The sequence below is a fragment of the Physeter macrocephalus genome, chromosome 14, assembly GCF_002837175.3.
Source record: "Physeter macrocephalus isolate SW-GA chromosome 14, ASM283717v5, whole genome shotgun sequence".
Classification (NCBI taxonomy): domain Eukaryota; kingdom Metazoa; phylum Chordata; class Mammalia; order Artiodactyla; family Physeteridae; genus Physeter; species Physeter macrocephalus.
The window spans coordinates 116,900,460-116,963,423 of NC_041227.1; the positions used below are offsets into that span (position 1 = coordinate 116,900,460).

Genomic DNA, 62,964 nt, shown 5'->3' on the forward strand with positions numbered 1-62,964 from the left:
GGCTGAAGCACAGAGTGAAAGGAAGGCTGGTGTTTGGGGTCCATCACAGCAGCAAATGAAGACCAGGCCAGTAGCCAATAAGGAGGGGATGGGGCATTGGACCAGTCTTCATTTTGACTTCATATCCCGCACTGGCTTCTGGGGCTGGGGAGCTGATTCTGGAGGCAGGGAGCAGGCAGGGAAGATGTGGGTGGGTTTGTGCCTGCAATAAACTGGAACAATGGGAAACAGGGCTGGAGAGCAAGGAACCTCCTCAGGTCATAACAAAGAAAAGTGTCAGAGTGATGGGGGATGGGGGGGAAGGAGATGCACAACCCCTCTCTCACATAATGCCCAGAGGGCTTGAGGTCCATACTGGGCAGGCCAAGACACAAAAGATTTCTTGTTGGGCTGGAAGGAGGAGAAACCAGCTCAGCGGGAAGAGGGGCCTGGTAGTTATTGGGGATGAGGATGGGAGCCAGACCTGATCCAGGGCGGCTCAGGACAGTCACCAGGCCCATCACCTGCCCAGCTCGGTGCTCGTGGCCCATCTCTCCTCTCTCCCGGGCCCACCCCTGCTGCCAGAGAGGTGGACTCCTCTCTGCCTTCCTTACTAGGGAACGTGTGCTCAGCCCAGACATTTCACCCCCTCCTCTCCCTGTTCTGCAAGCTTCTCTCCCAAGGCAGGTGGACACGGCAGCTGGGCAAAGGAAGGCCGGCTTTCCCGCTCCCACTCACTGGGTCAGTCCCGCACCCCTCCCTTCACTCTGTTCCCAGAAACAGAGGACAGTCGCTATGCCTCAGGCTGAAAGGCCTCGTGTTCCCTTGGTGACTTCACTGTAAGTTGACTTCCCTGAAGAGTGGTAGAGGACAGGGGATGGGGCAGGAAGGGTGGACAGCTTGCCCCGGGACCCGAATTCACACCGAATTCCTCACAGCGCATGTACACCCTCCCTAGGTACCACTCTGTCTTCACGGACAGGAATGGGCGGCATTTCCATAGGGAGGCACCAGGGTGAGGAGATTCCGGGAGAGGCAGGGACACTGGTCTCAGAGGTGCGGTATGTGCCGAGCATAGGCCTGTGGTCCCCCCTTCCAGGAGCCTTAAGGCTGGGGGCTGGAGAGGAGGTGGACGGTCCCCACAGAGGCAGGGCGGGGGTGAAGCAGGATGCTTAAGAGCCCACGGGCTTCATCTTTGGCCGTCCCCCCTCTGCTGGGGCGCGGAGATACCTCCTGGAACACCTCTAGCTTTCTTGGGAAGGCTCTTCATCCCCCACCTCCCCTCTGGCCCCCACACAACAGGAACTCTCCTTGAAGAAGGGACTTGGAGCAGAGGAGACAAAGGCATCTCTGTACCATCTCCCTCCACCCCCAGGGATGGTTAGGTCAAGGTGACCTCAATCCGTTCTCCCCAAGGTAGGGGCATCAGCAGGGCCTCCTTCACAGCTAACCTGGTCTCCAAGGGCCAGAAACAGGACTTGGGATCATCCTTCCCCTCCTGTATAACTCAAACCCACCTCTGCGTAACACACAGGTCACACCGCCTCATTCAACAGAGCAGGGGCAGGGGCCAGCGTAGCGATGGAGGCGCCACGCTTGGTGCCACAAAACAACCGTGGGCTAGAGTGAAGACTACGGTGTGTGCTTGGGGTAGGGAAAATTACAAAAGGTTGCACGGAGATCCTGCCCACAGAGCCGGGCAACTTGGATCCTGGTGCCAGCTGTGCATTTTACTGGCCAGACTGCTCTTTCCTGGACTAATCAAAGGGGAAAATTCTGGTTCTGCCTACCTTCAAGGCTGTCGCAAAGATCAATTGAGTTGAAGAGTTCAGCCACGTTTGTACATGAATATGCCATGATTCAGTTCAAGATACGTGCATAGAGTGTGAACTACAGACTAGGCTAGGAATTATTATGATTCCTATTAAAATGCAGCCAGTCTTCTTTTGGGGAACGTCCTCCTGTGAGAATGTTTTTTAATCCTTCTTCGCTCCCCATGTAACGCTGTGACTTGGATTGGGGATGAGGGCCAGTTAGGGGCAGCAGCCTGGGACCCCAGCTCAGTCTAGACGCGAGGAGGTTTCTGATCGTCCTGAACCCCCCATTCTCTACGCCTCGGTTTTGTCCTCTATAGTCTGGGCCCGTAAAACCACCAGGGTGCTTTGCTTTGTGGTGGGAAATAGCAGAGACCAAACCAGGGGACTGAAAGCAAAAAGAAACCCCAAGTTTGACAGTTCCGGGTAGTTGCGTTATCGGAGCCCTAACCACAGTCACCTCTGCCCCCAGCCTAACTCTGACACCCTTCCCCGCCTCCACTCTCTTGGTTGGCCTTTGCCCATCCTGGGAAAGCTCCAAAGCTCCTCCCCTCGTACTGCATCTCAAAAGGAGAACAGAGGCACAAAGAAACGGAGAGCAACCCAGGCAGAATCAGAGACCCAGACAGAGACTTAGAGAGAAAGAATCAAATGGAGCATCAAAAAGCAAGAGGAAGAAACATGCAACAAAGGACACCCGAATTCAGGGCCTCACAGAGAGGCCAAATGGGGAGAGATCCAGAGGTGCAGGGAAACAGCTGTCGCCACTGGACACAAGGGGCAGAGGGGGGCATGTGAGAGCTCTGAAGGCACCGGGGCACACCCTTTTAGGCCAATCCCTCCAGTTTTGTTCACGGGCACCCCAATGCTAGCTTTTTTTTAGGACCCAGGAGGACCCACCCCCCCCCAGCCAAGCCCAGTCCCGTCCAGCCAGACGCTTGGTGCGCGGGGCTGCCAGCTGGAGCAGCAGGCCCCAGCAGGCCCTGGGGAGGAGGCTGGAGAGGCGACTGCCTGCAAGTGAGCAGGCAGGGCCCCCACTCTGAAGCTGGCACCCCCATCCCACCCTTTCCAGATGCCCAGATGCGGCTGCATGGCAAGGGTGGTCCTCTGCCTTCCAGATGTGGCTCAGAGGACTTGGAAACTCAAGGCATCTGCCCCCACTGACTGACTCAGCCACCTGCTCACAGTGAGAGGCTGGAGGGCACAGGTGCCACATAGGGCCCACCCACTGTGTCCTCGTGACACTGACCGGGTCACTTCCCCTCTCCAGCCTCTGTTCCCCCATTTGTAAAATCATCTTCAGGGTTTTTTTCCAGCTCTGACACTTGGCTGTCACTCCAGGTGAGCCCCTAGCTGTGTGTCAGACCCTCCCCTGCCAGATCCGTTGCACAGAGTAGAGGAAGGAAAGAGGGAGAGGCATTGTGCTTCCTCCTCCCTAGAGCAAGTTTTCCCCAGTCCCTGGAACCCCTTTACAGTTTTCAATTCCTTTCCTTGCGATCCTGCCAACGGACACCGTGACCACACATGGAAGTGTGTCGGGGGTGGGGAGGGGAGACAATCCAGCTTCTGCAGCTTTAAATTTTGGGTTTTCTCTGAAGTGAAAGAATGAAAGTGGTGAAGTAGTGAGCGGTAAGAAGATGGGGGGCCACACGGAGGTGGGGGGAAGGAATGGAGAGAAAAGGGCAGATCCAAGAAGGAATTAGGGTGGGAGGGAGGGAGAGGAGAATGATTGCCCCCAGTACATGAGGTCTTGGCCCAGCCGGCCCTGAGTGGGCTGCCAGACTGGCCCCTCCCTTGGTGCTGCCAATACCAGCTGCCAGGCACGGGGGCAGCCCCAGAGGAGAGGGAAGCTGGGTAAAGGGAATGGAAGGCTTCCAGGGCAGCCTTGCCCAACTCCACAGGCCCCGTAGGGGGGCTCTCAGGGAGGGGGCTGGGACCCAGGCAAGGCTCAGGGAGGGTGTTCCCTGCTCTGTCAAGGCATATAGGCAGTCCTGAGCTTGTGAGGATTCAAGACACCCCTCCCTGGACTTTCCGAAGACAGGACCAGCCTCAGATGTGACTGGGCTGGGGTGAGCGGAGAGGCAGGATCATGTATGGACCATAGTCTGCGGACTAGGCCCTGTGCCCACTGTGGAACCCTACGCAAGCCCCCTCCCCTCTCTGGACTCCATTTCTTATCTGAATAATTTCAGAGGGTTGAAACATCTGCCAGCCAGGGGTCTTTCTTTTTTCTACTGCAGGCGCGGGTGCACAGTGGCGGGAGTGATGGAAGGCGGGGCGGTGGGGCCCCCTGGGTGAGCTGCCTTCTTTGGAATCCCCAGTCTTTCCCCTCAATACGCTTTGTCTCTGAGATTACAAAAGCTGTGTCCCCAACCCACACAAACACACGCGCACACACACACGCTAAACTTTTTAAATCTAGAGACTCAAAAGATGACAAACGCCAGGGCTGGAAGGCTGGTCCAACCCTTCCGTCCTCCCTTTTTACAGATGAGAAAACTGAGGCCCTGCTTTGGGATTTCCGGAGCCCGGGATTTCCCAGCCCTCCCACCCTCATCCTCCAGCCACTCCTGCGCCGCCTGCTCAGCACGGTCCGCGGCAGCTCCGCGGGGCCGCCGGCGAGGCCTGGCTGGGACTCCCGGGTGACCCGGCCATCGGGGCAGCCCCTGTGCTCGGCGCCAGCCCCCCCTCGCTGCCTGGGGCCCGGCCGCGGCCCCTGCCGCCGTGCACTCGCCGGGGAGTCAGCCACCAAGGGCGGAGGCAGGGAGGGAGCGACCGAGGCTGGGAGGGGTGTTGGCGAGAGCTCGCGCGCTGTGTATGGTCTATCAGAGGCAGCTGACCTTTGAGGAGGAAATCGCTGCTCTCGGCTCCTTCCTGTAGTAACAGCCGCCGCCACCGCCTCCGCCGCCGCCAGGAGCCCGGGCCGGGAGCGAGCGTCAGCCCCGTAGCCGGACGGCTCTGCGCGACCAGGTGGGTGGCCCGGCCGCGCGTCCCCGGCGGCGCGCGCGCAGAGGGGGCCCCTGGCTGCTGCCCCGTTCCCCTCACCGCAGGACCCGGAGCCCGACGGCCGGAGGGGTGCAGGGGACGGTCCCCGGGACCGAGAGGGAGTTTCGGCGCAGCGCGCAGCGCGGACGAGAGACGAGGGACGCGGGACGCTGATGGAGGGAGGGGGCCGAGGGTGGACGCCATCCTCGCCGGCAGAGGGCAGGGGGCGCTGTCGGACTGGACAGTGGGAGACCTCGGGGCACAGCTGGGGGGGACGCAGCCCAAGAGAGGGAGTGTCTGTCTCCCCAGCCCTCTCTCCTTAACCCCAGCCACGTGCTTACGGTGACAGAGCCGTCCAGTGGGAACCGTCGGTGGCGTTGCCCAAACGTTGGGCTGGAATATCCCCCGTTCCCAGAAATGGGGACTCGGGGTTCGAAGCAGGGTGGGGGGATTCTTGCAGCCCTCCCCAGAGGGCCCGTGGGCCTCCGCCATCAAGTTTCTCTTTCGGTTTCTAGCTGTTCCCCCCCGGGGAAGCCCCGGTGGGGCGAGGGGAGAGGAAGACGGGGAGGGCACCTGACTTTCGGGAGCCCCTCCCCAAGCCTCAGCGGGCTCCTCGCTGGAGGGAAGGGCGGCCTTCCCCTCCTCACCCTCTCTCTTCCCGCACAGGAAGGCGTGTCTGTGGGAGGGGAGGGGCCGGGCCTGACCGCGGTCCCGGGATGGGTGGGCATGGCAGGGCCAGGGGCAGGCCCAGCCCTCGCCAACGACAAGGAGGCGCCTCTTCAGCCCTCTGCTCTCGCTAGGTGAACGGACATGGCGGGCTGGATCCAAGCCCAACAGCTGCAGGGAGATGCGCTTCGCCAGATGCAGGTGCTGTATGGGCAGCACTTCCCCATCGAGGTCCGGCATTACTTAGCGCAGTGGATCGAGAGCCAGCCGTGGTAGGTGCCCCTGCCTGGTGCCATCCAAGCCCCTTGGCCTTTAGGTCTCCTCTTTGTGGTTTGGTGAGATTCTGGTCCTGTCTGTCCCGCACTGTGCAGAAGGGGCGGTGTCCTTGGGAAAGGGGAACAGGGAAATGGGAGTCTGGGAGAGGAGAGGGAATGTTTCTAGACTCTGATGCCTGTGGAGCTGCCAGGAACAAGTCTTGTGGGCACGAGCCTTGCATTTCCACATCCCTCTCGGCGCCTGACCTCCATGCCCAAGGAGGCGCCATAGTAGGCTTCTCTCTCCTGCCCTGCCCCAAGGGATGCCATCGACCTGGACAATCCCCAGGACCGACCCCAGGCCACCCAGCTCCTGGAGGGGCTGGTGCAGGAGCTGCAGAAGAAGGCAGAGCACCAAGTGGGGGAAGATGGGTTCTTACTGAAGATCAAGCTGGGGCACTACGCCACGCAGCTCCAGGTGGGTGTGAGCTTGGGGCCTCGAGGCTCCAGCTGGGCATGAGCTCCAGGCCACGCAGCTCCAGGTGGGTGTGAGCTTGGGGCCTCGAGGCTCCAGCTGGGCATGAGCTCCAGGCCACGCAGCTCCAGGTGGGCGTGAGCTCCGGGCCATCTGCAGGGTGCAGTGTCCGCCTTCTCTTTCCAGCACCAGAACCCCTGGTTTTTTTCCTGGTTTGGCCGCTGACTCACCGTATGACCCTGAGCTTATCGGCAACTTTTCTGTGCTTCAATTTCCCCCACCCCCTCTTTCTAAATCAGACCTGTCAGATTCCCCTTAGCATATTACAAAGCAAGAGGTGGGGCGTGTTTGTCCCCAAGAGAAGGGGGATGGGTGAAAGTGCATTCTGGGCAGATCAAGCAGAAGGGATGGGGGTAGAGCAAGTCAAGATTCTGTTGTCAGAGAAGGGAATCCTGGCAGATTCTAGAAATGAGGCAACGAGGCAGCCAGACATCCCTCTTGGGGCTCTTTTAAAGGCTTTTTCAAAGAGCTGCTGAAGTGGCGTGCAAGAGGAGCAGAGTTGTCCTGGAGCCTTGAATTAAGGTTTTAGATGTAAGGTGTAGCTTCTCCTTCACCTGAGGATGTGGGGGGAAGGAATATAGGGGAGAGAGGAGGTTTTTGTGGCAGCAGGAAAGGGTTGAGGGTGGTAATCATAGTTGAGCATTTGTTGGAACTCACTTGACTATTTAGAGAGCCCTTCTTAAATACAAGCAGCAGGGTGCCAGAAAAATAAAAAGTCCGTCCCAGAAGAGGCAGGAACCACGAGAAACTTGATGGGACGAGGGAAGCAAAATAGGAACCCAGGGCCAGGACTATAGTGGAGGTACCGTGACCTTGGCATTAGATGCCCTGGGTCTTGAGTCATCTGCTCACTCACTTGCTTGCCTCTGGACAAGTACTTAATCTCTCTGAGCATCAGTTTTCTCATCTGTGAAATGAGGATAACAGTTTCTGCTTATGTCATAGGGTTTCTCTGATGCACAAGTCAAAGGAGATGGCAGATTGGAAGTGCTTTGTAAACTGTTTCTAATGCACTGCAAACCAAATATGAAGATCTGCGAGGGGAAATCAAGTCAAGGAGAGATAGAGGTTCTGGTGACAGTTCCTGAGGCTTCCCAGGGGAAGCTGAGGCAGGGGCTGGAGGAGAGGAAGGGGTGGGCGTGGCACTGCAATGGTCATCGTGGGAGCAGAGGATGGCCACTGGCAGCTGCTGTTGGATTCTTTCAGAACACGTATGACCGTTGCCCCATGGAATTGGTGCGCTGCATCCGCCATATTCTGTACAATGAACAAAGGCTGGTCCGAGAAGCCAACAATGTGAGTGTCCCATGGGTTGGGGGAGAGGTTTTGGGAAGTCCTTCTACCTGCTTTTATATGTTTTATAAATACTGGCATGACAAAGCACCAAAGAAATAAAAGACATGGGCAAGTGTGAGAGGCAGTATCACATGCAGGTGTAGACTGACACCCGCCCCCTACTCCCCGGCTTCAGTCCCTGGCTCTACTACTTACTAGCTGTGTGACTTGAGCAAGTTACTTAACCTCTCTGAGCCTCTGTCTTTTTCTATTATAAATGAGGACGGTCATAGCATCTACCCTGTAGGGTTATTGTGAGATGCTATGTGGGCAAAGGGTAGACAAACACAAATGAAACAGAAAAGGAAGCCCTAAAAACACACATACACATCAGGAGATGCAATCTGTGTCAGCGATGGCATTACAAATCACCAGGGAAAAGATCTGTCATTCAATAAATGGGGCTGGAGACAAAAGAAGAAATATCCTCTGGTGTGGTCTATGAGGGGAAACAGAGCCGAGGTCTATGTCAGAAGAAGTAACCCGGCAAGCTCCGGGAAGCGAGGCCTAGCGAGAGCAGGCCTCGTCCCCCATGTTCTGAAATCATAAAGGCATCAGACATTGCGTGGACAATGGTACAAATGGTATATTATCTGCAGGAAAGCAAAATGAATTTCATAAAATGATATCCCATAGGTAAAGACCACAGACTAGTGCCTGGGGCGAAGTCATATTTATTATTTACTTGTGGTGGACACTGGTTTCAAGAATTGGAGAGTTCATTCCGTAAACATTTACTGAGGTCTTGCTGTGCATCTGACCCTGGACTAGGACGGGAAAAACAGATAAAGTCCTTGTCTCCATCTCAAGGGAATTCAGGCGATGATAGATTCTTTGGGTGTGAGCTGAGTGCTAAGCGGGCCTATTTGGAAAAAGGATCCAACTCAGACTGGAGCTGGCTGGCTGGTGGAGGGGAGGGTGTCCTGAGGAAAAGGATGCCCGAACTATAGTGAGGAAAGAGGGAGGAAGGAGGCAGGATGAGTTTTCTAGTCGAAAATAACAGCAGTATATGTGAGGGCAGGAAGGCACGAGCCACCTTATGACGTTCGAAGAACTGTAAGTGTTCAGTGCTACTGGGGAGAAGGGAGCCAACTGGGCAGAAGCCAGGTCACAAAGGGTCAACTGGTACAACTCTTGACTTGGTGCAATGACAGAGCTATCTGTAAATGTACAGATGAGTTCGGCTCCAATTAAGAAATGCCTGCGATGCAGGTGCTGTCATGGTTGGGGGGAAATAATTGTTCTCCCAGTCATCAAGCTGTTCTTCAGCACCTCTGATGTCCTGGGCCTTGGGGATTTTGTGGTGCACAAGACAGACAAGGTCCTAGGCCTTAGGGAGTTCACATCCTAGTGCAGGGAGGCAGGCAAGAAAGAACATGCAGGCTTCCCTGGTGGCGCAGTGGTTAAGAATCCGCCTGCCAATGCAGGGGACACAGGTTTGAGCCCTGGTCCGGGAAGATCCCACATGCTGCAGAGCAACTAAGCCCGTGCGCCGCAGCTACTGAGCCTGCGCTCTAGAGCCCGTGCTCTGCAAGAAGAGAAGCCACGAGGATGAGAAGCCCACGCACCGCAAGGAAGAGTAGCCCCTGCTCGCCGCAACTAGAGAAAGCCTGTGAGCAGCAACGAAGATCCAACACAGCCAAAGATAAAAACAAATTAATAAATTTAAAGAAAGAAAGAACGTGCAAGAACAAGACACCTTCAGTAAGGGAGGTCCTATTTTAAATTGGCTCATCAGAGAGGGTCACTCTGAAAAGGTGCCAGTGGAAGTGCCAGCAGGAAGGTTTGGTGCCAGAATGTTCCAGGGTGATGGAACAACAAATACAAAGGCCCTGAGGTAGGAACACGCTTATGTATTCAGGAACAGAAAGTAGCTGGTGTGCTTGGGCAGCAGTGGCGCTGCGGGTAGGGTAGGCAGAGGCTATCGGCTAGGGCCGTGGAGGGTGTGGAAGGAGTTTGGATTTTATTCTGAGAGCAGATCATTGGAAAGGCCCTAAAGACTTGGTTGAAGGAGTAGATCCGACCAGGTTAGTTAAATGGCTGGATCCACAAAACCCTTGTGGATGCCTCCCCTCTCACTTCATTTGGGGTCTCCAGGATGCCACCTGTGAGCGGTTCACACTTTTCCCTCAGTCACAAGAAGGTCTCGAGTGAGGACACAGATGATGTGTCACACAGCCTTGTCCCGCACTGTGTCCCCAGCACCTAGCACAGGTGGCATCGCGGCATCGGGTCAGCGAATGACTACGAAATGAGGGGTCATCATCATTAGTAGGAAAACCCAGGTAACTCCTGGGACATGTTGAGTTCTAGTCTCTCCAGAGAGAACTCAGATGGACTCTGTGTGGGATACTCTGGTGGAGGTTAGAACTGCAATAGAAGTTTCTTCCATGCTTTATGAAGATGCTATAGTCTGCCAGGTCACCTGTTTCTCTTCCTTTACCCTCTCCACCCCCATTCTGGCAAATGACTCTCCTTCTGACTCAAAGTACCCTTCCTTCTTATTCTAGATCTGGCATTTGGGGTCTGTGGTATGGGCGTTCCCCAGGGCCTGAGGTTTTCTCCCATCCTCGCTGCCCAGCTCACTGCTGCCCACATTCTCCCCTGATATGTCTCCAGGGTAGTTCTTCTTCTGGGATCCTGGTTGATGCCATGTCCCAGAAACACCTTCAGATCAACCAGACACTTGAGGAGCTGCGACTGGTCACACAGGACACAGAGAATGAGCTGAAGAAGCTGCAGCAGACTCAAGAGTACTTCATCATCCAATATCAAGAGAGCCTGAGGATCCAGGGTGAGGCTGGTGTAGGAGGGCAGCGTGTGTCTGGGGGACGGGAGTGAGACCACTTTGTGAACTCCTGCAGGGTTGGGGCTAGATCCATGTCTGTCTCCCCAGAACCTTATCCAAAGCTTGGGAGGAGTAACGCTCCCAGTGATGGAGCCCCTGCTATGGGCCAGGCTCCAGGCTAAACCCTTTGCATGCATTATTCACTACAACCTTTACAACAGCCCTAAAAAATAGGTAGTTGTATTATTCCTGTTTTGCAGATGATAAAACTGATGTTCAAAGAGAACACGTAATTTGGCCTGGGTTTCTTTTTTTTTCTTTAAATTTATTTATTTTATTTATTTATTTTTGGCTGCATTGGGTCTTCGTTGCTGCGCGTGGGCTTTTCTCTAGTTGCAGAGAGCAGGGCTACTCTTTGTTGTGGTGCGTAGGCTTCTCATTGCAGTGGCTTCTCTTGTTGTGGAGCACGGGCTCTAGGTGCACAGGCTTCAGTAGTTGTGGCACACGGGCTCTAGAGCGCAGGCTCAGTAGTTGTGGTGCATGGGCTTAGTTGCTCCGCGGCATGTGGGATCTTCCTGGACCAGGGCTCGAACCCGTGTCCCCCGCATTGGCGGGCGGATTCTTAACCACTGCGCCACCAGAGAAGCCCTGGCCTGGGTTTCTTGCAAGTTTCAGAACTGGATCTTAACTAGAGATATGTCATAAAATCTATATTTTAACCAAACTATATTTTAACCAATATCCAGTGAATATCTCAATGAATGAATGAATATGGACAAAGTGTTCCCCAGTCAAAGGGAGGACTTAGGTTGGGAGTCCGCTGGTTGAACCAGGCTGGGGAGAGGTGGAACTCCAGGAATGCCCCTTCTTGAGCCTAATAGGAGGTAAAGATGGGAGGAGGAGGTGACAGTGGAAAATTCTCCTGTCTCCTAGGTCTATAATTTGCTAGTGGCTGCCATAATAAGGGTGTAGGGAAAGAAAAATTAACTCAGAAGAAATTCACCCCAGGTACACTTTTAAGAGTCTCGAAATGTGGCTCATCTTCCTTCACTTCAAATTGACCCCAGAGCTGTACCACCCCATCCTAGTGAGAGCAAGAAGTATCAAACTGCCTTTTCCTTCGCTCTTCTATTTCTGGTGTCTTAAGGTAGAACCTTAGGTCATTGATTTTAGACCTTTCTTCTTTTCTAATGTATATATTCAGAGCTATCAATTTCCCTCTCATTCGTGCTTTAGCTGCATCTCGTCATTTTGAATATGCTGTATACTCACTCATTATCATTCAATTTGAAATATTATCTAATTTCTCTTCTGATTAATTATTTTACCCATATACTATTTAGAAGTATATTGTTTAATTTCCAAATGTTTTGTGTTTTTCTAGATGTCATATCATTATTGATTTCATTTTCATTTCATTGTTGAATTCCACTGTTGTCAGAGAACATACTCTATATGATCTCTTCTTGTAAATTTATTGAGACTTGTTCTATGCCCCAGCATATGCTCTGTGTTGGTGAATGTATTTTGTGGACTTAAATGTATGTTCTGAAGTTGTTTTATTTTAAAATAGCAATAATAAATTCAATAATGTTAACATATATAACATAATATATAATGTTAACGTAATAAAGTTAAAAAAACCCACACCAAATTTAGTGAGTAGAGTGGCATTGCTTTACATTTTTACAAATCTCTTTAATGTTAGGCTTAAGAGGAGATAGCTGGAGCTGGCTTTCAATCTGTTGTAACATCACATATCTTGTAACCTCTAGAAAACTCTGCTGTATGCTTATAAGTGAATAAGAGAAAAAAAGATAAGTAAGGTCCTATGACTTTATGAAAATAGTTCTGGCTTGGTGGACCTCCTATAAGGGTCTTAGGAACCCTTCAGGGATCCCTGGTTCACACTTTGAGAATCACTGATATATCTTTATTGATTTTTTTGCCTAATTGTTCTATCAGATGCTGAAAGAGAGGTATCAAAATCTCCTCTAGTATTGTGTAATTTTCCAATTATATATGTAAATATTTCTTTTATGTATTTTTGAAGCTTTGTTATTAGATGCATATACATTTAGAATTATTATGTCATTCTGATTGATTGACACCTTAATACTTATGGAATACCTTTCTTGATCTCTGGTAACACTCCTTGCCTTGAAGTCTACTTTATCAGATATTAGTATTACTCCTCCAGCCTTCTTATTCTGTTTTTAAATAGAAACATATTTTTATCCATCTTTTTAAAATGTGAAATGTAGACAGCATATAGTTGAGTCCAGCTTTTTTATTTATTCTGACAATCTTTGCTTTTAATCAAGGTGTTTAGTCCATTAATATTTAATGTAATAGCAATTGAGGTCCGCATGTTAATATTTATTTTGTTTTGTCCCTTTTCAGTATTTGTTCCTCTGTTCTTCCTTTTAATTGTTTAAGTTTTTTAAGATTCTATTTTAATTTAACTACTTAAGCTTTCCTCCTACCTTGCCCTGTCAGTGTTTTCTGTACCCTGAGACTAGCACATTGCCTGAATCATAGCAGGTGTTGAGTAAATGTTGGGGGGATAATTCTAGCAGCTCTTCTTCAGATCTGAATCCATCCCAGACTGCCCCGAAAGAAAGGAAGCCCCTCCTGCTAGATTAGGGAGCGGGACCTTTCAGGCTATTATTTCTACCCAAGGCCGTTGACTGGTTGACAGTACTGATGATCCTATTCTGGGGTTTTCTGTTTCCTATTTGTGAGGTTGGGTTTCGATTCTGGTTTGGGTTTGTCCCCATCGTGCAATGTCAGTTCAGTCTCATTTATCAAGCGCACCCATCAGAAACACAGACTACTGATCTGTCTGTGCAAGGGAAGTCTCAGCTCCCTCCAGTGGAGCAGACAGTTGCCTCAAGTGTCCTGGCGTCCTTCCCAGAAGCTTCTCCAATTTGCCAGGAGAGACCTAAGTGGGTCACTTGCATAAGGAGGCTGGGCCTGGTGTTGGGATCCCCGCCACCTCCCTGTGGGTGGCAGGATTCTGAGGTGGCTCTCCAGATTCTTCTGCTATGTTCCTTACCTGCTCAGTCCCCCGCGGTCGTGTCAGAGCCATATTTCTAAGTTCTCTTCTAGTTCTGGGCTTTCCTGGCTGTCTAGGGTAGCTTTAGTGTGTCCTTAGTAGCTTTGTGCGTCCATAGGGCAGGGCCTCGGTCAGTGTGACATGGCCGTGAGAGGCCTGCCAGGAACTTGACCAAGACCTGCTGACTGACGCTCTCATCTTCTTGACTCAGCCCCAGTAAGGACCGTGGGACGTTCCAAAAGCCTATTGGTGGGGGTAGGAATGCCAGCATCTAGGATGGTGATTGCCTGTGGAGGGAGGGATGGGGATGCCGGCAGGGGAGGGTGTACAGGTGCTTAACTGTGGAAATGTTTACTTTCTTAAGCTGGCTTCTTGATACACAGGTGTTCCTTGTATCATCCTTTCTATCAGTACTTGTCTAGGTCTTAAGTGTTATATAACAGAGTTTTTGAAAAGGACGTCAGTGAGGCCTCGTTCCCTTATTCCTGCCATCGATGAGATGCCTGACAGCTGGTGGGGAGGGAAGCTGCCTCCCTCTCTTGAGAGAATCTTGCTGCTTTCGTGTCCCCAGCGGCCCTGGACACTCTGTCTCTCTCCCTCTTCCGGTTGGTCTGCTGAGCTCACAGTGACCCAACCTGGACAAACCTGTTAGGCCCCTGCAGCACCTGGAGAAACCGCCCCCTTCCCCGAGGAGAGGCGGCTGCGCTCAGCCCCGCGGAGCAGGGCCTTCCTGATGAGGCTTTGTCCTGTGAGGTTGGGGCTGAGAGCTGCTCCAGCAGCCTTGAATCCTGTCCTGTAACCCATTGACCATGAGGACTGACTCACCTGGAGCTGGTGGTGCCAGGCAGCTTCCTGAGCACTTTCTGTATCACCGTTTATTTAACGTCACAGCAGCCGCTGAGGCAGGTGCCGTGATTCTCCCATTTGACACCTGGGGAGGCTGAGGCATAGGAGAGTGAGGTGATTTGCCCGAGTTCACCCACCTTTTAAACGGCGAGGACACACTTCAGACCAGGCAGGGTGGCTCTAAGCCGGACCCCGCGTGGGGAGAGGAGGGCTGGGTGGGCAGGGAGGCCATGGGCTGGCTCCTCCTCAGCTGTACCCCAAGCTTCCGTCTCCCCACTCCCCAAGGGGAGCTCAGAATCGGGGGGCCAGGGGACGGAGCCCACTCATCTTTGGGCACTATGGCTGTGGAGCCCTGACTGGCCACCTGTCAGCTGTGTCCCCTCCAGGGTTTTGCCTCCAGAACAGGTGAGTGCAGTTCTGCCGGGCTCCCTGCTGGACCCGGGGAGGTCATGGTCGTGGGTGTCCTGTCCCCTCCTCCAGCTCAGTTTTCCCAGCTGGCCCAGCTGAACCCCCAGGAGCGTCTGAGCCGGGAGACGGCCCTCCAGCAGAAGCAGGTGTCCCTGGAGGCCTGGCTGCAGCGCGAGGCCCAGACGCTGCAGCAGTACCGCGTGGTGAGTGGGCTCTGCGTCCCTCACCTCCCGGGCGTGGAGGTGACACCCCGAGCCGAGCCGTCCCGGGGAGCTGAGAGAGGGAGAGAGCCAGGAGGAGAGCGGGACCCAGCAGAGCAGGAGGCCAGAGGCTTCCCCGCTGTGTGGGCGCGCAGGGCAGAGCGGGTCGGCAAGGGGTGAGGGGAGGCCCTGCGGGGCTGTTCTGAGAGCCCAGAAGGGCCGCTCCCCCGCCGCCCGCCCCTCAGGAGCTGGCCGAGAAGCACCAGAAGACCCTGCAGCTGCTGCGGAAGCAGCAGACCATCATTCTGGATGACGAGCTGATCCAGTGGAAGCGGCGGCAGCAGCTGGCGGGGAACGGAGGGCCCCCCGAGGGCAGCCTGGACGTGCTACAATCCTGGTAATGGGTGTGGGGGGCCGGGCGGGGGCGGCAGGGGCTCAGCGTGGTGCCACCGGCTGCTGTCCTGCTCCTGTGTTTACGTGAGCAGCCGGCTCCCTCTGTCGGGGCACAGGTCTTATTTCACCAGTGGTCTGGTTCCTGCTGCAGGCTTTGGTGCCCCCGTCCTGTGCCACCTTCCCCGGGAGGGGCGTCCCTGGGTGAGGGAGTGCGGTGGGGCCAGGTGTGCCGAGTGACGCTCAGGCTGGTTGGACCCAAGTCAGGGTCGCTCCTGTGTGTTTCTTTGTGTTTCTGGAAGGCAGGGCAGCCGTGCTCTGCTCAGTGGACAGGACAGGCCAGGCGGCTAAGGCGCCGAGCCTTCCTGGGGGTGGAGCTGGGTCTGGGCCTTCTCCCCAGCCTGGGAGCCGTCTGGCTTCTGGCCTGGAGGAAGCGGGTGAAGGCTTTGTCCTTCCCTTCGGCCTCGGGGCTCATGTAACAGTCTACCTATCATTTTATTCCATCTTCAAACAATTTTGTTAGGCTAGGGATCATTTCCTTCCTTTACCAAAGAGAAGACAAACATACAGAGCTAAGAATGAGTCCTAGGCCACCCATACATTAGTACAGAGCCATAGCTGAAAGGCAGATCTGACAGCTAATTCTATCTTCTTTCCCTTCCAACATCAAATTGGCTAGTAAAGCCATAGCCAAATCATATTTTCCACTTTATAAAATATACTTTTTCATTTGGATAGGCCCACTAGGAAATTTGGAATTTAATCAGGGAATACTCACATAAGTATTCAAATATCCCAAAGATACTTACCTAAATATTTCATCACGGGAGGAAATCATCGAGAAGCAGCCCCCTCAGGTCCTGAAGACCCAGACCAAGTTCGCAGCCACCGTGCGCCTGCTGGTGGGCGGGAAGCTGAACGTGCACATGAACCCCCCCCAGGTGAAGGCCACCATCATCAGTGAGCAGCAGGCCAAGTCGCTGCTCAAGAACGAGAACACCCGCAAGTACGTTGCTCTGCTCCCATCTGCCCCTCCCTCAGCTCAGCCTCTATTCTACAGCAGGCATCCTGGGTGATGGGGACAGCATGGCCTCCCTCCCTGAAACTCTTTGTCCTGCATTGCGATGTGGTCCCGTGTCGCTCCAGTTCACTCCGTCTGTCCTGGCGTACACTTCGCACACATAGTAAATCAACAAGGATTTCGCTGCTGGGTGTCGCAGGACCTGTGCTGAGCACTGAGACACAGCTGTGATCCACACAGACCTTGGCTCTGTCCCTGCCCAACCTCGAGACAGAAAATTAAAATAAAGCAATATCACAGCGCCTGCAGTACATGGGTAGTCAAGGAGGGCCTTTCTGAGGATATATTTGAGTGGAGACCTGAATGAGAAGGTCAAGAGTGTTCGGGGAGATAGGAAGGGCAAGGACAGAAGTCCCGAGGAAGGCACTGAGCGTACGTGTTCAGCAAACAGACAAGGCAGTGGACTCGCTTGTCCTGAGTGAGGCCAGGGAGGCGGGCAGGGGTTGATCTCGGGAATCTTTGTAGGCTGTGGTCATGATTTTTATCTCAAGTGCGCTAGAAACTGCCGAAGGCCCCCACATCAATCTTAAATTTATTTATTTATTTATTTATTTATTCATTTATTTATTTATTGGCTGCGTTGGGTCTTTGTTGCTGCCCGCAGGCTTTCTCTAGTCGCGGCGAGTGGGGGCTGCTCTTCGCTGCGGTGCACAGGCCTCTCATGGCGGTGGCTTCTCTTTGCCGTGGAGCACGGGCTCTAGGCACGTGGGCTTCAGTAGCCGTGGCACGCGGGCTCAGTAGTCGTGGCACGCGGGCTCAGTAGTCGTGGCACGCGGGCTCAGTAGTCGTGGCTCGCGGGCTCAGTAGTCGTGGCTCGCGGGCTCAGTAGTCCCCACATCAATCTTGATACCCAGGGAATTTTAATGATAGAGACACAGGCCCCACCCTTGGAGACTTTGCTCAGGTGCTCTCAGGTTGATGAGAAAGTGAGCCCAGGGACACTCGGAGAAATGCTCTTAGGGGAGGGGCAGGGGCTGCTGGCAGGGCTTCCTGGAGAAGTCTGGGCCCAGGGTGCAGACAGGATGGTGCTCCTGGCCTGGGCCCAGTGGAGATGGGTTCCTCTCTGCTTCGCAGTGAGTGCAGCGGGGAGATCTTGAACAACTGTTGTGTGATGGAGTATCACCAGGCCACAGGCACCCTCAGCGCTCACTTCAGGAACATGGTGAGGACAGGGCCCCGCCCATGGAGGGAGGCCCACCCAGAGCTGAGTCCTCGTAACCAGCGGCTTTCTCCTCGTTCCCCTCTGACCTCCCGCCCTGCAGTCGCTAAAGAGGATCAAGCGCGCTGACCGGCGAGGCGCAGAGTCCGTGACGGAGGAGAAGTTCACGGTCCTGTTTGAGTCTCAGTTCAGCGTTGGCAGCAATGAGCTTGTGTTCCAGGTGAAGGTGAGACCCGGCTCCCCCGTCCCCTTGCAGGCCGCCTGGCTGGCTTGGGAAAGCCAGAGACTTGAATCCTCACACGGACTCAGTCCAGTTACCCCGTGATGCTCTCAGAAAACCTAATTTCACCCTGCTGGTGCCCATTTGCGAGGTTATAATCTGGCACCAGCCCGCAGAATTTAGGCAATGGGCCAAGAAGAAATATGTTGTGTTTTTTGTTTGGTTTGGGTTTGGTTTTGCTGGGAGGGGCTTGAGGAATGAGGGTTGGGAGTCTCCCCCGAGAGGAGGGCAAGACGGTGGTCATATGCCCTCACCCCTCATTCCCTGGATTCCCGTAGACCCTCTCCCTTCCTGTGGTTGTCATCGTTCACGGCAGCCAGGACCACAATGCTACTGCCACCGTGCTATGGGACAATGCCTTTGCTGAGCCGGTGAGTCCCCGTGAGACCCTCACCTCGGCCCCTCGGAGTTTCCCAGGGTCAGCCCCAACCCCAGGGCCCCTGCTGGGTGGTCTTCCCCAGCCCTAGGGCCAGACCAGAGGTCAGGGGGCAGCTGGTGTGAACACCCGGCCCTCGGCATGTCCTAGGCTCTGTCTGGGCTCCGGGTCACAGGACTGGGGTCTCCTAGGTCTGTGAGCGTGGTCTTGGGGCTCTGGTTCCTGATCTTTCTCCCCAGGGTCCTGGTCTGGGTCTCCATCCCTGTATGCCCACCCCTCTGCCCCTGCCCCCAGCCTTTCTTTCCCTTGCATTTTTGTCTCCTTTTCTGGATCTTTCTCAGTCCCCTCTATCTCTTGGCATCTGTATCTGTGTGTGCGTAAATATCTCCTACTCCCTCAATCTGCCTTTTTTTCCTCTCTTCTCTCCCCTTCAGGGCAGGGTGCCGTTTGCGGTGCCTGACAAAGTCCTGTGGCCGCAGCTGTGCGAGGCGCTCAACATGAAATTCAAGGCCGAAGTGCAGAGCAACCGGGGCCTGACCAAGGAGAACCTCGTGTTCCTGGCGCAGAAGCTGTTCAACAGCAGTAGCAGCCACCTCGAGGACTACAACGGCATGTCCGTGTCCTGGTCCCAGTTCAACAGGGTGAGGGACGCCGCCCGCTGCCTGCCTGGGACCACCCTGCCACCCTTCCCCCACCTCACACACAGGTTACTGCCCCTGGTCAGTGGCCCCTCTCTACCCCCATCCCCCCTCTTCTACAACCAGGAGAGACAGGGGCTAGCACCCCAAGGAATGCAGGCAGCCATGAGAGCCAAAGCAGGACGAAGGAAGGAACCCGGAGCTGGGAGTCAGGGTTCCCGGGCTCTAGTCCTCGATGTGTTAACTGATTTGCCAGGCCCCTTCCCTCCTCTGTGCTGCGCTTTTCCCATCTGTAAAGCGAAGGGGTTGGGCAGGAATGACTTTGGAGGTCTCATCCAGCTTGGACAATTCTTTGCACCTCCGCCCCCCACCCCGTGGGATTGTCCCGGACCCCTGTGTCTGCGAGGCAAGAGGCCAGCGTACTCTCTGGTTCCCTAGGATATGAGCAGGGGCTGTGGCAGCTTGCTGGAGTGTGGGGCAAGTCAGATGAGGACCTGGGAGCAGGTCTGGGTGAGGACAAGAGGGCACTGAGTGTTCCCTGAACCACCCGTGACGACGGGGGCACAAGCCCTGACTTGGGGTTTCCTGGGGGCTCTCAGGAGAACTTGCCAGGCTGGAACTACACCTTCTGGCAGTGGTTCGATGGGGTCATGGAGGTGCTGAAGAAACATCACAAGCCCCATTGGAATGACGGGTGAGGAATGGGGTCTGGGAGGTCATGGGCTCAGGGGACAGTGGCTGCTGCCAGCAGTGACACTGTATGCTTGATGCACCCAGGGCCATCCTAGGTTTTGTGAATAAGCAACAGGCCCACGACCTGCTCATCAACAAGCCCGACGGCACCTTCCTGTTGCGCTTTAGCGACTCAGAAATAGGGGGCATCACCATCGCCTGGAAGTTTGACTCTCGTGAGTTCCCTACGTGCCCACACTCTAGCCCCAGTGGCCCTGTCTTCCATTTCCTTGTTCCCTATTCTCCATCAGGCCTGCATCCTTAGCGGGTATCCGGTGGGAAAGATGGGAACTGAGCTTGGAGGGTGGGAGGAGTGTTGCTCAGAAGCACGTTCCCTCTCTGTTGTTTTCCACTTGGGAGAACCTAAAATCCCTGGCCTCCTGGACTCCAGAACTGCCGGGCGAGTCCTTCTCTGCCCTGACCCAGCCTTGTTGGTATCTGCTTGCCCGTGGTCATTTCCTTGCCCTATGCCGAGGAGCACAGGGGTGGGGTTGCAGTGCAGGCTAGTAAAAGCCCTGATGTCTCTGCAAGCCTGCCCCGAAGGCCCACAGCTCTGATCCTCCTCCCGGGGGTGGTGGGTTGTGAGAATGAGCTTGGCCTTTTCACAGCTGACCGTAACCTGTGGAATCTGAAGCCGTTCACCACGCGGGATTTCTCCATCCGGTCCCTGGCCGACCGGCTGGGGGACCTGAGCTATCTCATCTACGTGTTTCCCGACCGGCCCAAGGATGAGGTCTTCTCCAAGTACTATACTCCTGTGCTCGGTGCGTCCTGCCCAGATAACTCCCGGGCCTAGGCAGTGGGGACGCCCCAAGAAGAGCCGAGGGGCCGTTTCCCCTGTGGGTGTTTGTCCGTGGGATGGTGCAAGGCACGTGGAGAGGATTTCAGGGCTCACAACTGAAGAAAGGGAAAGCAAAACCTCTGACCCAGCTTTCTTCCCTGCAAAGCAAAACACTGAGTGGGACTCACTTCTGTGCCCTTGGAGGAGGAGGCTGCAGTGCTGGGGGAGGAGCCATAATGCAAACCCACAGATAGTGTACGACTCCCATCTTGATCAGCTGCCCTCACCACTCTCCACCCTCGAACCTACCCTCAAGTTGAGTGTAGGAAACAAAATGACAGGTTTTTCCTCTTCAACCTGTCCCCAGTCCATTGGTTGGGTTGGTTCCTTGGTGTTGATTCTGTTTCCTCGGCAGGGGTGGGGGTGAGGAGAGAGAGAGCAAACAGGTCAGAAAAGGAAGCAGGAGAAGGGATGAGACTGAAGCCAGGGCCTGGGTGGTGTTTATTGGGAGTCTGTGGGAAATTTCATCCCTGCTGAGGCCCCCTGGTAATGTGGAGGGAGGCAGACTGCATAGGTGGGTTTCCACTCCCCTGGGAGCTCCCAGAGACTTCGGTTCTCATCACCATTCCCCCCCACCCCCCCGCCGCCCTCGGCAGCTAAAGCAGTGGACGGATACGTGAAGCCACAGATCAAGCAAGTGGTCCCTGAGTAAGTGTCCCGGGTCCAGCTCTGGTCTCTTGCTGCCTCTCTTCTCCTCTCACCCCCCCACCTGGCTCTCCTCACCCCTCACCGCCGCCCCTCCTGGGGAGGGAGCTGGGCTTGGTCACCAGGGCGTCGCTACCCAGGGCCCCGCTCCCGCGGCCAGAGCCCCAGGCTCAGCGGGCCGCTCTGTCCTTCCGCACCTGAAAAAGACACGAAGGTGGCCCCTGAGCCCCTCCCCGCTGAGGCTGTGCTCTGCTTCCTCTCGCAGGTTTGTGAGCGCCTCTGCGGACTCTGCCGGGGGCAGCGCCACCTACATGGACCAGGCCCCCTCCCCAGCCGTGTGCCCCCAGGCTCATTATAACATGTACCCACAGAAGTAGGTTGTGTTCTCCTGGGGCTCCGTGGGGAGGAACTGGGCAGCCGGAGGGCTGGTGGGCAAGGACTCCAGAGCTCCTCTAGGTCTGAGACCACCCAGGCCAGGCCGGGCTCCGGCACACGCCCAGGTGCAGGGTGGGTGAGATCAGCCAATGCAAAGCATAGAGCATTTTGAAACTACACGTAGCAGGGTCCTTGCTCTGGTGCTGGCTAGCTGTGTGACCCTGGGGAAATTATTGAGCCTCTCTGATGCTCAGTCTCCTCACCTGTAAAATGGGGGCAAGAAGACCTACCACGTGGGACTGGGGTCAGGATTAAGTGAGAGAGTGCAGGTAGAGCATTTAGCACAGATAAGACTGTTATAAGGGCTTGATACAGGGTAGCTATGGATGGGGTAGTTGGTTCTTAGGAGTTGTGTGGGAACAGGGTATCAATTGCTCCTCTCTGGAGTTCCCAGAGAAGAGAATTAATTCTCTTCCAAGCTGTGGGTGGCCTGCTGCCGTGGGCCGACCACAGGCTTGGGAGTCACAGAGGCCGGAATTCCAGTCCTGACTCCACCTGCCAACGAGGTGGCCCTGAACAAGTTTCCTAACATGATTGAGTCTCAGTTTCCTCCTCTATAAAGTGGAGTAAATGAAATACCTGCCTTATGGGTGGCTGTGAGGGTTGGTGTAACGTGGTTGCAAGGCCCAGGCCTTCATCGGTGCTCAGTGCATGGTGCCTGGGGTTTCCTGGGCAGCTCATTCACCCAACTACCTCATTCCCCTGAGATCGCTCGATGAGGTTGTGAGCGATGAGACTAGAACTGGGGTGTCTCCCAACAAGCCAGTGACTGACTTATTCAACTTGGGGTGTGGGAGTCTGCAGGAGCGGGTCCTGCTCCCATGAGACTCTGGTCTGAGTGGGGAGCAGGCTGGACGCTGTCCCCCAGGAGCTGGGGGCTGTGAGGCATGCCAGCTCCCTCTGGTGTCCCTCTCTCTCTACCAGCCCCGACCCCGTCCTCGACCAGGATGGAGAATTCGACCTGGATGAGACCATGGATGTGGCCCGGCACGTGGAGGAACTCTTACGCCGCCCTATGGACAGTCTGGACCCCCGCCTCTCCCCGCCTACTGGTCTCTTCACCTCTGCCAGAGGCTCGCTCTCGTGAATGTTTGTTTGAACCCTGCACTTCTCTTTGGAAACGTGCCGGGTTCATATTCATTGTGATTTTGTTTCTGTATCGCTGTGCATATTGATGCCTTTGCAGGCAGCACGTGTCCACATGCATAGGCGCACGTTGGTGTACAAGGTGTGCCCGCCTCGCCTTCGCAGTCCTAGGTATGTGGCTGCCTTTTTCTTCAGATGGAGGCATTCCAAGAGCCCACTGGGTCTGTCGGTTGTGGAAGAGACCGAGCTGCTTCTGTAGTTGCAGGTACGCCAGGCAGGCAAACCTATTCCTGCCAGAGCCTTTGTCTGCTCAGTAGCTATTTGAGTGGAATTATTCAAGAAGGGAAAGGAGACAGGTAATGTCTCTAAGCTCAAGTTTTACTCCTGAGTTAGATGCTTCGCCTCCCAAGTGTGTGTGTGTGTGCATATGTATACGTGCACCGGCTCCCGTACAGAGCACCATACATGTTGGTCTCTTGGTTCTTCCCCTCAGGATGGAGGTTGGAAGAATCAAGAGACCAGTTTTGAGTGATATTTCGTACTTTATCTAATGACTATGGACTCCAGGCTTTTTGTGAACTGAGAGCTTATCTAGGCCATCCGCAGTCTTGTCCCTAACACGGCAGAAATGGGTCTTTTGCATCGGGCCTGTCAGAGCTGCTCTGAGGATGGAGTTTCTTGGCCTCTTGGTCCCCAGCCAGGGGGCTCCAGCTTCAAGTGTATAATGCTGCTGCCCACATTCCTGCTCTTCCCACCCCATATCCCCTTCCCTCCATCTGGCCCCAGCCTTCTTTCCTCGCCTCTCTGTCTGCAAAGTTGCTTACTTATGGAAGAGGTGGGGGGTCGGGGGAGGGACTGGTCTAGGATGTGGTGAACAGGAGGCCCAGGACTTGCAGTGTTGATCCCCTAACCCCTCCTGGAAAAAAACCTGCAGCAAGAGGCAGCGTCAGGGGCTTGCAGCTCGCCTGTGGAGCTTGGAGGGAGGGGTAAAAGCCGATCGAGGCCCGCTCTGCTGGGAGGTAGAACCTGGAAGAGGCCTCATCACAGCTGCGTAACTGGCTGTGGTCTGCGAAGACCTCGCTCCCAGCCTCACACGCTTCTCCCTCTGAAGCTGCCACGCGCAGCCAGGGGCAGCTGACAGTGGGAGGAGTTCCAGAAGGAGTCCCAGGTTGAAACATCCCTCAAGGAAGGTGGGGACGGGAAGCAGGATTCTTTTGTTCTTTGTACAAAGGCTACACATTTGTGTAAACAGTGTTTTTGAATAAAACATTTTTTTTCATAAATTTGCTGGAAATGGCTCCTGGGTCATGGGGACCGCTGGAGTCGTTTCGTTCCTCTCCTCCCGCGTAGCTGGCGCTGTAAGGTGTAGCTTGAAGTTGCCAGTCTGCTCCCATTTCTGTGGTTTTAAGGGTGCCATCCCCACCCCAATACTTTCAGTGCCTCTCAGAAGACTAGAGAACTTGAGGTCTTGGGAAAAGATGGGGCAGGAATTACCGGGGGCGGGGGAGAACTTTGGTCCCTGCCTCTCCTTATCAGCTGCTGCTATAAGCAGTCGCCAAGGTGGCAGCTGAGCGCCAGCGCCCAGACCATTCTCAACCCCTCTGGATGGAAGATGGCGGGGAAGCTGCAGGAGCCTCACAGCGGTCCTTCCTCCCCCGGCCTCTTCCCAGAGACCAGCAGGTGGCACCATCCCCCTGTCCCTGCGTTTTCAAACGGTCGGCCTGAGCCTGGGAGGGAGGCTGGGGCGAGAGGAGGACAGTCTCCGCATTTGGCCCCGTTGGCATCGGGAATCCAGGGGCTGTCGCCCAGGCCCGGGGCGGGGGCGGGGAACAAGAGCCTATGACAAGGTTTCTTCAGGGCTCAAAGCGAGGGAAGAGGGGCTCGCAGCCAGCCGGGAGAGGCGCAGGGGCCCGGCGCGGGGCTGCCGGGGGTGGGCAGGAGGGGAGGCAGCCGCCGAGCCGGGAGCGCGCTAATCTGGAGCTGCATCTCTGCAGCGGGAGGCGGCGCGTATCTCCAGCACCCGCTCGTCTCCAGGGTGCTCGGCGCGGGGGGAGGGGGAGCCAGGCGAGTGGGCGCCGCGGTCTGTGAATTAGCACCACCCACGGCCCGGGGCCCGCAGCCGCGGCCCGTTAAGTATTGACGATCATCCCCACGGAGCGAACTGAAGAGAAAGTGATAATGGAGCCAACTGTGGAAGGGGAGGCCTGTGGGGGTTGGAGTGTCTGCACCCCAACCCCCCCTTAGGTAGCTTATCTGACCCCAGACACCGCGGCTTGCAAAGGCCCCGGGAGGGAGGCCTCCACTCAAGCCGCCTCCGTGCGGGAGGGGTCGGACCCCTGGCTCCTCCAGGTACCCCTGAGCTGGAGGCTGGCGGCTCATGTTAAGATGGGAGGCGCTCGGTGCCCCAGAGGCGGGCCTGTGTCTACTCGGGCATGAGAGGCTAAGGCCACCAGCCCGGGACCCGGGTCAACCACCTCCTCTCAAGACCCAGGCTCAGCCTGTAAGACCCCTTCAGAACTGAAGCAGGGCAAGAGGGACCACCCCGAGCCTCCAGCCAGACAGAGCCGCCGTGCCAGCAGACGGTTGCTATAGAACTTTTATTTCTGGAAGGTAAAGTAGATACAGCAATATACAAAAAAAAAAAAAAAAAAAAAAGAAAACCCCACAATAATATAAATTTTTACACTATTAAGTAAGTATACATTGGAATTTGAACGCAGTGGTCAGGACAGCATCTCGCAAACCACTGTGTGGGTAGCTTAGGCATCCATGGGAATCCCTCGGCTGGGCAGGGGTCAGGCAGGCAGGTCCTGGAGGACTGGGTTTTTTAAGGGAGGGGCCAAAACAAGTCTCAGCTCCTCTCAGGGCTTTTGCTATAATCAGGGTTAAAACCAGAAACACATGCGACCTAAAAGCCACGGGGTTTTAGTTTCTGCTCCAGCAAAGCCGGGATCCTCACCCGAGGTCCCTCGAGTTAAGCTAATTATGATCTAGAGAGTGTTGCTAAAGGGAGATTGCTCCGTACTACTTAACAACCCCCGTTTGTCTTGGAGAGAAGGTCTCGTCCCCTTCCTTCAAAAACTGGCAAATATGGGTGTAACGCATAGCATTCCCTAGAAGCTCTGGTCGACCGAGACAAGGCAGTTATGGACCACCCAATCTGGCCGTGCCTCTGGGTCTGAGGAGGCCCCATATCAGAGACCACCTCTCATGCTGCTAAGTGTTCTGAGATGCACAGAAAATGCGAGTTGTTCTGCCTCACCGCGGGGGGCCCCCATGTGGAGGAGACGGTCACCAGCGCTGGGGGAAGGCTGGGGTGTACACTCCCTCACGTGAGGGACAGACCTCGAGCTTATCACTAAGCCTCTGCCCCTGGCTTAACCAAGTGAAGAAGTGATTACAGGTGCCGCAGGAAACCACCAAGAAGCTGGGATAAGAACCATATTCCCTGAGCTCAACTAGACCCTTGACTGGGGCCCCACAGTCTGACTCATGTTCCACCTGTAACTCTCTCCCTCATTCCAGGAGGTCCTGAGACCAGGATGCCTGAAGCAAACAGGACAAGGGACCTTTAGACATGGGAAGGAGCCATGCCACAAGAGGGGCTCAGGTAAACTGGGGGAGAGGAAGAATCATCCCATCCCTTAGAAGGCACCCACAGAAACCACGCAGGCTTGGAAACAGGGGCGAAGTCCGGGGAGGAAAGGCGAGCAGGTTGAAAGTGCCCCTCTGCCCAGCCTCACCTACTAACAGGCCAGTAGGTGAAAGGGGAAAATAAAAACTTTGTTTATCAAAACAAGTCTAAAATGTTTAGGGTCTCCTTCAACCTTCCTGTATGAAAACCAAAGGCCAAGCCACATCTTCAGATGTCTGTTAAGGGCTGGATCTGAAGCTCATGTCAGGGTTTATATAAATTATCAGCCTGAAGAAAGCTGAATGCCTAAAGCACCAAGGAGGAAATTAACTGAGTTTTCTTAAATACAGAAAAGGCTATGCTGATACAGTGTTTTTTTGCCCTTTAAAAAACATTTTTTTTTTAAGTTTAAAAAGAAACCTAGGGGCTTTGAAAGTCCTATCTTCTATTTGAACGTTAGCAAGGTTAAAAGTGCAATGCCAGGAGGATGTAGCTAGAGACAGCTGTGGCATTAGCTTACAGAAATAGGCAGAGGGAGGCCGCTGGCACCAGAGGCACTTGTCTGACGATGACAACAACAAGCTGCTGAGAAAGGCGGGCGGGGGGCAAAAAAAGACATTTCCTCTTTCTCCCTCTCGCCACCCCTCCCACACCCCCTGATCACAGCCTCGGAGAGCGCATTCTTATTTGCATTTAGATAAAAGCATATCACCCACATTCACTCATTTCTCTATTTTAAAAAGTGCCCAGATTGCTCAAAGATAGCCGAAGTGAGAGACGAAAAACAAATCTGGAACCACAGAGTTGGGAGTTGAGTTGATCTGGGCTTGGGCTGTTTAAGGGCTGGTGGAACACGGGTCGGTGCCTCCGTCACCTCTCTCTGCAGCTTCCATCCTCGGCTTCACATGGGGGAGGTAGCGCACTCCGAGGTCAGCTCCATGTCGAACGTGAGGGATTCTGGGGGGGACACACAGGGAGAGCCAGTTCAGTCGCCTGAGCCCTACAGCTGGCGGGGCCCGCACCCTTAGCCTTTCGGGGCACAGAGGCTCAGGCCGCCACTGCCATCTAGTCTCCTGCCCCTGGCCCTGCCCCTTGGTCGTCAAGATGGGGTCAGAGAATCCAGATTCTCTCTCCTCCCTTCTGGAAGGGCTCAGCCTCCTTCCTACCTTAACTCATTCCCAACTCTCCAGGTTTAAAGAAGCTCTAAGGCTGCCTGTTGAACGCAGCAGCCTGGAGCCACTTGGGACGTGACTAGTCCCAACCGGTTATAAAACGCCGGGCAGGTTTCAAAGACTTAGTACGAAAGAAAACCTCATTCATTTTTTTCTTTTTTTTTTTTTGGCTGCACCGCACGTGCATCTTGCGGGGATGTTAGTTCCCCGACCAGGGATCGACCCCGTGCCCCCTGCAGTGCAAGCGTGGAGTCCTAACCACTGGACCGCCAGGGAAATCCCACACTCATTTTTTTTTCTAACGTGCAGAAATGCCACTATTTTGGATTTACTGGGCTAACGAACATACACTTGTAAAATTAACCTCACCTGTTCCTTTTCACTGTTTTTAACGTGGCTGCTAGAAAATTTACTCTGGCACGGGGGTGCGCGTTTCTGTAGGGCAGCGCTGTTCGAGAACTTCTACCAATCCAGGTGCCCCTCGCTTGGCTGTGTACGTGGGAGCATCACACCAAGGGGGCTGACTTCCCTCACAGGGACAGAGTCCGGCAACCAGATACTCACCGAACTGCCCTCCTGCTGAGGGTTCAGCACCTTCACCATTATTTCCAAACTGCATCAATGAATCTAAAGTGCGGGGGGACATCGGCAGGTCAATGGTATTGCTGCAGGTCGTTCTGTAGGAAACGGGGGGCAGCAGGAGGGGAAAGGGCCGGGTTGACAAGACACAATGGAGAAAAAAAAAAAAAGAACAAAACACACACACACAAGCCATCAAACTCTGGTCTCCAACAGAAAAATAAAAGCTCAAGCTTTTTAAACACACGGGTCACTTTGAGTACTGAACATAGCTCGGAGGGTTCCAACCCTGCACAAGAGAACTCTCACCCGGTGTCCTGTTCCCAGGGATTAACTGAGGACATTAGAAATGGAGGCAAAATTGGGAAGGGAAGCCACTTACGGTGTCACACAGATGAACTTAGTCTTCAGGTATGGGGCGGCACCTGGGTAGAAGAAAACTCAGGCTTACTGATTGTGATTCCACTCTTGGGTACCAGGCAGCGGGAAGCCGGCTGCCTCCCCAGGGCTGACTTGAAACTCACTCCATCCTTGACCTGAGATTGTCTGGAACTTCCGTCTCCCCTCAGGGCTGCCCTCCCTCACTGTATACTCTGATGTTCCAGTGCTTGCAGCTGGAAGCTCGGTTCTTTCTCTCAAGCCTTCCTGAGACTTTTCAGCCGACCCTGGTCCCGCCCGAGCTCAGATGAGCTCCAGCCTTGTGTTCATTCTTCCCCTCGATCATGTAAAGAGTTTAACTGCCTGTATGTGGACTGAGGATTGTATTCTAGCCTGGCTGTATCTCTTAGATTGAGTTCCCCGCATGCAGGACTGAGCCCACGCAGTCTGGGCATCACGTCCTGCTCAGGTACCGAAGTCACCGAGTCTTTAAGAGAACGTGGAAACGGCTAATGCCGTTCCAAAGCTGAGGGTGACACCTTCTGTTCCCATCAGCACTTATCTGCCTCTATTATATTATTCGGTGAGGGTATTAGTAACTCCCCAGTTGGATAACTACATCACACAGAAGAGCCTCTCCATGGGGAGGATGTCTCTGGACTGGGTGACAGGAGGCCTTACGTCTTCAACAGCTAAGAGATCCAGCCAAGGGCTTTTCTCTCTCGAGTATAAAATAAGAGGGAGGCGGAAGAGGGAGGGGCCCATCTTGGTCGTTTATGATTCTTGTTCTACAGTTAGAAATGTGAAGACTGAAATACATGAATTTTAAGTGCTAAACGCTTACAGCAAGAGGTCAAAGAGCCCCGGAGACACTGGCATGGAATTTGGGGGATTCAGGCGAACAAATCACTTAGGAGGCACGGGGCGGAGCAGGGTGCGGTGGGCTGAGAGAAGCACAGCTATAAAGCTTGGGGCTTACAGTGAAACTGAGGGATCAGAAAGTACAATGACAGCCTGAGAAAGGGCATTGCCGAGGGGCCCTTAGACTCCCATCTGAGTTTATTTTCGGCCAAGAAATAGGTTAACTCAGTACCGAATCCAAAGAAGCTATCAAAGCAGGGTTCTGGTGTCTTATGAATCCATTTTGGCCCAGGCCTGAGGGGAGCTGACACCCCAGACAGAAAAGGGTTTAATTCCCTAAGTGATCAACGTTGCTGAGAAAAACACCTTCGGCCTGAGATGCCACAGTAGAAGCAAAGGAGAACTAAGACTAAAAGCTGATTTATGGCTCCGTACAAGGTTGTAAATGTACTTTATCTAATTTGTAAGATAAGGAATTTATCATTTCTACAGAGGAATGTCTCCCTCAAGCCATGAGGAAACGGTGTGAGCTTCTGAGTAAGGAGGGAGGAGTCCTGGGAAGATAATCTAGGAGATAGATTTATCTCCTAGAGACAATAAAACCCTCAGGATGAGAGACCTCCCTGGCAGTGCAGTGGTTAAGAATCCGCCTGCCAATGAAGGGGACACGGGTCTGGGAAGATCCCACATGCTGCGGAGCAACTAGTGAGCTCTCTAAAAATGGGCTCATACTTTAAAAAAAAAACAACAACAAACTTCAGGATGGGAACAGAGAGGAAATGGTCAGCTGCTCAACTCTGGAGGACCCCCCATGCAGCCCGCCGGCGACCCACACCTGCTGACCCATTTGCCAGGCTCACACCCAGCCCCAGGAGGCAGACAAGCACTCAAGTAATTAGTTCCCTTCCTGTGACTGCCGTCTTGGCCCTGAGGAAACACTGAGGTCTCCAGGCAGGAAAGGGCCTTGCCTCCCGGTCACACAGGAGGCTTGAGGGAGGGCACAGCCTCAGACTTGGAACTTGGACCTTGAAAGCAAAATTAGTCAAGGGCCCCGCACTTGGACCTAAATGCCTTCTGCAGAAGGAACAGGGTAGTGTGATGGGGGCTGATAAACAGATCTCCCAACCGAAGCACAACGTGGGAGGAGAGATAAGGGGCAGACAGGAAGCGAGAGGTACTCTGCCTAGAGTGTGGCCAAGACTCAACCCCAGAACAAAGGAAAAAGGAAAGTCAATTGCCAATTAGCCCCAACTCCCTCTTCCAAGTCTCCTTCTTCTCACCCCAAAAGATCCCTCACAGGGAACTCCTGCGAAAAAGTGGGAAGGAAGCTGGTGGGTTTGTGTTTGTGTGTGGGAGAGCTCTTTGTACAAAAACAGTTTTTTTCCAAAGCAACTGGGGCAGGGAAGCCAACCTCAAAGGATCCCTTTAAACCACTACTGGCTCTGTGATTAAGAAAACTTAAATAAAAACAAAGAACAGCAAATTATAGTGTTCTCATCAGGATCTGGACAGAGAACCCAGTGTCCGAGCCCCAGACGCCCATGGGAACAGACTAGGGGGCTCTGCCCTCCACGCTGGCGGTGGTGCTAGAGAGCGAGGGTTTGGTGTGGAAAGTGTATGTGTAACTTACATAAGCACATGGGCTCTTGCACATTAAAAAACATCTTATTTTCAAGAGCTGCACATTCAAAGGACCAATTCCACGCCCCTCCCACCAGTTACTATCTTCCCCTTCAATCACACTCCTGTGCTCTTAAACCATGTTCCAGCACTGCTAACACTCATTTCCTCCAGAAAGCCTTTCTTCATCCCTCTTGGCACTGCTCACATTGTTCCGTGATGGGGAAAAGGAAACACGCTAGACAGAAGTCTGAATCGCAAACCTTCCAGCATCTGCTTTGTAAGAAGTACTGTGCTGGCTGGGCATCCTGTTTCTAGAGAATTCTGCCCTCGCTTTCTCTCCACGGTGTTTTAGGTATGTCTGGGTGTGTGCATGCTGCTTCCCCCTTGAGACTGGTGCTTCTTGTAGGGCAGAGCCTGGTGACTGATTCCTCTCCTCTCTCTAACCCCATCAGCCACCCCCCAAAGGCACTCGCTACAAAGTTCTTTGCCAGAAAGAGGAATAAAGATCCCCAGGTTCTTCAGGCATCTACCTTATCTGTCCTCCCAGGATCCTACAATTTCCCACTTTTCCCCAGAACTAAATGGCTGTCGTGGAAAATCAACAACTACCTGGGTCAGCTTCGGGATGCTCCTGGCTCTCTGGCCGACAGTACTTTCCGAACGCCTCCTCCTTTGGAATGTCAGGGTAGAGATAGACCAGCGGAGACACGAGGATATTGGTGGCATCCATGATCTTATAGCCCATGATGATTTCAGCAAACGACATGTTGTTCAGCTGCTGCTTGGTGTATGGTTCCACCGACTGGATCTGGGTCTTACCTGTCAGGGGAAATGGGAAGGGAAGACTCAGGTGATCTCGGAGAAAACTACCTGATTTATTTTCCCTCAAGGGGGAAAGGCTTATGCCAACCCAGCGCCCGAGACCCTGAATATCCTGCCCAGTCGCCTGGCACTGGGGAAATGTTCAGCTGGCTTCAGGAGAGGCTATCCAGCTGGGCCACAGGTAATACCCTTGGATAACTATTTACATAAGATATATTAACAGGGTAGGAAAGAAAGGAGATGAAGAATGAAATTTAAATAGGCAAATATTAGTCCCCGGAGCCAGCAAAACAAAACTGGCAAACCAATCCTCCAGCTGGTAGAATTTAGAGAAAAGAAGTCACCCAAATGTGCCTTACAAGTCTGAGGTGGGGGGTGGGAGTGGGGGGGGGGTGCGAGGCCATCTCTTCCCACGAGGGGGCAGCACAGGTCTGAAACCAGCAGAGGCCATGGCAGCAGCGGCGCTCACCACCAGGTGGTGTGGGGAAGAGCCAAGCTTACCGCTGATGTCCTTCTCCACCCAAGTGAAGGTGACTCCTCCTTCTTTGCTACTTTCACTGAATCTCAGCAGGAAGGTGCCTGGGGGCTTGGTGCTCAAGATGGCCCGCTCCCTCTCCTTACTGATAAAGCCCATTATGTACCTAGAAGTAAAGAGGAACAACAGCAAGATTTGGGCTGAGGGTTGCCCTGCTATTTGCCTGCTGGGAGAGCAGGGGACTTGTCACACCTGCACACCCTGCCAGACACAAGAGTTCCAACCTACCCTTCATTCCAAAGGGCCAGGATGTACTTTTTCACAAGGTCAATGATATTGTCCAGCCAGACCCAGAAGGAGAAGCCCTTGCCGGCCATGTTTTCCTGGAGAAAAGAATAATGGGAAAGCCAAGTCCACCACCATCCCAGGCTTTTCCTTCCTAGGGGTGAGGTGCCACCAAAATCCTCAGGCCCATCTAGCCTCAGGCAGGTGCTACTGGCCGCTGGACCAAGAGCCTAGGGCCTACAGGCCCAGCGTCCTCCACGACCTCCCAGCAGGTAAGCACCCCTCCCCCTCCCCCTCCCGTGAGGCAGCCACACGGAGTTCACACGGTTGCTTACTTTGCAAAATTTAGCCCACGTGATCTGACACCCTGAATAGTTCACACCAGGTCCTGAAGGAAAAAAAATAATAAAGTAGTATAATTTTCAGTTTTGAATCAAGATCTTATTTCTTCAAACAGAACACGTGCACAACTGCCCTATGATAGGCCCTGAAACCGTTGGTTTTCATGTATTTGAATGTTGCCACTGTTGTGTGTATATGGTGCACCCATCCGCCCCACACGCGACCCCATCATTTGACACACACACACACACACACACACACACACACACACACACACACACACACACACGAGTTGTTGTTTAGCCCAGCTGCCCTTTCTAGCCTCGTGTGGTGGTCCGGGGACCAGCAGCACACACTAAGAAGCTGACAGCTTGAGTTACAGGGTCACATTTGGTGGCAGCATAGGACAAAGCATAGGTAGCATGCAAAACATTCTACCAAGGCTTTTTTTCCAGGGAGAAAATTTAAAACAAGCCTACAGTTTCTTGAAGAAACAGACAGGAATACCAAGCCTTTAGCTCTAACGTGCGCTTAAAATATCTTCCGATGGTTGGATAAAGTAGTACCCTGGAAGGGTGAGGGAGACAGCCACCAAGAGAAAAGAAATCTGCCTCCCGCCTCATAAAAACGACCCCCAGGATGCACATGTCCTCTGCATCCTGACTCCCTGACCTGCTGGAGCCCATGTGTTCTGGCCCCGGCACAGCACCTTGCTCAGTAAACTCTTCTGAATGAACAGCCCCATGGGCCAGATTCCTTTTCCGAGGAGGGTGAGGGGAGAAGAGGTAAAGTGCTGACCTAAGAGTTTCTCCGCCAGCGTTGTCAACTGCTCGATGCTCAGCCCACGCTTGGTGGTGGAGGAGAACTGCCAGCTCAGCACCTCGGCCACTTGATCCCACGTTCCAATTGGGGGCTTGGTGAAAAAGTTCACGTTCTATTGGAAATGACACATTTGCTCCTTTAGATGAGAGGGCGGTGCCTGATGAGCTGCGCTAGGCACCGTGTCGACCCCGAGGCACCGAGAAGTCTCAGCAAAAACGGGGGCCCGACTCACCTTGGGGTTGTTGGTCAGCATGTTATACCACAGGATGGACGCCCAGGCGTTGGGCATCTGACAGATGTTGGAGATCACCACAACTGGCAAGGAGTGGGTCTGTGGAGGGAGCGGGGAATGAGCTGGGGAGGCAGAGGGCCCTCGTGGCTTCCAAAACCTCTTCACGCGTATCTCACAGGGTTCGGGATAAAGGACAAGCCGTGGAGCACACCTGCTGCCAGCCCTCAGGGAGGAGCGGGGCCGAGTCAGCTCAACACCCAGAGCGGAAAGAACGCCGGACTCGGCGGCTGTCTGAACATCACCAAGAACTTGTAAAGCTAACTTGCTCACGGTGGACTCACAGTCCAAGGATTCCCCATTTATAACACCTGCAAGGCATCCTCCACGAATCGAAGCTGTACCTGCCCATTAAACAGAGGTCAGGCTTCCCTGGTGGCGCAGTGGTTGAGAGTCCGCCTGCCGATGCAGGGGACGCGGGTTCGCGCCCCGGTCTGGGAAGATCCCACGTGCCGTGGAGCGGCCGGGCCCGTGAGCCGTGGCCGCTGAGCCTGCGCGTCCGGAGCCTGTGCTCCGCAACGGGAGAGGCCACAGCAGTGAGAGGCCCGCGTACCGCAAAAAAAAAAAAAACCCAAATACAGAGAGGTCCCAGGGATCAAAGACTAGGGTTCCTGCTTTTTCTGGTGTATCTTTAATTTAAAGATCAAGAAAGTTGGGGAAAGAGCATGTAAATGCCATGATTGTCCGTAAACTAAAAACATTGGTTGTTGAAAGACTGTTTTGCCCAAACTTTATAAAGTCAGTTATGATCAATGTCTAAATATGAGTTTTTATATCAAGTGTGCTGAAAGCTGAGTAGACATGTATCTTCTAAGCACTCAGGCAAGACTTTACTCTCAGGTGGGATACTAAGGATTTTGGGGAGGAAGAGAAGCAAAAGTAAACACAGTGCTTAGCAAAGAGTCACCATTCCACCTTCCGGAGTAAAAACCTCAACTAGAAGAAGTCTTGTCCTGAGTTACCACTGCGTGCAGCGCTACCCAGTTCTGTCACAGAACTCACCTCCAGGTCAATCTTGAGGCCTTGGTGATACACCTCAGTCTCAAAGGTGATCAGGTGCAGCTCCTCAGTCACGATCAGGGAGGCCTACAAGAAGGAGAAGGACGCTATTCCTCAGAGAGGATGGTATTCAGTCCTGGCGCCACCACTACACCATCCAGAAGGGCAATCCACCAGGTGGCCACAGACACAACTGGAGCACGTGGTCTCTTCAACACTGTCACTCTCCAGAGCTATGGTCCTCAACCTGACCTCCTACTAGCTTTATTAGGATACTAAGGAGATCCAATAGGTTATGTATAAAATGGGTAAGGCACAAAGAATGACAAAACAGTGAACACCTGTGTACCCACCACCCAGTTTGAGGGAAAGACCATCACTACTGAGGTTCTCTGGGCACCCTTCCCAACCCCATCCATCCCTGTGCCTCCTCCCTCAGAAGTAACGGCTATTTTGTCTCTTGAGTTCATCATTTCCTAGCTCTTCTTTATGGTTTTACCACATTTATACCTCTAAACAATGTATGTGTGGCTTAGTTTGTTTAGTTCCATCTTATACATATGGAATCACACCCTGTGTATTCTTTTGTGACTCGCTTTTCACATCCATGTAGCTGTGTGCACCTCAATTTCTCCATTTTCACAGCTGTATAGTATTCCACCACCAGACTATACTGCAGATCATTTATCCACTCTAGTGCCGATGGCATTTGGTTTGTATTTAGGGCTTACAATCAGGCTGCTCTGACATTTTGCACATATCTCCTGCTACCTATGTGCAAAGATTCCTCTTTTGTTAAATCCTGGGAGTGGCGCTGTTGGTTTACAGGGTATGTTCATTTTTATAACGCCCAATTGTTTTCCAAAGTGACTGTAACAACCCACCAGCAATACAGCGACATTATTTTGAATGAGAATTGCCAATGAATTATTAGAAATTCCAATTCATATTTAAAATGCTCTTTTTCTAATTACAAAAGTAATACACGTTCAGTTTAAATTCAAGTATTACAGAGATAGTACAGAGTAGCCTTGGAATAAGAACAGCAGCACTGTTTGGCAGATATTCCTCTAGAATTTTGTAATGCAGACATGAATAGACAAAATACAGTGTAAGTTTTTTAAAACAAATATACTAATATACTCAAATTATTTTGCATCTTTTTTTCCTAAATAAATATGCCACATACATTTTCCTGTATCATTGCATACCTCACTCTTTAACTGCTGTCAAGTATTATAAATTCAAATTTTTTTTTTTTTTTCAAAAGGCCTGCTACGTTCTAGGGAAGAGGGTAAGAATAGCTCAGGGGACAAATATCAGAAAAAGAATAGGGTGTCACAGTTTTATAAAAAAGATTTAAAACTAGTTTTTGGTCACATTTACCTATTTTTTTTTAAGTTTATTCTTTTTTTTTCTTTTTTGGCCACACCACGTGACTTATGGGATCTTAATTCCCCAGTCAGGGACCAAACCCAGGCCCATGGCAGTGAAAGTCCTCATTCTTCACCACTGGACCGCCAGGGAAGTCCCTTAAGTTTATTCCTGACACTAAGAGTCCAATAATCTGAATAAATGGGAGGCAGAGAAGAAATAAGGGGATTCGTATTGTTTTGTTCTTTTTCTTTTAGTAAAACGTTTAACTCGGATTTGTTGAAACCTTCCATCCCACCTCAGTGACCAAAACAGGTCACCAAAAGCTGAGCCAAGCCATGTTAGCCCACAGAAGTTGGAAGGGGAATTTGGAAAGCCCCAGGCAAGGTGGAAGGCTTCTTTTCCACTACATGGGTGTGGGCAAGGGACTTTCCACTCTTTGATGATGAGCTAACTCCCCGGACAATCAAGGAAATGCTCCAAGCCAGAGTTCTCCAAGGCATGAGTGACTTCTGATGTGTCATGTTGGCCTGTGGTGACTGCAGCTGGTCAGGTGTCTCTACTTCTGGGCAGTAAGAAGGCTCTTTTTCTCTCCTGCTCAAAGAAAACCCTCCTATAGTTGGCTTTCATGCCCAACAAAACTTACGTCGCAGTTGGCTCGGCCCCCGTTACCACATCTCTGCTCTCTCAGGGTCTGTAAGAAAAGCAAAGAGCATCCCCTGTCACATGAGGCTCTCTCCTAACCCCTCCCCCTGCCAGAGGCCCTGGGAGAAGGGGAGTCCAGGCTTCTCCCGTGTACCAAGTGTTTGAACTCTGCGGAGAGGCTGCCGTTGTTGGACTCTTCCATGTTCATCACTTTCGTGTTTGTGCCCAGGATGTTAAATTTCCGGGATCTGAATCACAGGAGAAAAAAACCAACCACATAGGTGAGCGAGTGGTCAGAGGACAAAGTTAGATTAAACGGGAACACAAGGAAGCCTCCAGGCTGAACTTACCCTCTGAGAGCTGCAACATCCCCGGAGTCTCTGTTAAGAACACAAACCAGTGGTAATAAAAAAGGCCCTGAGTTTCTTCAGAAGTCTACTTTGAACACCTATAATTTATTCTGATGGAAAAACTGCTGTTCTCCTGGGGATTTCTGTAAATGACTCAATTACATTTTATATGTGAAATTAACAATCCTATACGTGCTGAAGTAGTAGACACAGCTGGTTGCCTACCCAAACTCTACTCCCCTCTTCCTAACAGAACCTTGACTCTGTCCAGTATCTTTCCCATCCCTCCCTCCAGGGGATCCTGATCATTAAGCTCACATGAATAGAGCATGCCCACAGTGCAGCAGTCCAGGGGTGAGGACAGGACCTTTACTGTCTCAATCAGATTGGGAAGGATTCTCTCTCAGGCTGGACTTACATTCCATAGCTTCAGCTGAACACGAGCAAGGAGGCATGTGGCCTTAACTACCACAAGCAACCACGCAGCAACCCAGAAGGGAACCCTAGAATGCCAGTGACACTGGCATCTCTTCTCTGCCAGTGGCAGAGAAGAGAGACGGAAGATTCTGGTTCCTTGAGGACATCAATTGAGTCACTGATCTCACCGTCAGAAACTTGTTCTAACTTTGCATTTCCAGTTATACTGGGTTGCCGATTTCCTTATTATTTAAGCCACACTGGGTTTTCTGCAAAGGTTTACTATTACCCGTAACTCAGAGCATCCCATTGATGTAGCTGGAAATATTCTTCCCAGTGTGTTCCCTGTGTTTTTGAATATTTCATTTTTTATATAGTCACCATTTCTCAGTGTTTTCCTTCCTTTTAAAAATTATTTTAGTTCTGTTTAAAAAGTCCTTCTCCATTGCTATATACTCACTTAGGCTTTTAGAAAAACAGCTACTATTTATTAAACAGTACATTCTGTGGGAGTTTACAGATTAAAATGGATCAACTTTTAAACCATTCAGAAGATACCTTTCCATATACCACATTTTATTTTATTTTTATTTATTTATTTACTTTGGCCATGCAGCTTGTGGGACCTTACTTCCCTGACCAGAGATTGAACCCAGGCCCTCGGCAGTGAAAGCTCAGAGTCTTAACCACTGGACGGCCAGGGAATTCCCCATATATCACATTTGAGAACTTAAATAAAGTCCTCATTATCAGAAAATTTTCCCTCATGTCTAGCCTATATTTACTTTTTTTTTACATTCTTTTTTTTGTATACCTTTGATGTAATTGACAAATAATAAACTGCATATATAAAATGCACAATTTGATGAGGTTTGATATATGTATACTATACACACCTGTGACATCATCAGCTCAATCAAGATATCGAGCATATCCAGCATCCCCAAGTTTCCCCACACCCTTATGTGACCCATTCCCCAATCCCACATTCCACCCACCCCTGTCCCCAGGCAACCAATGATCTGCTTTCAGTCATGATAGATTCATTCGCACTTCTAGAATTTTATATAAATGACAACGCAAAGTATGTACTCTTTTTTTCTTGGTCTGGCTTCTCTCATTCAGTGTATTAATTTGGAGATTTATCCTTGTGTTGTGGGTATCAATAGTTCATTCCTTTTTGTTGGTGAATAATACTCTGTTTCATGGATATACCACCAACTGTTTATTCACCTGTTGATGGACACTCGTCTATTAATGAAGATTCCTGTACAACCCTTTGTGTGGACATATGCTTTCATTTCTCTTGGGTAAATACCTAGGAGTGGAATGGTTAGGTCATAGGGTAGGTGCATGTTTAACTTTTTAGGAAACTGCCAAATTGTTTTCCAAAAGTGGCTGCCATTTTTACCACCATTATATTATACATTTGCCTATGCTTTTAAAATATATCTAGAATTTATTCTGATGGACAGTGAAAAGTTTAACTTCTTACTCAAATCCCCCCAATACCAAGTTTCCCTAAGACGACTTACTGAATAATCCACCCTTCCCTCGCTAATTTAAGATATCAATTAAAATGTATATTAATTCCTTATATAAACCTGAAGTCTATTTTTGGACTTTAGATTTTGCTTCAATGATCAGTTTATTCCTGCCCTGGCAACACACTCATTTAGCAACTGAAACTTTGTGATACATTTTAATATTGGGCAAGGCAGTTTCCCATACCACCCCCCATAATTTTTATTTGTTAAAGAAATTCTTTTGGAAAGTAGAATGGTGGTTATCAGGCGCTGGAGGGAGAGGGAAATGGGGATTTGTTCTTCAATGGATATAGAGTTTCAGTTTTATAAGATGAAAAAGTTCTGGAGATCTGTTGCACAACAATGTCCATATACTCAACACTGCTGAACTGTACACTTACAAATAGTTGATATCAACTGTACATCAATAAAAAAAATAAAAAGAAAAAAGAAAACAGAAAAAATATGAGGTAAATTTGAACAGTAACTGGCTCTTTGATGATATTAAAGAAGTATTTGGGGCAAGATTTTAAATCGCTAAGATGGTAAATTTTATGTTTATCACAATTAAAAATAAACAAATCCTTTTTAAAAACTATCTCTGCTGATTTTTTTCATCTAAGATATAACTTGAAAAGCAAGTCAAGAGTTTTTAAAAATCCTATTCACGTTTTGGTTGGTTCTATATTAACTGGGAAGAATCAACATCTTTATAATAAAATCAAAAGTCTTCAATCCAGGAGTATGACTTATCGCCTCACTTTTAAAAAGTTACTTCCTCACTAAAATTTCACAGTGTTCTTCAAGTAGGTCTTAAATATTTCTGTTAAGTTTATCACCATATATTTTTGTTGCTTATTGTGAGATCATTTTTCTATTATAATTTCTAACTGGTTGATGCTAATTTATGGTTAAAGTAATCAATTTTTGCTTATTTATTTATTTATTAAACTTACCACCTTCCTCAAGTCCCTAGTTTCATTAGTAACTATTTTCCAATTCATTTTCATGAAATTTCCAGATAAACAATTATATCACATACATTTTCTCTTTTTTAATCTTTTCAGAGGGTAAGTGCATTTTAATTTTTTAAAGGTACTGTCAAATTCTGAAGAGGATTCCATTATGTGGTAAAGTGCGAAACAGCAACAAAAATCAATTTTCCCATATATTCTCAGTTTTATATAATATGCATACATTACATTTATAAGTAAAAAAATGAATAAAGAAAAAGAGGAACTCGAGGTCACAACAGCAATCGCAACTCAAATCTGTACCGCCAGCTTCGTGGTTTTGTTCCGGCACATTAAATGACAATGCACAGCAAGGCTTTTGAAAACTTTTTAAAGAAACGAAGATCTCTGAAGGAAGATAAAGCCTCTAAGTTCACATGATGACTGTCCAAGTTCCCATTTCTCTGTCCCTCATTTGAAAAAGAGAAAAAAAGAGCTAAGGTAAGGAGTACTTACTTGTCAATGCACACTTTAATTTTAAGCTGATAATTTAGCTCAGGGAATTTGACCAGCAATCTATTTCAAAAAAAAAAAAGAAAGAAAGAAAGAAAAAAAAAAGTTTCAGAGCAAAGAAAAAACATCCAATTAAAAAAAAAAAGTCACTAGGCTCCCCCAGCAACGTCTAGTTGAAGTAATATAAAATTCGTTAACTCTTCAATTCTAAAGAGGTAAGTCATAATCCCAAATTCCTCCTCCCACGGGTGCTGGGTTTGACCTTAAGTCAAGCATTAGGCCTAAAGGGACTGAAAGAAAGCCTAAGAACTTAGATAAAGTTGTGAGAGATTCACCAAAGGATAATGAAAGCCATTTCATGAAAAATATTACATTCTCTGCAGGTGGTATTCTTTCTGTTAAACCTGAAACCTAACAACATACTACCTTTCTGAGGAGGGAAATTTCACTGCAGAAGGGCAAACCCCAGCTTACCTGTTCTGACTTGAATGTGAAAGTAACACTCCACCTGCAGGCCCCTCACCCACCTGCCCTGTGGCCTCTTAGCTTCTATTATCACTAAGCTTTATTCTTTCCCTTAAAATCCTCAGGGAAAAGTAGGCTCAAAGAACAAAAAATAACTGGCATTATTCTGCCCCTTTTGCAGGAGAGATGGAGATTCTATGGCTTAAGACTTTAGGCCTGGAATCTTAGGAATACAATGGGCCTGAATCATAGGAATATGCCCAGGTAACCTCAAAAAGATTACCATTCTTTCGCTTTTGACAGGAGAATCAAAGAGCAAGCTGATATTATGCCAACAAATTCCATACCCATCATAGTACTGCCTGCGACGCCCATAAAGAACAACCCTGGCCACCAACCCTGTTCTGGCCCTGAGAGTGACCCTTGATACAATATCTGCCAGAAGTGGAGGTTCCGTGGCCCACCTGACTTTAGTTGTAAACTGGACACCGGTCTTGATGACTAATGGCCGGTCAGGATGCATAGGCATGCAGGGCTGCCGCTCTACCACGAAGGCGCTGGAAGGGAAAGAGAAGGGCAGTGGTTCACACACAACTCAGTGGGCCAGTGCCTGTCCTGTTCCTCGGAAGTCAGCCAATCTCTTGTTCAATGACATTTTGGGGAGGGGGGGTGGAGGGGGGGGGTGATGGGGGAAAGGGACAGGGACTCTAAGTTACCTTTTCATTAAGTTTCTAAACAGCTCTACGATTCTCTCCTCCAGCATTGGCCGGTGCTGTACAATGGGATCCCCTTTGTAGCTAACTTTCTGCTGCAACTCCTCCAGTTTCTTAATTTGTTGGCGGGTCTGAAGTTGAGATTCTGCCAATGAGGTTATCCTGCCAGTAAAATAAGGAAGATACCAGTTACCTAAGTGGGTGTACACAGGTGAGTTGGAGAAGGGGAAGGAATACCACAGGTATAAACACCTCTATGCAGTCCCCTGACATAAGAAAGAGGCATTTTTTTTCATTGTGGGAAAATATGCACAGCATAAAATTGACCATTTCTAAATGTACAGTTCAGCAGCATTAGATTAGAAAAGGGAAACTTGGGGCTTCCCTGGTGGCGCAGTGGTTGAGAGTCTGCCTGCTGATGCAGGGGACACGGGTTCGTGCCCCAGTCCAGGAGGATCCCACATGCCGCTGAGCGGCTAGGCACGTGAGCCATGGCCACTGAGCCTGCGCGTCCCGAGCCTGTGCTCCGAAATGGGAGAGGCCACAACAGAGAGAGGCCCGCGTACCGCAAAAAAAAAAAAAAAAAAAAAAAAAAGAACAGAAAAGGGAAACTTATTTTTGCCTTTTTTGTACATGCTGCGTGGCTTGCAGGATCTTAGTTCCCTGACCAGGGACTGAACCTGGTCCCTGGCACTGAAAGTGCTGAGTCCTAACCACTGGACCGCCAGGGAATTCCCTATTTTGCCTTTTTAGAACAGTGCCTTCCTAAATTTTACATTTCAAAGAGGAAGGCAGGCATAGAGGAAGAAGTGTCAAAACGTATGCCACTAGGAGGCATTAATCGGGTTACCACTGGAAAGTGACAAACACTAGAACCCAGATATGGAGAACATGAAATAAGGAATTTGATGCTCACTTTCCTCAGCCTAACTTGTCTTTGTACCCAAATGTGAGGACTGGGGAAGCGCAGGACATCAGACAGCCCAGGAAGATGGGTTTGAGCCAGCTCTGTCCCTCACTATCTGTGCAAACTTGGCCAGGTCCCTTCACTCCCGTGGGCCTTGGTGTCCCCTTGCCTGAGAGATGGGGGGTTGAACTGCATGATCCCCAGGAGCCCTTTCAACCTCACCTACCACGGATCAAAGGATGTGACATTAGGTTTCAAAATACTGATAACATGCATATAGAAAAAGTAGACAGGGAGACAAAGGCTGATTAAGTCTGTCCCCAAGAATGGAGAATATCAGTGTCTCTCTCTGATGGCCCCCCACTAGTTTAGTAAAGACCCCAAAGAGAGAAGGTGGAAGGCAAGGGGCGGGGGAGGACGGCACCAGGACTTCTGAGCTCACTGACTCCCTTCTGGCATCTACATTCTCCATTCCCAGAACTTAAGCTTTTTGGTTCCCTGATCAGGAAGCATTTAAAACTGCTCTCAGTAAATCAGCAAAGCTCAGGGTTAGTGAGGATATGAACAAACAGGCATCTCATGTAGAGTTGTCCTAAATTTCCAGATTCATGCTCTGTGTATCTGGGTTCCCTTTCAGGTCAAGTTTCTCCCAGTTTAAGCTGGTGCAGCATATTCATCATTGGGCCTTGCACATCAAGGGTGCTCCATCAAGATTTTCTGAATGAATGAAAGTAAAAGAGTGGATTATAGAAGAGCATATAAAGAATGAGCCTACTAATGTGAAATGTATAGATTTCTATCTTTATATATACAACAGATGTCTAGAGTGACAGTCACCAAAATTTTAACTCTAAGTACCTCTGCATGATTTGATCTTTAAAGTCTTTTCTTCTCTTTATTAATATCCTGTATTTGAACTTTCTTCCCTTATAAAAAGCATGTCATTTGAGAGTATTAAAGTAACTAAAATTTAAAATTTAGTCCACGTGTTAAATACAGTTAAACCAAAAGCTTTATTTCAATTAGTCAAATATATTTAAAATATAGCAATATAGGGACTTCCCTGGTGGCTCAGTGGCTAAGAATCCGCCTACCAATGCAGGGTACATGGGTTCGAGTCCTGGTCCGGGAAGATCCCACATGCTGCGGAGCAACTAAGCCCATGCGCCACAACTACTGAGCCTGCGCTCCAGAGCCTGTGAGCCACAACTACTGAAGCCCACACACGAGAGCCTGCGCTCCGCAGCAAGAGAAGCCACTGCAATGAGAAGCCCAAGCACCACAACATAGAGCAGCCCTCACTCGCTGCAACCAGAGAAAGCCTGCGTGCAGCAACGAAGACCCAATGCAGCCAAAAATACCCCCCAAACAAATAAATTATTTATTTAAAAAAAATAAAATATAGCAATATAAATACATTTTCATTAAAAAAAATTGTCCAAATAAAGTAAAAGCTTTAACCCTCAGACTAAATTTGAGTATGTTAAAGTCCCCACCTCTGAAATGCAGTAGCAACTCTTTGCGCCTGCAGTTCTGACCATAATTTAGCACAGCTTTCTAGAAAGAAAGGAAAAACTTCTCTTTTCGGTTTTACCAGTTTTCTAGCCGATCTAGGCAGATGTTGGGAGGGCCTCCAATGCAAGCAATCTGCTGCCGCCTCTTCCAGTCCGCCAGCTCTTCATCCGTGAGCGTTTTCTGCACGTACTCCATAGCTGACAAAAGCCCTGCCAACTCACTCACGATGCTCTGGTTGGAAACCGAAAACAAAGTCAGAAAACATTCCCTCAGACCGTCTCTCACCACAGTCTTTAGTCAATTCCAGAGAAGGAACTCATTAGAAAACAAGCAAGCTCCTCCCTGAGATGCCCAAGTCCTGCACGTGAGTGAGACAGGCAGGCGGAGGTGTTCACTGTTCTTACAGGCCACAACAGAGAGAGGCCCGCGTACCGCAAAAAAAAAAAAAAAAAAAAAAGAACAGAAAAGGGAAACTTATTTTTGCCTTTTTTGTACATGCTGCGTGGCTTGCAGGATCTTAGTTCCCTGACCAGGGACTGAACCTGGTCCCTGGCACTGAAAGTGCTGAGTCCTAACCACTGGACCGCCAGGGAATTCCCTATTTTGCCTTTTTAGAACAGTGCCTTCCTAAATTTTACATTTCAAAGAGGAAGGCAGGCATAGAGGAAGAAGTGTCAAAACGTATGCCACTAGGAGGCATTAATCGGGTTACCACTGGAAAGTGACAAACACTAGAACCCAGATATGGAGAACATGAAATAAGGAATTTGATGCTCACTTTCCTCAGCCTAACTTGTCTTTGTACCCAAATGTGAGGACTGGGGAAGCGCAGGACATCAGACAGCCCAGGAAGATGGGTTTGAGCCAGCTCTGTCCCTCACTATCTGTGCAAACTTGGCCAGGTCCCTTCACTCCCGTGGGCCTTGGTGTCCCCTTGCCTGAGAGATGGGGGGTTGAACTGCATGATCCCCAGGAGCCCTTTCAACCTCACCTACCACGGATCAAAGGATGTGACATTAGGTTTCAAAATACTGATAACATGCATATAGAAAAAGTAGACAGGGAGACAAAGGCTGATTAAGTCTGTCCCCAAGAATGGAGAATATCAGTGTCTCTCTCTGATGGCCCCCCACTAGTTTAGTAAAGACCCCAAAGAGAGAAGGTGGAAGGCAAGGGGCGGGGGAGGACGGCACCAGGACTTCTGAGCTCACTGACTCCCTTCTGGCATCTACATTCTCCATTCCCAGAACTTAAGCTTTTTGGTTCCCTGATCAGGAAGCATTTAAAACTGCTCTCAGTAAATCAGCAAAGCTCAGGGTTAGTGAGGATATGAACAAACAGGCATCTCATGTAGAGTTGTCCTAAATTTCCAGATTCATGCTCTGTGTATCTGGGTTCCCTTTCAGGTCAAGTTTCTCCCAGTTTAAGCTGGTGCAGCATATTCATCATTGGGCCTTGCACATCAAGGGTGCTCCATCAAGATTTTCTGAATGAATGAAAGTAAAAGAGTGGATTATAGAAGAGCATATAAAGAATGAGCCTACTAATGTGAAATGTATAGATTTCTATCTTTATATATACAACAGATGTCTAGAGTGACAGTCACCAAAATTTTAACTCTAAGTACCTCTGCATGATTTGATCTTTAAAGTCTTTTCTTCTCTTTATTAATATCCTGTATTTGAACTTTCTTCCCTTATAAAAAGCATGTCATTTGAGAGTATTAAAGTAACTAAAATTTAAAATTTAGTCCACGTGTTAAATACAGTTAAACCAAAAGCTTTATTTCAATTAGTCAAATATATTTAAAATATAGCAATATAGGGACTTCCCTGGTGGCTCAGTGGCTAAGAATCCGCCTACCAATGCAGGGTACATGGGTTCGAGTCCTGGTCCGGGAAGATCCCACATGCTGCGGAGCAACTAAGCCCATGCGCCACAACTACTGAGCCTGCGCTCCAGAGCCTGTGAGCCACAACTACTGAAGCCCACACACGAGAGCCTGCGCTCCGCAGCAAGAGAAGCCACTGCAATGAGAAGCCCAAGCACCACAACATAGAGCAGCCCTCACTCGCTGCAACCAGAGAAAGCCTGCGTGCAGCAACGAAGACCCAATGCAGCCAAAAATACCCCCCAAACAAATAAATTATTTATTTAAAAAAAATAAAATATAGCAATATAAATACATTTTCATTAAAAAAAATTGTCCAAATAAAGTAAAAGCTTTAACCCTCAGACTAAATTTGAGTATGTTAAAGTCCCCACCTCTGAAATGCAGTAGCAACTCTTTGCGCCTGCAGTTCTGACCATAATTTAGCACAGCTTTCTAGAAAGAAAGGAAAAACTTCTCTTTTCGGTTTTACCAGTTTTCTAGCCGATCTAGGCAGATGTTGGGAGGGCCTCCAATGCAAGCAATCTGCTGCCGCCTCTTCCAGTCCGCCAGCTCTTCATCCGTGAGCGTTTTCTGCACGTACTCCATAGCTGACAAAAGCCCTGCCAACTCACTCACGATGCTCTGGTTGGAAACCGAAAACAAAGTCAGAAAACATTCCCTCAGACCGTCTCTCACCACAGTCTTTAGTCAATTCCAGAGAAGGAACTCATTAGAAAACAAGCAAGCTCCTCCCTGAGATGCCCAAGTCCTGCACGTGAGTGAGACAGGCAGGCGGAGGTGTTCACTGTTCTTACTCGCCGCATCTGGTCCAGCGCAGTAAGCATCTGTTCGAGCTGCTGCATCTTCTGCCTGGTCACTGACTGGTTGTTTCCATTCAGATCCTGCATATCTGAGAAGGAAGGAGAAACTCCTTGAGCTGACGGAGTACTCCTATCCTCAGTAACTAGGCTCCCTTAAGCGCCAGCAGCCCCTGAGCACCCACTCCCCTGAGTCTGAACAAGCAAGTCCTGAGACTCAAGTAGCACAAACTCACTTTCTACAGGAGATTTTAACGTCTCTAATATTCACTTGCCTCCTTGACTCTTGAGGGTTTTGTAGTTGAAATCAAAGTCATCCTGGAGATTCTCTACCACTTTCATTTTCTGTTCTAGATCCTGTTTAAAACAAACCAAAACAGAAGTAAAAAGGATTTCCCTGGGGAGAGGGAAAAGGAAGTTTCTGAATAGGATTAAAAACCTCACAGAAGATACATGCAGGACCCACAGGCAACTTCCCCAAGGAAAGTCTTCCTGCCCTAGACTTGCTTCACCTGGACACGCTTCCGGACATCCTGTAGGTGTTGCTCCAGCATTTGCTGCTTCTCCGTCACCACGGCGGCTGTGGGATGGTTGGCCTGGCCCCCTTGCTGCCAAAAAAGGGAGCCGATGTACACGTGAATGCTGGAGATACGGGGAGAAAAACAGCTCTGTCTAGTCCCCATCCACACCCACTACCCTTCCTGCTTGGCCTGAGCTGCTGCTGCCATTGTGAGGGAAAAGGTGGTTACACGGCAGGTGTTCTCCAGGTGCTGTCAGTTTGGTGCTAAGAAAGCTCTCACACTTTTACCTGTATCCTTGGCTTTTTACCTCTAGGTCATACTATAAACCCACTCTACGTATTGCACTAGGAGACCACATGTTGAGCTAAGACACAGTCCCTACCTTCAGAAAACTCATTCTAGGTAAGTATATATATAAAAAAACTCAGAACAATTTATGACAGCAGATGCTAGATGCCTATTTTAATGCATCGGGCGGGACCTACTGTATAGCACAGGGAACTCTACTCAGTATTCTGTAATAACCTATATGGGAAAGATTCTGGAAAAGAATGGATATATGTATGTGTATAGCTGAATCACTTTGCTGTACACCTGAAACTAACACAACATTGTAAATCAACTATATCCCAATATAAAATAAAAAATTAAATTAAAAAATAATAAATAAATGCATTGGGTGGGGGGACTTCCCTGGTGGTCCAGTGGTTAAGAATCCATGCTTCCACTGCAGGGGGCAGGGGTTCGATCCCTGGTCGAGAAACTAAGATCCCGCACGCCAGGAGGTGCGGCCAAAAAAAAAAATAAATAAATGCATGGGGGTGTCCAATACATTTCTGTGGGATAATAAAAAAATCATTCTGTCCCAGGGTGAAATTCCCTATCAAGAGATATTATCTCGGGGGAGAAGGGGAGGCTGGTGCCTTGAAAAGGTCGAATTGCACATGAAACTTACAAATAAGTTTTGTCAAAGTAACAGGACGTCTTCGGACAAAAAAGACCATGTAAAAGCTGCAAGTGACCAAGACAGTGTGCTACTGGCATAGGATGGAGATATCAGTCAATGGAACAGAACTGAGAGTCCAAGAAAGACATTATATACCCAGTTTCCCAAACTAGAAATTCTGGATTGTCTTTGATTTCACACTGAGCCACCAAATCTTCCTGGCTCTATATTCCGTAATCTCTCCAACTGATCTCTAGCCCCACTGGCTCAGTTCAAGCCCCGACTGTTGATCCCTTTGCCCCTAATCTCGCTCACTTCCAATCTGCTCTCTACACTGCTGCCAGAAGTCTCCAAAATAAATCTAAACATGCCATCTTTAGAGGGAACCATACTCTCCTTTTCCAGTGGACCCTGTCCAAGCCCACAGAATACAAACTTCCCTTAGAAGTTCTGGGAAGGCGACCTCCACCCTTACTCTCTTCACAGGGGGAATGACTCATCGGATTAGTGAGGTTGGGAGAAAGACTAGTCCATGGAGATCTTTGAAGGGCCCAGCACTTAAGCTGGTGCCTCTCTCCTCCCACTCTTGCCTTCCTGGGGCACTTCTGGGGCAGAAGCGAGGGCCTGGTTTCTAGAGGCAGTTCTAGAGGCCTATGTCTCCATTCAGTGGGCATTAGTGAGTGGTCTTTGAAGTTCCATAAGGATGACTGGGGCAGTGCTGCCCCTGCAAACTCAGTCTGTCACCCCAAGACCTGACCCAGGGGACAGGTATCTAAACAACAAGGACCTACTGTATAGCACAGGGAACACTGCTCAGTGTTATGTAACAACCTAAATGGGAAAAGAATTTGAAAAAGAATAGATACATGCACATGTATAACTGAATCACTTTGCTGTACACCTGAAACATTATAAATCAACTATACTACAATATAAGTAGATAGATAGATAAATAAAGCCCCCATGGTTACCCATCCAAGTCATGTATTCGGTCTTGTTTACCAACAATACAGCTGATATTTTAATCTGTATTCAACTCCCATGTCTATTTCTAAATTGGTACTGCACTTAAAGGGAGAAAATAGATGTGATCAGTCATTACCCACAGAAACCTGCTTCTGATACCTTAGTAAAATCTATTGGCTCCCCACTGCTTCCAGGTATAAACGTCTCAGCCCAGCACAGACAGATGTTTCACGATCCAACAACTGAAACCTTCCCTCCCTGTGCTTGAGTCACTGCAAACTACCCACCCTTTCCCACACACAACGTGTTTCCACACTGACTCCCCGCCCCCTGGCCACTCAGCCTAGCACAGCTGAACTCACTCACCTTCAAACTCGGTGCAAATGTTTGCTCCCCTGTGAAACCTTATTCAACTTCCCAAAGCAAAAGTACTCACATCCTCCTCTACGTCTTTCTCCCTTGAAGTGTTTGTGCACCTATCACCCAATTAGACTGAGAGCTCTGGGAGACAAGGGATCACGCTCACTTGTCTTCCTGTCTCCTCGTGCTTTACCCACGAAAGGCCGGTGGGAATATGCCAGATGATGTAAACAGACAAAACAAAAGTGAGGCCTGGGTTGAGGTAGCTCTGTATTACGCGCTGCAAACTTTTTGTCTAAGGGCCAGGTGGTAAGTATTTTTTGGCTTTGTCGGCCATACGGTCTGTATGACTGTATAACTACCCAGCCCTGCCACTGCGGCATGAAAGCAGCCAGAGACAGTGCATACGTGAATGTGTGCGACTGTGTTCCAAAAACACTTCATTTACAAAAACATGCAGCAGGCGGGATTTGGGCCCTGGGTGTTGTTTGCCAGCCCCTGATCAATATGATTGGGACCATTCTTGGGACACTTACTGCTTTTCTAACTCTCATGGCAAAGTTGGTGCCTCTATCCAAATGGGCTTAAATTGATTATTTTTATCTTATGGAACAGGATGCAAACATAAAGCTTCTCCACAACAGCAAGCTCTAGTGATACACAGACAAGTGCCATTTGGTTAACCTCCCTGACGCCCGAGTCTTGAACAGTGAGTATTATCAGTTACCCCCTCATCCACATCTGAGCCTATCAGCTTTCTGCTTAAAATTCTTTAGTTGGTCCCCATTTCCTACAGATGTGGTGAGGATGAGGATGAGGACGACGATGATGATGATGACAGCAGCAACAGAAAACAGTTAACATTTATTTCGCATTTATGTGTCAGGTACTGTTCTATGCATCTTACACACAGGAATTAATTTAATTCTATGAAGTCGGTGCAGTGGAGGAACAGAGAGAGTCAACAGTTTGCCTGAGGTTACACAGCAAGTGGCAGATCTATGGCGTTCAAACCCAGGAGGTCTGGGCCCAAGGCCCTTGTGGTAAACTGCTCTTCCAAGGCCAAACTGCCAGGCATGAGTAACTAGGAAGATTGTCATGATGTGGCCCTTGACCACCTTATCTTCCTTTACCCAGTCAGATGCTGAACTTCCTACACTTCTCCCAAGAATACATGCAGTCCTGTTTCTGTCTGAACACGATCTTCTTTCTCCCTACACTGTGGTCTCCTTACCATCTGCCTGATGCCCATACAATAAGCATTGAGTCCCGGCTCAAACAGTACCCCTCCTTTCAGTATGATGCCGTTCCTGACTCTCTCATTTAGACTTAGATGTTCTTTCTTCTTTGTTCCTGCTACCTCTTTGTCTTTAAAAAGAAAAAATTGGGGACTTCCCTGGTGGCGCAGAGGTTGGAAATCCGCCTGCCAGTGCAGGGGACACGGGTTCGAGCCCTGGTCCGGGAAGATGCCACATGCCGTGGAGCAACTAAGCCCCTGCCAATGAAGACCCAACGCAGCCAAAAATAAATAAATAACATAAATTTTTTTTAAAAAAGAAAAAACTGTACACCCATGTTCGCAGCAGCATTACTCACAATAGCCAAAAGGCGGAAGCCGCCCAAGTGTCCATCAACAGATGAATGAATAAACAAAATATGATAGAGCCACACAATGAATAGTATTCAGCCTTTGAAAGGAAGGGAATTCTGACACCTGCTACAACATGGATAAACCTTAAGGACTTTATGCTAAGTGAAATAAGCCAGTCACAAAAAGACACACACTGTATGATTCCATTTATATGAGGTACATAGAGTAGTCAAATTCATAGAGACAGGAAGTTAGAATGGTGTTGCCAGGGTCCGGGGGAATGGGGAGCTACAGTCAAATAGATATAGAATTTTAGTTTTGCAAGATGAAAAAAGTTCTGGAGATTGGTTCACAACAATGTGATGAACTTAACACTACTGAATGGTACACTTAAAAATGGTTAAGATGCAGGAATTCCCTGGCGCACCAGTGGTTAGGATTCCACGCCTCCACTGCAGGGGGCATGGGTTTGATCCCTGGTCGGGGAACTAAGATCCCAACCATAAGCTGCACAGCGCAGCTAAAAGAAAAAAAAAGGGATGGTAAATTTCATGTTATGTGTATTCTACCATATTTTTTTTTAAAAGAAGGGGGAAAAAAAGGAAAAAAAATTCCCTGATTATAGGATATTAAAGAAAACACCTTAGGGAAACTAAAGAAGTCTCCTGTAACCAACAACATTAATGCTTCGGTATATATCCTTCTAGACATTTTATCATACATTTCAATAATATATGCATATCATATACATTTGTCTTTCCTGTTATGAATCCAATCTTTGCTTCCATTACATTGTCATGTAATGGAGGGTTATTGTTGCTATTGTATAAGAGAACTACTAATTCTTAAAACATTTATCTTGAACACAATCACTGTTCTGAACCCTTGTTCCAATAATTGTGTTTTGTTTTTTTAAAAGTTTGTCTTTTGCTTTCCAACATTAACACTCCCTTTTTCTGTCTTATTACAATGGCTGGATCTGTCAGAAAAATATCAATGGCAGGAGGCACCCTCAATCTTGTAACTGTTTTTAATGAGATTACTTTAGTGCTTCACCATTGTACATCCCGTTCCCTTTGGTTTCTGACAAATAGTCTTTTTTTTGTTAAGAAAGTTCCTTATTTTTTAAATCTAGAATGGACACTAAATTTTGTCATCTAACAAAAATACAATTTTTCTTCTTTAACTTACTAATTTAATGAATTACATTAATAGAATCCCTAATGTTAAGCCACCCTTGCATTCCTAGAATATAAACCATGCTTTGTACACTAAGCAGGATGCAAAAATCCTAACCTTTTCTTTATTTACACTGTCTTTTTAGGTCTTGATATTAGCATTATTCTAGCCACATAAAATAAGCTGGAGGGCTTCCCTGGTGGCGCAGTGGTTGAGAGTCCGCCTGTCGATGCAGGGGACACGGGTTCGTGCCCCGGTCCGGGAAGATCCCACGTGCCGCGGAGCGGCTAAGCCCGTGAGACATGGCCGCTGAGCCTGCGCGTCTGGAGCCTGTGCTCCGCAACGGGAGAGGCCACAACAGTGAGGGGCCCGCATACCGCAAAAAAAAAAAAAAAAAAAAAAAAAAATGCTGGAAACATCTCTCTTTTTCTCCTACACTTTGGAAGAGTTTAAATGATATTGGAACAACTGGTACCACAAAAGTTTGTTAAAACTTTTAAACCATCTGGCCTATTGGCTTTTTTGGTAGGATGGGGAGTGTAATTTTTTTCAAGTCTTTTTCAATGTATTTTTATGGTTATTGATCTAATTAAGTTTTTTCACCTTTTTTAGTATATTTTAATAATTTGTATTTTATTGCATTATAAAGTTGTTTGATTTTCTGTTTCTCCCAGACCACAACCTCCTCTAAAGCAGGGGGCCATAACAACCAGCACACAGTAGGATACACATACACATATACACATAATAGATTAGATGATCTAGATAGATAGCTATGACTATCATATATCAATATGTGTTTCCCCCAATGGGCCTGTTAGCATCACATAATCCCTATTCCCTAAACTAATTGTTATCTCTAGCTCTAGTGAGGTTATTCTCAAACTTAACCACAAAGAGAAATGCGTATGAACCTGAATGATTAAATCCCAAACCATCCCCCCAGGTGGCTCCCAAGAATAATACATTGTCATATCCTTCTGGTGCAAATGTGAACTGTTACAGCCTTTGGGGAAAGCAATCCAGAACTATCTATAAAAAATTTATATATATTTTATACACACACACGCACACACCCCTTGACCTAACAATTCCATGCCTGGAAATCCATAGTAGAGAAATCAAAGCATGAATATATAAAGATATATAGGGAGGCATTGCACTAGTATTTACAGTGGAGGAAAAAAAAACCCCGAAAGAAGTGACTGTCTATCAAAGGGGTAATAATTGAATAAATTATAGCAGATCTATACCACAGAATATTATGCAGCAAATAAAGTGAGTTAGCTTTATACTACTTGACTTAGAAGGATTTCCATGACATAATTAAATGAAAAAAGCAAGATGCAGAAAAGTAAACCAATTTAAATATAACGTGTGTGTGTGTATTTTCTATAGTTTATGGGAGCCTGGAGAAAGGTATGAAAGGATATATAGCAGACTATTAATGTTGGATTCCTGGGAAGAGACAATGAAGAGAGGAGTAATCATTAGAGAAATACAAATCAAAACTACAATGAGGTATCACCTCACACCAGTCAGAATGTCCATCGTCAAAAAATCTACAAACAATAAATGCTGAAGAGGGTGTGGAGAAAAGGGAACCCTCTTGCACTGTTGGTGGGAATGTAAATTGATACAGCCACTATGGAGAACAGTATGGAGGTTCCTTAAAAAACTATAACTAGAACTACCATACGACCCAGCAATCCCACTACTGGGCATATACCCTGAGAAAACCATGATTCAAAAAGAGTCATGTACCACAATGTTCACTGCAGCACTATTTACAATAACCAGGTCATGGAAGCAACCTAAGCGTCCCTCGACAGATGAATGGATAAAGAAGATGTGGCACATATACACGACGGAATACTACTCAGCCATAAAAAGAAATGAAATTGAGTTATTTGTAGTGAGGTGGATGGACCTAGAGTCTGTCATACAGAGTGAAGTAAGTCAGAAAGAGAAAAACAAATACCGTATGCTAACACATATATATGGAATCTTAAAAAAAAAATGGTTCTGAAGAACCTAGGGGAGGGGCAGGACAGGAATAAAGACGCAGACATAGAGAATGGACTTGAGGACACGGGGAGGGGGAAGGGTAAGCTGGGACGAAGTGAGAGAGGGGCACGGACATATATACACTACCAAATGTAAAACAGATAGTGGGAAGCAGCTACATAGCACAGGGAGATCAGCTCGGTGCTTTGTGACCACCTAGAGGGTTGGGATAGGGAGGGTGCAAGGGAGACGCAAGAGGGAGGGGATATGGGAATATATGTATACGTATAACTGATTCACTTTGTTATGCAGCAGAAACTAACACAACATTGTAAACCAATTATACTCCAACAAAGATGTTAAAAAAAAAAAAAAGAGGAGTGAGGGACATTTCAGATCTTTGTTTTTTAACTTTCTTCTAATTTTCTGTACTGTTTTAAAGTTTTTCTTAAAAAGTAGAATGCATTTTATACGCAGGGAAAAAAAGTTATTTTCATTGTATAAAACAAAACCCAGGGACTTCCCTGGTGGTCCAGTGGTTAAAACTCTGTGCTTCCAATGCAAGGGGTGCGGGTTCGATCCCTGGTCAGGGAACTAAGATCTCACATGCCACATGTGGCATGGCCAAAATAACCAAAAAAAAAAAAACCCAAACAACAACAACAACAAAAACCAAAGAACCCAAAAACCCCAAACACCCACTTCTCCCCATAGGTCAGTGCACATCCTAAAGACCCTGGAAGAGCAAGCACATCTTTGTACACACGAAGGAAGCACATTTCAACAGCGCTTTATTTCTTCCCAGGCCTCACCTGGGCTGCAGTGGCTGCAGTTTGGAGGAGGCGGGACTCTTCCCACAGGCACCGGGCCACAATTCGGGCAATCTCCATTGGCTTCTCAAGGTATCTGCTCTGTACGTAGGAGAGAAAGAGAATGAAAAGTGGCAGCAGACTAAGGAGATGTGGACTGAACTTTGCTAACTTCCTCATAAATTAGGGAAAGCGTGACATTTACTACATGAAACAACACAGCAAAGGCCTCAGAGCCTGGCTGCAATTAGTGGGAGATGAAGGGAAGAAGAGAGGAAGAAAGGCAGTCATGAGGAGCTGTACGTCAGTGCGAGAAGGCTTGGTCGTCTGTCTTTGGACAGTGTGTTATCCCAGTCTCACAGGGAGGCAACTGACTTTGTCAGGGAGTATCCATTTATGGTCGAACCTAAAGGTTCGACTGAAAAGTAAGAGTCACCTTCCTAGTCATCTGCCCTCATCACAATCATGTTATTAACATGCTAACATAACACGATTAACATAGCAATCACATTATTATTTCAATGAACCAAAGAAGTGAATTTCAGGCAACGATACTCAAAGGGCTAGTTACTTCTCCTTGGATTTAAAGTACAAGATACATTCTCATTATTTAGCCAAATGAGAAAAGAAACTTTCAGGAAAGAAAGATAAAACCCTCCTCTGCGGATTCAGTTTCTCATCACACCTGAAGGAACTGCTTGATTCTTCGCAGGTTGTGCTGATAGAGAACATTGGACTCTTGCAGGAAGCGGCTATACTGCTGGTCAATTTCACCCAAGAGATTATGAAACACCAAAGTTGCATGTGATTCTTTGCTAGCCGCATATGCCCTAGGAAAAGGAAGAAGGATAAAGAATGATGATTCTGAAACCTACACACACACACATACATACACATGCATGCACGCAGAAATCACCATCAAGGAGGAAAAAACCCAAGGCAAACCTGAGGCTTTAACCCACTCATAATTTTAGATGCATCTTGCTCAGCAACCATAAATGTCATCAATTTTCAAATTATCAACAATTATTCCAGATACTATTAGCCACTGTCATAGTTCTATATTTATCAAATACTTGAGTGAAGTGAACAGGTATGTTGTTTTCCTTTAAATTCTCTGTCAACTCTGTGGTCAGACTTTTAGTAGCAAATAAGCAATCCCAAGCTAGGGTGGCCTATTTCTCACATCTCTGAATCACCTCTCTGGCCCCTTACCAAATTCTGGAAAAACTAGGTCAGGGGCCTGAATTAAACCAAAATTAATAGGTGGATCTGAATACATTAAAGTGAAGGAGGGACTTTCCTGGTGGTCCAGTGGGTAAGACTCCATGCTCCCAATGCAGGGGGCCCGGGTTCAATCCCTGGTTGGGGAATAGATCCTGCATGCTGCAACTAAAGATCCCGTGTGCCGCAACTAAGACCCGGAGAAGCCAAAATAAATAAATAATAAAATAAATAAATTTTTTTTTTTAAAGTGAAGGAAATAGTTGTTGGGATTCTGTACCATTATCTCCTCTATGAATGAGTCTATTTCTCTGACTCTGTGTTTCTTTCCCTTAATGAAAGGGGAATCAGAAGTACGAACCCAAACTTTTACCCACGACAGAATCCTCATTCAGATAAAAAAAATTCACTTCGCTGTGCAGCAGAAACTAACACAACACTGTAAAGCAATTATACTCCAATAAAAAATATATATATCTATATATATCTATAGCATGTCCCTGAAGTGTCAGAACACACAGAGCATCTCATCAAGCAAATGAGATTAAAGTCAGGCTTCAAAACATCTACCACCAAGCAGGCTGCTTCAATGTGCCAAATAAATGACAGCTGCCCAGATGCCCTTCTAATGTAGAAAATGTTTTTACAAGACTAAAACGACCTCTCTATCTTCTGTTCTCTTTTATCCCATCACCTGTATCCATAAGCTTTTCAATGAAATAGTTAGCAAAGAGTTAAGTTAGAGCAGATCATGTCTCTTGTCTCAAACTAAAACCTAACAATTTGGGGAGTTTCTCAAGAAGGACTTACCAATCTTGACTCTCGATCCAAGGGGCCAGAAACTGCCGTAGCTCCATCGGGAAGCTGTCACTGTACAGCTGATGAAGCTGCTCCAAGTACCGTGTGTCCAGCTGCTGTAACTGATTCCATTGGGCCATTCTGCTGGAATCAGGGGTCACAACTGCAAACCAAAGGTTTATATGGTCACTACAAGCCCCAGTAAGGGGAAACAATCTATCCAACACAGGCATCGGGTCTGTGATTAGGGATAAAAGGTGCTTTGGAAAGGATCTTCCATGTTTCTCCCAGTTCAGAACAATACATATACATTCAAATCTCTACCTCTGGAACCACATCGCAGCTTCTTTCTCCTAAACCAGGATGACAATGTGGGCATGATGCCACGTTCTAGAATCCATTATCTCTCAGAGGTATGTGAAGCTGAGAAATTATTTAACTTCCAGATTTCCATTTCCTCCTCTATCAAACAGAGATCATAATTCCCACCCCTCGGGGTTACTGAGATAATATTTCTTGAGCACCCAGCTCAGTGTCTAGCACACAACAGATGCTCAACAGATGTGAGTTCCTTTCTTTCCACTCTACACTCCTTCTAGGTGGACTGGGAGGTAGAAACACAGTAAACCTAAGTTTGATCTTTAAGAACAAAATGTGGGATATGGGTGTTCAGGGAGGGCAGAGAGCTAATTCCAAGACTAAAGGTTTAAACACATAAGCAAGGACCTGCCTGGGATTCTCACACTCAAAAAAAAGAGTAATTTTGTTTCTAAAATGTCTCAGGCTGGGATGAGAAAGAAGAGAAGCTAAAAAGCAGGCATTCAGGTTGTCCCCAGGTTCATGAACAACCCAGGGAAATGCTCAAGGAGAAGCCAAGCCAGCTAACCACGTTGAGTCCTCTTTCTGAATAGTTTGGGGTCATGGACATAGCAATACAGACCAAGCAGTCTTAAGAAGCTGTAAAAAATAACTATGAGTAGGAGCCGAAGACTAAGGTATATATGGATCAAAGTATACTGAGATGGTTCTCTGGGACAGCGAGAACATTTACTGAAAGGTAGAATACACACAAATACATACACTTTACTAGAGTGCTTGATTTATTTCTTGGAGAAGGCATGAATAAGCACTTTCATAAAAAGGACTGGGCAAACTGGTGACAAAACCGACAGGTCTTGTGTTCTCAGAGCAGCAAGTTAAATGATCACCAAGTTGTTCAGAATCTGGGGTCCTTACAGAATTCAAGAGGGCTGTGCTGCTGTTCTCCTTCTCTTTCTTGGGGCGACAGAAACAGCATACCCCCTTGCTACTGCAAAGATGGCATCAATTGATCAAGCTTTCAAGCACATATTCAGGAAAGCAGGGTCAGTCCCCTCATGGCAGTCTTTAATTGAACAATTAAAAATCTTCCCTGGTGGCGCAGTGGTTAAGAATCTGCCTGCCAATGCAGGGGACACGGGTTCAAGCCCTGGTCTGGGAAGATCCCACATACCACGGAGCAACCAAGCCCATGCACCACAACTACTGAGCCTGAGCTCTAGAGCCCGAGAGCCACACTACTGAGCCCACCTGCCACAACTACTGAAGCCCGTGTGCCTAGAGCCCGTGCTCCGCAACAAGAGAAGCCACCACAGTGAGAAGCCCGCGCACCACAACGAACAGTAGCTCCCGCTCGCCGCAGCTAGAGAATGCCCGCGCGCAGCAATGAAGACCCGATACGGCCAAAAATCAATTAATTAATTTAAAAAAAAACTAAGGCAGCATCATCCAATAGAAATCTAATACAAGCCACATATGTAATCTTAAATTTTCTAGGCGCCATATTTAAAAAGTAAAAAGAAAGAGGTAAAATTAACTTTAATAATACATTTTCTTTAACCTAATATAACCAAAATGTTATCATCTTAACATGCGATCATACAAAAACTATTAATGAGATACTTTACATTCTTCTTTTTGTACTAAGTTTTCTAAACCAGTGTATGCTTTACACTTGTGCCACAGATCTAAAGTATTTCCCTCCTCAAGTACCAAGGGCTTAAGTTCCACTGGTGAAGAAGTTCAGTAAAGCAAAGAGGTGAGAATGTCAGGATGAGGTATTTGCCCCAGTCAGGCCAGTATGTTTCCATAAATAAACTAAACCTTCCAACAACATTAGAGGGGAATAAGTTAAGTTTCCTAGGTGCTTGGGATTTTTTTTAACAATGTCTTAGGCACCTCCCGAGCATTTTCAGCTACCACTCCTTTGCAGTCGCACCCCCAGCCCCCCATCTCCACCCCCAAGATTAACCTGCCACAGGACCGATGCGATGCTACCTGGGCAGTGGTACATGTATGCTAAACACTGGCTAATCAAAGCAGTAACTGAAACGCATGCTACACGCTGAAGCATTGTAACCATGTCAAATTTTACTCTTAACAGGAAATCAAAGGCCTACAACCACGATGGAGAACAGTATGGAGGTCCCTTAAAAAACTAAAAATAGAACTACCATATGATCCAGCAATCCCACTCCTGGGCATAGACCTGGAGAAAACCATACTCGAAAAGATACATGCACCCCAGGGTTCACTGCAGCACTGTTTACTATAGCCAAGACATGGAAGCAACCTAAATGTCCATCGACAGAGGAATGGATAAAGAAGATGTGGTATATATATACAATGGAATTACACAGCCATAAAAAAGAATGAAATGTCATTTGCAGCAACATGGAGGGACCTAGAGATTATCATACTAAGTGAAGTCAGACAGAGAAAGATAAATATATGATATCACTCATATGTGTAATCTAATTTTTAAAAAATGATACAAATGAACTTATTTACAAAATAGAAACAGACACACAGATTTTGAAAACAAATTTATGGTTACCAAAAGGGAAATGTGGAGGGGAGGGATAAATTAGGAATTTGGGATTAACATACACACACTACTATATATAAAATAGATAACCAACAAGGACCTACTGTATAACACAGGGAACTCTACTCAGTATTCTATAATAACCTATATGGGTAAAGAATCTGAAAAAGAATAAATATATGTATAACTGAATCACTTTGCTATACACCTGAAACTAACACAACATTGTAAGTCAACTCTACTCCAATAAAATTTAAAAAAAAAAAAGAAAAGAAATCAAAGGCCATTAGAACTCTCTTACAATATTCACATTAGGGCCAAGTTAAAAATCTGCCTCAGCCATAAAAAGGAACGAAATTGGGTCATTTGTACAGACGTGGATGGACCTAGAGACTGTCATACAGAGTGAAGTAAGTCAGAAAGAGAAAAACAAATATCATATATTAACGCATATTTGTGGAATCTAGAAAAATGGTACAGATGAACCAGTTTGCAAGGCAGAAATAGAGACAAAGAGGTAGAGAACAGGGGCTTCCCTGGTGGCGCAGTGGTTAAGAATCCGCCTGCCAAGGCAGGGGACACGGGTTCAAGCCCTAGTCCGGGAAGATCCCACATGCTGCGGAGCAACTAAGCTCGTGCATCACAACTACTGAAGCCCATGCGCCTAGAGCCCGTGCTCTGCAACAAGAGGAGCCACCGCAATGAGAAGCCCATGCACCACAACGAAGAGCAGCCCCTGCTCACCGCAACTAGAGAAAGCCTGCGCCCAGCAACGAAGACCCAACGCAGCCAAAAAAAAAAAAAAAAAGATGTAGAGAACAAACGTATGGACACCAAGGGGGGAAAGGGTGGGTGGGATGAATTGGGAGATTAGGATTAACATATAAACACTAACATGTATAAAACAGGTAACTAATGAGAACCTGCTGTATAGCCCAGGGAACTCTACTTCACTTTGCTGTACAGTAGAAACTAATACAACATTGTAAAACAAACATACTCCAATTAAGAAAAAAAATCTGCCTCCTAGGCTAAAAGCATCAGGATCTGCCTTGTGTTTCCCAGGACTTGATTTGCATAGACATCTGCGTAATATGCCAATTTATGTAGATTCTACTGCATGTGAATGTATGAAACTCCACACCCACATAATTCAATACAGTAGTCAGTAGCCATATGTAGTTACTGAGCACTTGAAATGTGGCGGTTTCAAACTGAAATACACTGTAAAATATACACTGGATTTTGAAGACTTAGTACAAAAAAAAAGTAAACTATCTCGCTAATATTGAAATGTTAATATTCTAGATATATTGGATTAAATTTTATATATATGTATATATATTTTACTTATAAATGTGTGTCTATATATACATACATATACATAAATATATATATATATTATATATATATATTTTTGGCCACGCCACACAGCTTGCAGGATCTTAGTTCCCTGACCAGGGATTGAACCTGGGCCCTGGCAGTGAAAGCGCCCAGTCTTAACCACTGGACCGCCAGGGAATTCCCCAAATAAAATATGTTATTGAGATGAATTTCACCCATCTCTTTTTACTTCTTTTAATGTGGCTATTAGGAACTTTATTAACATTACATATATGACTTGCATTCTATTTTTATTGGACACTACTGCTTTAGATTATGTAACCCAAAAGCCGTGCTCTAATAAAGGATTTAAAGAAATAGACACCTACTTTTCATAATAAACTCCCGTGTTATAAATCAATTAAAAAATAGACTAATAAAAAATAGACTAATTATTTTTATTATTTTTTAAAATTTTATTTATTTATTTATTTATTTATGGCTGTGTTGGGTCTTCGTTTCTGTGCGAGGGCTTTCTCCAGTTGCGGCAAGCGGGGACCACTCTTCATCGCGGTGCGCGGGCCTCTCACTGTCGCGGCCTCTCTTGTTGCGGAGCACAGGCTCCAGGCGCACAGGCTCAGTAATTGTGGCTCATGGGCCTAGTTGTTCCACGGCATGTGGGATCTTCCCAGACCAGGGCTCGAACCCGTGTCCCCTGCATTGGCAGGCAGATTCTCAACCACTGCGCCACCAGGGAAGTCCCTAGACTAATTATTTAATTGCTGATCTTGGATACAAATGTAGAGCCATCACGGTCTGCTCCCTGAAGTTCCAAATTAAAACTATAAAGCAGCATCACACTATACCTGCTCAATTATGGATTAACAATGTAGTCATGCATGAATATTTGCATTTTCAAACTCATATACCATTAAAAAATTACAAGTTTTTGAAAATTTGCCAATTCGTTTCTAGTCCATTACTCAGAGGGTTTTTGTTGTTTGGGTTTCAGTTAGTTTTTAGTAAGTAGTATAATAATCGGGCTATTTCTTAAACCAGAAACCAGCTAACAGTATTTTCCATAAAATTAAGGGACCAAAAATGACTGATGTTATGTTCTACTTCTCAGTCTAATCACTGTAGGTAATAATAGCTATTCTATATTTAAAAAAAATCATTCTAAATTAAAGCCAAAGAGCAGGTAGTATTTTCAAGGAGAACATGGGCAAACAGTCAGTGATTTCCTTACCAGCTGCTTAGCTACAAACCATATTTAACTAACAGGAGCCACAGGGCAATCAGACCAATTGCTCTTCATAAGAACTCTAGATCCTCAAGAGATCAAAAGCCAAGTTGTCAGGCTTCCCTGGTGGCGCAGTGGTTGGGAATCTGCCTGCCAATTCAGGGGACACGGGTTCGAGCCCTGGTCTGGGAGGATCCCACATGCCGCGGAACAACTAAGCCCGTGGGCCACAACTACTGGGCCTGCGCGT

At 48.5% G+C, this 62,964-nt stretch overlaps 2 protein-coding genes across 4 annotated transcripts; one reads left to right on the plus strand and one right to left on the minus strand.

The window, feature by feature from the left end:
* The first annotated feature begins 4,660 nt into the window (after positions 1-4,660).
* LOC102978994 (signal transducer and activator of transcription 5A) lies at positions 4,661-22,630 on the plus strand. Its single transcript, XM_024130177.3, has 19 exons — positions 4,661-4,763; positions 5,579-5,716; positions 6,020-6,176; positions 7,440-7,529; positions 10,188-10,362; positions 14,741-14,871; positions 15,114-15,265; positions 15,378-15,475; positions 16,060-16,264; positions 17,414-17,501; positions 17,602-17,724; positions 18,057-18,149; positions 18,589-18,795; positions 19,392-19,486; positions 19,570-19,700; positions 20,133-20,288; positions 20,962-21,013; positions 21,276-21,383; positions 22,370-22,630. The coding sequence occupies exons 2-19, from the start codon at positions 5,589-5,591 to the stop codon at positions 22,530-22,532; spliced, it is 2,352 nt and encodes a 783-aa protein (XP_023985945.1). The 5' UTR covers positions 4,661-4,763; positions 5,579-5,588; the 3' UTR covers positions 22,533-22,630.
* A 2,299-nt stretch (positions 22,631-24,929) lies between these two features.
* Positions 24,930-57,468, minus strand: STAT3 (signal transducer and activator of transcription 3). Of its 3 annotated transcripts, none has more exons than XM_028498299.2 (23): positions 57,295-57,468; positions 55,946-56,090; positions 55,264-55,362; positions 47,394-47,489; positions 47,157-47,238; positions 46,879-46,973; positions 46,554-46,705; positions 41,772-41,930; positions 41,520-41,612; positions 40,594-40,653; positions 37,182-37,211; positions 36,986-37,079; positions 36,833-36,880; positions 34,816-34,899; positions 33,757-33,855; positions 33,501-33,636; positions 32,696-32,748; positions 32,364-32,458; positions 32,102-32,241; positions 31,388-31,597; positions 28,299-28,341; positions 27,902-28,014; positions 24,930-27,122 (listed from the first exon to the last, which is right to left on the minus strand). In XM_028498299.2, the coding sequence occupies exons 1-23, from the start codon at positions 57,420-57,422 to the stop codon at positions 27,067-27,069; spliced, it is 2,310 nt and encodes a 769-aa protein (XP_028354100.1). In that variant the 5' UTR covers positions 57,423-57,468; the 3' UTR covers positions 24,930-27,066. The 3 variants fall into 3 exon arrangements, with proteins under 3 accessions (XP_028354100.1, XP_054945714.1, XP_028354098.1); XM_028498297.2 differs by having other exon boundaries at positions 24,932-27,122; positions 31,385-31,597; positions 57,295-57,467; XM_055089739.1 differs by lacking the exon at positions 57,295-57,468 and having other exon boundaries at positions 24,931-27,122; positions 31,385-31,597; positions 55,264-55,312; positions 55,976-56,085.
* Between the last annotated feature and the right edge of the window lie 5,496 nt (positions 57,469-62,964).

Excerpts from the sequence above, each read along its gene's own strand:
- LOC102978994 (XM_024130177.3), top strand. The coding sequence starts at position 5,589 with ATGGCGGGCTGGATCCAAGCCCAACAGCTGCAGGGAGATGCGCTTCGC. Across the intron at positions 15,476-16,059 it reads TCCCTGGGTGAGGGAGTGCG|ATACTTACCTAAATATTTCA; the intron begins GTGGGGCCAGGT and ends AATATCCCAAAG. Across the intron at positions 21,014-21,275 it reads ATCAAGCAAGTGGTCCCTGA|GTTTGTGAGCGCCTCTGCGG; the intron begins GTAAGTGTCCCG and ends TTCCTCTCGCAG.
- STAT3 (XM_028498297.2), bottom strand. The coding sequence starts at position 57,422 with ATGGCCCAATGGAATCAGTTACAGCAGCTGGACACACGGTACTTGGAG. Across the intron at positions 47,239-47,393 it reads ATGTCCGGAAGCGTGTCCAG|GATCTAGAACAGAAAATGAA; the intron begins GTGAAGCAAGTC and ends TGTTTTAAACAG. Across the intron at positions 33,637-33,756 it reads TGCTGACCAACAACCCCAAG|AACGTGAACTTTTTCACCAA; the intron begins GTGAGTCGGGCC and ends CATTTCCAATAG.